At 48.3% G+C, this 72,089-nt stretch overlaps 1 protein-coding gene across 1 annotated transcript; it reads left to right on the top strand.

The window, feature by feature from the left end:
* Positions 1-33,235: 33,235 nt before the first annotated feature.
* RPL36 (ribosomal protein L36) lies at positions 33,236-58,242 on the top strand. The gene is made up of 4 exons (XM_075352435.1): positions 33,236-33,340; positions 47,251-47,344; positions 49,358-49,492; positions 58,108-58,242. The coding sequence occupies exons 2-4, from the start codon at positions 47,252-47,254 to the stop codon at positions 58,195-58,197; spliced, it is 318 nt and encodes a 105-aa protein (XP_075208550.1). The 5' UTR covers positions 33,236-33,340; position 47,251; the 3' UTR covers positions 58,198-58,242.
* The last annotated feature ends 13,847 nt before the right edge of the window (positions 58,243-72,089 follow it).

The following is a 72,089-nucleotide window of genomic DNA, read 5'->3' as shown; positions in this document are numbered from 1 at the left end:
ACAGTAAAATGGCGAACAGTAATTAAACTGGAATCTCAAATTGTAAATACCCCCACCGCGCCAAATTAGGCAGTCCCCATGTCCTGCGAAGCTCACAGCAAACCCTTCGCATTCCCCCTGCATACTACCTCAATCCCAAAGGGAAGGAGAAAAAAAAAAAAAAGAAAAAACAAGAAGGGTCCCCTGTAAGCTCCTAAGGATGTTGTAGAGCCTCAGCCGGCCTTCTCCAACACACTGCAGATTCAGACAGTCAGCTCATTCCTTCAAACGGATCCGCTTTTCGTTTGCGTCCAACCACTGCATGGCTTCCTCTGGAGTTGTAAAAAAGTGCACCCGCTCCAACGCCGTCACTCTTAGCTTTGCCGGGAACATCATTGAGTATTGCACCCCCATCTCTCGCAGGCGCCTCTTTACTCCTGTAAAAGTCATACGTAGCTTTTGAACAGAAATGGAGTAGTCCGGGTATATGGAAATTCTCTGGCCGTCAATCATAAGATCCTCCATGTCTCTTGCCTTTCGCAGTATAGTGTCCCTGTCTCTGTAGTTGAGGAGCTTGGCTAGCATAGTGCGAGGGCCCCTGCCTGCTGGTTGTGGCTGCATCGGGACTCTGTGTGCACGTTCCACAGCATAGAGCTTGGATAAGACATTAGCACCTATTTTCCCCCTGAGCCAGTCTTCTACATATTCAGTGGGGTTTCTTCCTTCCGCTTTCTCAGGGATGCCGACAATTCGGATGTTATTTCTTCTAGAGCGGTTCTCTAAATCATCATTTTTTGCCGTGATTTCAGCTATCTGCTGTGCAAATGTTTTTTCAGACTTTTGTAGTTTTGTAATATGATCCTCTGTTATCCCCACTCTCTCCTCTACAGCCGTTGTTCTCAGGTCTGCTTTCTTGAGGTCTTTCTTAATGTCAGCAACCTCTGCCTGTAATCCCTTAACTTGCTTCGTCAGGGAAGTCAGAGCCTCTTTACAAAAAGACACCACTGCAAAAATGTCCTTTAAAGTGGGGTTTTCTGGAGCCTGGTCTGCACTATGTGCTTCCTCTACTTCTCCTGTCTTATCTTGCTGCTGTTCACCATCCCCCATCTCATCAGAGCTGGCATTGTCTTCTCCCTCCTCACCTCTGTTATCTGTATGCTGATGTGATTTCTCTGAAGTCCGGGCAAATTTCTCCAGCCTTGCCGCGACCTGCATCCTCTCCTGACAGGCTGCATTCACTTGCACAGCTTCCTGCCTTATCATGGCACCATCCTGAGAGCTGGGGACTTTCCCGCCTCCATTATCTTTTTGCCTGTGACGGACCATGGCACCTCTCTGCATCCACCAGACTCACTCCAGATAAGGGTACCTTCACACTTAGCGATGCAGCAGCGATCCGACCAGCGATCTGACCTGGTCAGGATCGCTGCTGCATCGCTACATGGTCGCTGGTGAGCTGTCAAACAGGCAGATCTCACCAGCGACCAGTGAACAGCCCCCAGCCAGCAGCGACGTGCAAGCGACGCTGCGCTTGCACGGAGCCGCCGTCTGGAAGCTGCGGAGACTGGTAACTAAGGTAAACATCGGGTATGGTTACCCGATGTTTACATTAGTTACCAGTGTGAGCAGGGAGCAGGGAGCCGCGCACACTGAGCGCTGGCTCCTTGCTCTCCTAGCTACAGTACACATCGGGTTAATTAACCCGATGTGTAATGCAGCTACATGTGCAGAGAGCAGGGAGCCGCGCACACTGCTTAGCGCTGGCTCCTTGCTCTCCTAGCTGCTGTACACATCGGGTTAATTAACCCGATGTGTACAGCAGCTACATGTGCAGAGAGCCGGAGCCGGCACTGGCAGCGTGAGAGCTGCAGAGGCTGGTAACTAAGGTAAATATCGGGTAACCACCTTGGTTACCCGATGTTTATCTTGGATACAACTTACCTCAGCTGTCAGACGCCGGCTCCTGCTCCCTGCTCGCTTCATTTGTCGCTCTCTTGCTGTCACACACAGCGATCTGTGTGTCACAGCAGGAGAGCGGCTTTGAAGAAAACGAACCAGGGCTGTGTGTAACGAGCAGCGATCTCGCAGCAGGGGCCAGATCGCTGCTCATTGTCACACACAGCGAGATCGCTAATGAGGTCACTGCTGCGTCACAAAAAGCGTGACTCAGCAGCGATCTCGGCAGCGAGCTCGCTGTGTGTGAAGCACCCCTAAGTCCTCACCACCTTATCTTCCTGACAGCCGGCTGAGGCAGTGATAACAGCGGTATTCAGGGATTTATCAAGGGAGTTTGCAGGAGAGCTCCACAAACACGTCTCTTCACATTGCCGTCCAGGCCACGCCCCCGATAACATAGAACAATAGATTTTTACATTGTTAATAAACATGCATGAACCAGCATGAACCAGCCCGTAATTCCCATGCACACACCACTAACCAGGAACAGATACCTCAGAAACGCCCTACGTATGTTTCAATTATTGGGGTCACCAATCTTCATCAGGGGGATAGAGAGGTTCATTATGTGGTAAAAAATTATTTGGCAACATGATTCTCCAGGTCAGTACGATTCAGGCAATACAGAATATGCATAGTATTTTTTTAAGTGGTGAAGAAAATGTTAGAAAATTTGCAAAGAAAATTATTCGTGTTGCCAATTTCTGAGACCCATAATGTTCTTATTTTACGGCTGATGGAGCTTAGCTAATGAGCCTACATCAAAGAAGGGGACCCAGCATATGATGTAATGGTGCATCATACATCGGGAAAGGGTTAAAGGGGCAATCCGGGACTTTTTCAGGTCTACTTTGTGTCTAAAAAATAACAGGCGGGTAACTACCTGCCCGTTGTACTTGGCGCCGGCACAAAGTGGTCATTGGCTGCACCTGCCGGCGATTCAGCTGCTCCAGGTCAACAGAGAAGCTCTTCTTCTTCAGGTCAGATCTGTCAATGACGCATGCCTGCCTGCGTAATGCTAAGGACTAAGCCACACGGCATGAAAATCGGAGTGAGTGGAATGCGATATTTTATCGCATTCCACTCGGACCAATATTAGCCTATGTCCCAGCACCCATGAGCGATTATTTTCTCAGCCCTAATCGGACCAAGAAAACAATCGCAGCATGCTGCGATTGTAATGCTAGTCTTGTTTCTCTCGCACCCATTCAAGTCTATGGGGCACGAGAAAAATCGCTCTGCACTCGCAGCACACCGATGTACCGCGAGTGCAGGGCGAGAATGGCAATAGCCAGCTACTGAGGAGAGAGAGAGATAAATCCCTCCCTCCCCTCCGCAGCGCCTGCCTGCCCCTCCTCAGAGCCGGCCCGCCCCCCCGCAGCTGAGGTCTGATCCCATGATCGGACCACAGTTGCAGTGACACTCGCATGAAACTCTGCTCCTGCTGTTCTGCCAGCGTGAGCCGAGTGTCATGCGAGGATTGCAGTAGATCCCCGTGTGGCCCCAGCCTAATTGACAGTATAGCAGTTACCAGAACAAAGTGGAAAAGAAGCTGCTGTTCTCTCAGCGGAAGCTGCTGAATCATTGTCAGGAGCAGTCAGGTGGAGAATGGCTGTTAGTTTTTAGTCACAGGGTAAGGGCTCTAGTACGTGTGCTGTCTGTTTTCACAAGCACCAGAGACACATTCACATACTAATTTGAATCAGTGGGGATCTTCACACATCCGTGTTTTCACACAGACCATGTGTCTGTGTGAAACACGTCCGTATCCGTGTGATACACATGGAGACAAGTCCATATTTTTCCATCTCCATTGATCAAATATGGACATCACGCGCAAGTACCAGAAAAAAAACGGATGATGCTGAAAGTATGTTTTTTTATGTGTGCAAGAGATGTGCAAATATAGATAAATAGGTTGTACAGCTATTTAGCCAAATAAATAATTAAAGGAAAAAAGGTACGAGGGCTCCCACTTATTTTTCATAACCAGCACAGGTAAAGCAACAGTTACAGGTTGCAACCCTCAGCTGTCTGCTTTACTTTGACGGGGTATCAAAAATAGAGTTTTAAATAATATAAAAAATGGCATGAGGTGCCCCTCATTTTTCATAACCAGCCAAGGTACAGCAGACAGTTGGGGACTGGTATTTTAGGGTGGGAAGGTCCATGGTTATTTGCCCCTTCACAGCCTAAAAATATTAGCCCGCAGCTGCCCCAGAAGTAGTGCATCCATTAGTTGTGCCAATTCTGGCGCTGAACCTAGCTCTTCCAGATTGCCCTGGTAAGGTTTCAGTCAGGGTAATGGTTTATCGGGTTGATGCCAGCTTTGAATCAACACAAATGCTGCGGAGACACCATCACATGTTTCTCAACGCTGGCAGGAAACTAGTCAGGTCTTTCACCAGGAAGGAACAACTACGGGAAGGGCAGTCTCCAGTCAAGGAAACCGCCTATACCAAAATATGGTATCCATCCACAGACAGCTGTTTCGGGGTATTTGCCCCTCATCAGTGTCGAGTTGGAAACTGGCTAGTGGGAGCAATGCCTAGTAGAAGACTACATAGATAAGGATGGTTGACCTCGGGGAGATCAACATCCAACACCGCTGAGACACCATCACGTGTTTCTCAACGCAGTGACATTAGAACAAGGCCCCCTGGGAAAATATGCAAAACAAGAATGCCGCGGTGACACCATCATATGTTTCTCAACGCTGGTGTGACGCCCTGGCAAAACCAGGGTGTCACAGACCTGCAGAAATCCAGCAAAGTGCAGGTCATTCTCCTCCTTGGTAACCTGATCCCACACCAGTGCAGCAGGACAGACACACTCCTCCCCCCAGTGTAAGAGCTAAACTGAGCAGCAGGGGAGGGGCTGGGCAGAGTGAGTTTGGAGTGTGAAGAGAGCAGACCAGGGGAGGATAGCTCCTGGCTGCTGTAAAGAAGGGAAGTGTGAGGAAGGGGCCCGAGGTAGCCGGGGCAGGGTGGTGGCCCGCCGGTACCCAGGGAAGACCCGGATCACAGCAGGGGAGTGGACTCCCTGTTCCCGACTGAGGAGAGAGAGTGGAGAACAAGAGAGGAGAAAGAGAAATCTGGCTGCAGGGCAAGAACAGGGGTCTGCTGCACCGTGAGTGGGATCCAAACACCATCCGTACTGAAGGCTGCGGACACCGGCAATTCCTAGTTTACCAGTGACTGTGTCAAATACTTGTGAGTACGCCCGTGCCCTCAGGCACCGCACCGCAGCACTGCGCCCTGCAGCACGCTCCCTCCTACCGGGCCCCGGGACACCAGCCCCTACCCACAGAGGGGCCAACACCTCAGCTGCTCCCCACCATCGCTCCCGGGAACCCCCGTCCGTCACCAGCAGTGGTGGTGCCCACCATCACCACAACCCCGTGGGTGGCGTCACAACCGACATCCCACCACCAAACCTCCCCCTTTTCACTCGTGGGCAAGGAGGCGCTGCTCGAGCCCCCGGGTCCGGCCCCGTGCTCGAGCCACCGAGAGGCAGAAGCACCGGACCCGAGCGCCAGAGATTCCCCAGGCGAACGGCGTTCCCCAAAAACCCCTCTCCGCCCGCGACACTGGCAGGAAACTAGCCAGGTCTTTCACCGGGAAGGAACAACCACGGGAAATTGTTTTGCATATTTTCCCAGGGGGCTTTGTTCTAATGTCACTGCATTGAGAAACACGTGATGGTGTCTTCGCGGTGTTATATGTTGATCTCCCCGAGGTCAACCATCCTTACCGATGTAGTCTTCTACTAGGCATTGCTCCCACTAGCCAGTTTCCTACTCCACAACGATAAGGGGCAAATACCCCGAAACAGCTAAAAACAAAAAAGTGAGCCAGAGTATGAGATGGTATACATGGAGCTTGTGAGCTCATGTTCACACTGGCCATAAGACAAAGAGAAACCAAGGGAAAAATTGTGAAAACATACCCTGCTGTAACTAAATAAAAGTATAGTGCATATAAACATAGGGTACTTAGTAAACACTGTTTTTGATAAAAAAAAAGCATAAAGCTATCCCACCAACGCCAAGGTGTACCCAGTTGGGATAGTACCCACACTCTCTAATATTAAAACCTTACCATGAGTCTAAAATAGGCCTCAATGTGGCTAAGGGCTAGGAGTGACCGGGTCTCAACAGGACACACAGTCAGGGGATGCACAGAATGAAATGCCCAGCTCACTAAGAGGGAGGGCCACACCCTATTTGTACTGAATAGAAAAAAACTACATAAAAACAAAAAAGTGAGCCAGAGTATGAGATGGCATACATGGAGCTTGTGAGCTCATGTTCACACTGGCCATAAGACAAAGAGAAACCAAGGGAAAAATTGGTATGTTTTCACAATTTTTCCCTTGGTTTTTCTTTGTCTTATGGCCAGTGTGAACATGAGCTCACAAGCTCCATGTATGCCATCTCATACTCTGGCTCACTTTTTTGTTTTTATGTAGTTTTTTTCTATCCAGTACAAATAGGGTGTGGCCCTCCCTCTTAGTGAGCTGGGCATTTCATTCTGTGCATCCCCTGATTGTGTCCTGTTGGGACCCGGTCACTTTCAGCCCTTAGCCACATTGAGGCCTATTTTAGACCCATGGTAAGGTTTTAATATTAGAGCGTGTAGGTACTTTTAAACATCAGTCCAGGAGTGGACCCATGGACCATGCACCGAACTCCCCCAGGGAAGCCAACCGGAGCGAACCCCTATACAGGGACTGTCTGGCGACCACCGCAGAGGGCCTAGATGCACAGTGGCCGGAACACAGGCGGGGTACCGGGAGCGTCCTCGGAAAGTCCGGAGGGAATCGGAACGGATGACTGGAGCCGGGTGAGGGCCGCAGGCAGAGTCCGGGACCAGTAACGAGGGCGGACTGGAGACTTCAGATGGAATCCAGAACCAGTGGCGAAGTGAAGCAGGGGGACGATGGAGAGATCAACTGCAAACAAACACTGGGGAATCTCCAGGGAGCCAGACGAGCGGAGGCAAACCAGGCATCAGGTTCTGAGGACAGAGACAGGGTTAATGACCAAACACAAATTGCTTGAACACTATCACAAGATACTAGCTGAGGCCTAAAACACACTTCCGCAAAAAAAACGTCTGTATGACACGGTCCGTTTTTCGGGTCCGTGTTCCGTTTTTTTGGGGGCGTTTCTCCGGTACGTATGGCATCCGTGTGATGGCGTATGCGAGCCGTGTGTACGTGTAAAATGCCCGTGTATGTGTACGTGGAATGTCTGTGTGGAATGTCCGTTTGTGTGTTGCACAATGTCGTTGATACATGTCGGCTGACAGCAGACAGAGTTGCGCGATGAGAATGAACTCGGGTGAACTTCACCTGACTTCATTGTCATGCCGCGACTCTGTGTGCCGCGTACTGATTAGCGGTCACCTGTGAAGGAGTCACCAGTGACCGCTAATCCCCTGAGTGACTGAAGTGAGCAGCCCTCTCTCATACTTACCGCTCCCTGATAACAAGCGCGGCGAGGAACAGCTGTGCACAGAATACGCGGCAACAATTACTTTGAATATGCTGGCCGCTCATTAAACAATCTCGTATTCCCCGCTTTCCCCACCCACAGACGCCTATGATTGGTTGCAGTCAGACATGCCCCCCACGCTGAGTGACAGCTGTCTCACTGCACCCAATCACAGCAGCCGGTGGGCGTGTCTATACTGTGCAGTAAAATAAATAAGTAAATAATTAAAAAAAACGGCGTGCGGTCCCCCCCCAATTTTATTACCAGCCAGATAAAGCCATAAGGCTGAAGGCTGGTATTCTCAGGATGGAGAGCCCCACGTTATGGGGAGCCCCCCAGCCTAACAATATCAGTCAGCAGCCGCCCAGAATTGCTGCATACATTATATGCGACAGTTCTGGGACTGTACCCGGCTCTTCCCGATTTGCCCTGGTGCGTTGGCAAATCGGGGTAATAAGGAGTTATTGGCAGTACATAGCTGCCAATAAGCCCTAGATTAATCATGTCAGGCGTCTCCCCGAGATACCTTCCATGATTAATCTGTAAATTACAGTAAATAAACACACACACACACGAAAAAATCCTTTATTAGAAATAAAAAACACAAACATATACCCTGGTTCACCACTTTAATAAGCCTGAAAAAGCCCTCCATGTCCGGCGTACTCCAGGATGGTCCAGCGTCGCTTCCAGCTCTGCTGCATGGAGGTGACCGGAGCTGCAGAAGACACCGCCGCTCCTGTCACCTCCACACAGATAATGAAGGGAATAGCGCGATCAGCTGTATTCAGCATTGGCCGCGAGTAACCTCAGTGACAGCTCAGCTGATCGCGCTATTCCCTTCATTAGCTGTGTGGAGGTGACAGGAGCTGCGGTGTCTTCTGCAGATCCGGTCACCTCCATGCAGCAGAGCTGGAAGCTACGCTGGACCATCCTGGAGTACGCCGGACATGGAGGGCTTTTTCAGGCTTATTAAAGTGGTGAACCAGGGTATATGTTTGTGTTTTTTATTTCTAATAAAGGATTTTTTCGTGTGTGTGTTTATTTACTGTCACTTACAGATTAATCATGGAAGGTATCTCGGGGAGACGCCTGACATGATTAATCTAGGACTTATTGGCAGCTATGTACTGCCAATAACTCCTTATTACCCCGATTTGCCAACGCACCAGGGCAAATCGGGAAGAGCCGGGTACAGTCCCAGAACTGTCGCATATAATGTATGCGGCAATTGTGGGCGGCTGCTGGCTGATATTGTTAGGCTGGGGGGCTCCCCATAACGTGGGGCTCCCCATCCTGAGAATACCAGCCTTCAGCCATATGGCTTTATCTGGCTGGTATTAAAATTGGGGGGGACCGCACGCCGTTTTTTTAAATTATTTATTTATTTTACTGCACAGTATAGACACGCCCACCGGCTGCTGTGATTGGGTGCAGTGAGACACCTGTCACTCAGCGTGGGGGGCGTGTCTGACTGCAACCAATCACAGGCATCTGTGGGTGGGGAAAGCAGGGAATACGAGATTGTTTAATGAGCGGCCGGAATATTCAAAGTAATTGTTGCCGCGTATTCTCTGCACAGCTGTTCCTAGCCGCGCTGGTGATCGGGGAGCGGTATGAGTCGGGGGAAGAAAAAAACCGAGCGCCAATGTAAGTATGACTGAGAACAGCAGAAAAAAAGGTAAGTATACTGACTTTAATTTAAAAAAACCCAAAAAATAAGATCGCTAGTGTAAAAACGCACACGCACGAAACGTGCTGAACACAGAGATACTCCGTGTGCGGTACGTGCAGGCACGGACCCATAGACTAAAGCGGGTCTGTGCCTGCGTGCTGCCGGCCAAAAACGGACATGTTGTCCGTGTAGAAAAGCGCACACATGTACTTACCACACGGACACCCGTTCGTGTGTTTTTTACGTGTGTGTGCCATCTACCATAGAACAACATGAGTCTCCGTGTGTACGTGTCTCCGGTACGTGCAAATACGTACCGCACACGTACAAATTAAACGGATGTGTGTTGCGGGTCTGAGAGAACTTGTTGAACAAGCATCGCCCGTAAGTAGCGGGAAGTCTTTTATACCCTGCACCTGCAATCAGCCACATCCTGTTCCAGGGATGCTGGCCCTATAAGACAAGGTGACTGAGCACACCCGCGCCCTAACGCGCATGCGTGAAGCCCGGGAGCCGGAGGCAAGCACAGGAGGCCGGGGACAGGGCACAGAGGAACCAGGGGCAAAGTCCCGAGTCTCAGTAAGCCGGAGGGTCCGCCGAGCAGGGAGCACGGGGGACGCAGGGGAGCAGGAGCGGGAGCAGCGGCTGCGATCGGTGAGCACGTGGTACGGAGCGGCGCTGTAACACAGAGACCGGATCAGTGGGTACGGAGCGGTGCCGGGACACAGAGACCGGATCAGTGGGTACGTGTCACGCTTCCCGGTCCCCGTGCCCCGCTCTCCGGTCCCCGTGATCCGCTCCCCGCTTCCCGGCGGCGTCCCCGGCTCACCACTCCGGTCCCGGCCTCCTCTTCCTCGCCTGCGCCCTCCATGCGTCCAGCTCCCTGCTCCCGGCGCTCCTCAGCAACGTGGGATACCCTGCCGGGCACCCCTGCTTCCTCTGCACCGCTCCCTGGACTGGCTTCTGGCACACGGGCCTTGCGCATGCGCATTAGGGCGCGCGCGCGGTCATTGACCCTTTCTTAAAGGGCCAGCACCTTGAAACAGGAAATTGCATAGACAGGTACAGGGTATATTAGGATTCTCTTTCCTGGTGGGCGGGGCCTGTTCTACGTGTTTGGTAGACTAGGAGTTCAGGTCCCCGTATTGCTTTGCTCTGTATTAACCCTGTCCTGTCTCATAGAGCCTGTCCTGCCACGCCAGCCGCTCCGAACCACGTCCATTCCAGCACCCTGACGGTGACTTCGGCGGATGTTCCACCACCTCTGCAGCTCCGCCAGTCTCCAGTCCCTGGCTCCGTTTGGTGACCCGTCCCATCGCTCAGCAGGTTCCGGATCCCGCCTGACCCTACAACCCGGCCTCGGACCCTGAGCCTCGTCACCCGGACTACCGTCCAGAACCCCGTGTGCTCCACGACATCCACCTTTCCAGCTCCCCTACGGACTGTCTGGCTACCAATAGTGCTTCGGCTGCCGTGCATCCAGACCCTCTGGCGGGGTGACCGGCCTGGCTGCCTCCTCAAGGGAAACCGGTGTACGGTCCAGTGTTTCCACCACCCGGACGTTACAGTACGGAGCGGCACTGTGACAGAGACCGGATCAGTGGGTACAGAGCGGTGCTGTGCCGGGACACCGGGAGCGTGACAGGTACTATCCCAACTGGGTACACCTTGGCGTTGGTGGGATAGCTTTATGCTTTTTTTTTTTATCAAAAACAGTGTTTACTAAGTACCCTATGTTTATATGCACTATGCTTTTATTATGTTTTCAAAATTTTTTCCTTGGTTTCTCTTTGTCTTATGGCCAGTGTGAACATGAGCTCATAAGCTCCATGTATACCATCTCATACTCCGGCTCACTTTTTTGTTTTTATGTGGTTTTTTGTATTCAGTACAAATAGGGTGTGGGCCTTCCTCTTAGTGAGCTGGGCATTTCATTCTGTGCATCCACTGACTGTGTCCTGTTGGGACCCGGTCACTCTCAGCCCTTAGCCACATTGAGGCCTATTTTAGACCCATGGTTAGGTTTTAATATTACAGCGTGTAGGTACTATCCTAACTGGGTACACCTTGGCGTTGGTGGGATAGCTTTATGCTTTTTTTATGAAAACAGTGTTTACTAAGTACCTACCCCATGTTTATATGCACTATGCTTTTATTAGTTACAGCAGGGTATGTTTTCACAATTTTTCCCTTGGTTTCTCTTTACCCCGAAACAGCTGTCTGTGGATGGATACCATGTTTTGGTATAGGCGGTTTCCTTGATTGGAGACTGCCCTTCCCGTGGTTGTTCCTTCCCGGTGAAAGACCTGGCTAGTTTCCTGCCAGCGTTGAGAAACATGTGATGGTGTCTCCGCGGCATTCTTGTTTTGCATATTTTCCCAGGGGGCCTTGTTCTAGTGTCAATGCGTTGAGAAACACGTGATGGTGTCTCTGGTGTTGCATGTTGATCTCCCCGAGGTCAACCCTCTTTATCTATGTAGCTTTGAATTAACAGCTGGCCTCAAGTCCTGGTATTAGTAAAGGGTGGGCATCTGTCAGACACCCCCATTACTAACCCAGTAGACGTAAAGAGAAAAAAAAATATTTTATTTAAAAAAACACACCCCAACACTGCCTCTCATACACCAATTTATTAAAAAAAAATAAAAAGCTGTGAAGTTCTGATCTAATCTAACAATTCCGAAATAGTCCACAAAAGCAAACCTGAAAGACATAAAAAGGAGAGTTAGAAAGAAATAAAGACAAAAGACACCCTTCACCAATTTATTCAGCATCAAAATATAAAGCAGGTCCGATATAGTCCCATGTAAGTCCCACGATGTTCCCCGACTCGGTGTCTCAGCCTATAAAGAACGTTCAGAGAAAGAATCATTAGGCTTGAGCAGCAGCCATTGCCAGCTCTCATGCTGCACTGTGTGAGAACTGTCGGTGGCAGTGAACTGCGATGACCTCACGAGGTCACTGCCATTCACAGAATGACGGGCCACACAAAGTAGCGTGAGAACCGCCGGTGGCTGTGACAAGCAGTGATGTAATGAGGTTACCGCAGTTCCCAACATGTCGGGTCACAGAACGTAGCGTGAGAACCATTGGCAGCTATGACGAACGGTGACATCATGAGGTCACCGCAGTTCATTCTCATCGACTCTTGCGCTATTTTATGTGTGATTCAGCTGGTGTGACAAATGGTGACCTCTTGACGCTGGAACTATTCTTTTCTTTCTTCTGAAGCTGCAGCCATAGCCAGCCAGGGTGTGATCCGTGCGGACTTGATGATTCCTCTCCACTATACTTCCAAGAGTGATTTGGCTCTCCACTTTGTTTTTTTTAATTTTTTTTTATTTACATCTACTGGGTTAGTAATGAGGGTGTCTGAGAGATGCCCACCCAGTACGGTAGTAACACCAGGGCTTGATGCCAGCTGACATTGCACAGCTCGCATCAACTCCATAAACCATTACTCCAATTGCCACAGCACCAGGGCAATAGAGAAGAGCCGGATTCAATGGATATGCCACTTCTGAGGCGGCTACGAGCTGCTATTTTTAGGCTGAAAAGGGTCAAATAACCATGGACCTTCCAACCCTAATAATAATATCCCCCAGCTGTCTGCTGTACCTTGACTGTTTATGAGAAAGGCAAGGGACCCCAGGTCCCTACGGATGACCATATGGATGGACAAAACAGACCGGGCAACAAATACGTTTATTACACGGACATGTGAAAGAAGCCTAAAAAAATGCAACGAATATCCATGTACGAGAAAACCTGAAAATGTTAAGTAAGTTGAGTAAAGTTTTTTTTTTTCTCTAGAAATCAATTGTAGACATGAAAATAAAAAAACTCTAATATACAGTATCTTATAAAGAGTTTTTTTGCCGCTAAGCCCGGTGTCTGGTTTTAGCTGACAAAACGGCAGCCATTCAGTGAACTCAGTGAGCCATTCAAATTGGAATACCCCACTCAGAGTTGCTGAACTCACTGACTGCCATACTGTCATCGTGACAGCAGCCATGCAGCCAATACTAGACACGGAAAGCAGAGACCCAGCGCTGGAACTGGGGACCATGAATAAAATGGGACCCATAGGAGCAGAAATTGTGACTGTCTTATGTCTGTGGATACTGTTACTCAATTTATATGCCCAATTCCTTGCCACTGCCAGCTATGACCCAACGTGTGACATGGGAAGACTCCAGATAATATCATTGACATTGCTTAAAGGGAACCTGTCAGCAGAAATTTCGCAATAAACCTAAATGATTCCCCTTCTGCAGCTCCTGGGCTGCATTCTAGCAAGGTTCCTGTTGCTATTGTGCCCCCTTTGAGTCCTAAATAAATACTTTATAAAATACCTTTTTGTATGCAAATCTTTTTTTATGGTCACGGGGGCGGGGCTGTCTTGCGTTCGTTATTCTCCCTCCTGCCGCTTTACGCCGTCCCCCATTGCTCATTTCCATACCTGAGGACGCCGCCCAGTGCTCCCGAGGTCTCGCGCTTGCCCAGTGCCACTTTCAAGGGACTGAGCACTGTGCACAGTGTGACCGCTGGTGACGTGATTGTGCAGGCGCGAGATTATGGGCGGCGCTGTGATTGTCATCAGCAGCGTCATCCAAGTACCCGCCCATTATCTCGTGCCCGCGCTGTTCACTCTGCCTCCACCGTTATGTGGTTATGATCGGTGGTGTGCTGCTCCTCCCATCTATTTCCTGCTCCAGGGAAAGATGGGTAATAGGTGACATGGGTTCATCTGGCCAGCTCTTGCGCATAACGGTGGAGGCAGAGTGAAAAGCGCTGGCACGATATTATGGACGGGTACTTGGATGACGCTGCTGATGGCAATCACAGCGCCGCCCATAATCTCACGCCTGCTCAACACGTCACCAGCGGTCACACTGTGCACAGTGCTCAGTCCCGCGAGAGTGGCACTGAGCATGCGCGAGACCATGGGAGCACTGGGCGGCGTCCTCAGGTATGGAAATGAGCAATGGGGGACGGCGTAAAGCGACAGGAAAGAGAATAACGGACACAAGAGAGCCCACCCCCGTGACCATAAAAAAAGATTTGCATACAAAAAGGTAAGACTTTATAAAGTATTTATTTAGGTCTCAAAGGGGGCACAATAGCAACAGGAACCTTTCTAGAATGCAGCCCAGGAGCTGCAGAGGGGGAATCTTTTAGGTTTAGTGCGAAATTTCTGCTGACAGGTTCCCTTTAACATGACGTCATCAATGCATGCATGGGGGACCCACCCAGACTATGGCCTCGCTTGAAAACTAGCTGTAGCCAGGTTTCTGAGTAAAGTATTTTTGGCTAAGCATTATAATAAATGTAAACTAGCTGTTGCTGCCACCTGTTGCCAAAATGATAACATTGCATGCCTTTTTTATATACTTTTTTTTTCATTTGCAAAGAAAAGAAGGGAATTTTGTTTACTTACCGTAAATTCCTTTTCTTCTAGCTCCAATTGGGAGACCCAGACAATTGGGTGTATAAGCTACTGCCTCCGGAGGCCGCACAAAGTACTACACTTAAAAGTGTAAGGCCCCTCCCCTTCTGGCTATACACCCCCCCGTGGGATCACGGGTTCCTCAGTTTTAGTGCAAAAGCAAGAAGGAGGGAAGCCAATAACTGTTTCAAAAACAAATTCAATCCGATAACATCGGAGAACTGAACTTATTAACATGAACAACATGTGCACCCGAAAAACAAAATCCCTAAGAAACAACAGGGCGGGTGCTGGGTCTCCCAATTGGAGCTAGAAGAAAAGGAATTTACGGTAAGTAAACAAAATTCCCTTCTTTGTCGCTCCTAATTGGGAGACCCAGACAATTGGGACGTCCAAAAGCAGTCCCTGGGTGGGTAAAAGAATACCTCGTGATAGGGCTGTCAAGCAGACCTTTCCTACAGGTGGGCCACCGCCGCCTGAAGGACTTGTCTACCTAGGCCGGCATCCGCCGAAGCGAAGGTATGCACCTGATAATGTTTGGTAAAAGTGTGCAGACTCGACCAGGTAGCCGCCTGGCACACCTGCTGAGCCGTAGCCTGATGCCGTAATGCCCAGGACGCACCCACGGCTCTGGTAGAATGGGCCTTCAGTCCAGATGGAATCGGAAGCCCAGCAGAACGGTAGGTGTGAAGAATTGGTTCCTTGATCCACCGCGCAAGGGTGGATTTGGAAGCTTGCGACCCTTTACGCTGACCAGCGACCAGGATAAAGAGTGCATCCGAGCGGCGCAGGGGCGCCGTGCGGGAAATGTAGATCCTGAGTGCTCTCACCAGGTCCAACAAATGCAAACCCTTTTCGAATTGGTGAACTGGATGCGGACACAAAGACGGTAAAGTGATATCCTGATTGAGATGAAAGGAAGATACCACCTTGGGAAGAAACTCTGGAATTGGACGCAGAACTACCTTGTCCTGGTGAAACACCAGGAAGGGAGATTTGCAAGATAACGCCGCCAGCTCGGACACTCTCCGAAGAGACGTGACCGCCACTAGAAAAGCCACTTTCTGTGAAAGCCGAGAAAAGGAAATCTCCTTCATAGGCTCGAAAGGCGGCTTCTGGAGAGCAATTAGAACCTTGTTCAGATCCCAGGGCTCCAACGGCCGCTTGTAAGGAGGGACGATATGACAGACTCCTTGCAGGAACATGCGTACCTTAGGAAGTCGCGCTAGGCGTTTCTGAAAAAATACGGATAGCGCGGAGACTTGACCTTTAAGGGAGCTAAGCGACAAACCTTTTTCCAACCCAGACTGCAGGAAGGAAAGAAAAATAGGCAATGCAAATGGCCAGGGAGAAACTCCCTGGGCAGAGCACCAAGATAGGAATATCTTCCACGTCCTGTGGTAGATCTTGGCGGAGGATGGTTTCCTAGCCTGTCTCATGGTGGCAACCACCTCATGAGATAAACCTGAGGCCCCTAGGATCCAGGACTCAATGGCCACAGTCAGGTTCAGGGCCGCAGAATTCAGATGGAAAAACGGCCCTTGAGACAGCAAGTCTGGACGGTCTGGTAGCGCCCACGGTTGGCCTACCGTGAGGTGCCACCGATCCGGGTACCACGACCTCCTTGGCCAGTCTGGAGCGACGAGAATGGCGCGGCGGCAGTCGGACCTGATCTTTCGGAGCACTCTGGGCAACAGTGCCAGAGGTGGGAACACATAAGGTAGCCGGAACTGTGACCAATCTTGAACTAAGGCGTCTGCCGCCCAAGCTCGGTGATCGTGAGATCGTGCCATGAAAACCGGGACCTTGTTGTTGTGTCGTGACGCCATCAGGTCGACGTCCGGCATCCCCCAGCGGCGACAGATCTCCTGAAACACGTCCGGGTGAAGGGACCATTCCCCTGCGTCCATGCCCTGGCGACTGAGAAAATCTGCTTCCCAGTTTTCCACGCCTGGGATGTGAACTGCGGATATGGTGGATGCTGTGTCTTCCACCCACGACAGAATCCGCCTTACTTCCTGGAAGGCTTGCCGACTGCGTGTTCCCCCTTGGTGGTTGATGTACGCCACCGCCGTGGAATTGTCCGACTGAATTCGGATCTGCTTGCCTTCCAGCCACTGTTGGAAGGCTTGCAGGGCAAGATAGACTGCTCTGATTTCCAGAACATTGATCTGAAGGGTGGACTCTTTCCGAGTCCACGTACCCTGAGCCCTGTGGTGAAGAAACACTGCTCCCCACCCTGATAGGCTCGCATCTGTCGTGACTACCGCCCAGGATGGGGGTAGGAACGACCTTCCTTTTGACAAAGAGGTGGGAAGAAGCCACCACCGGAGAGAATCCTTGGCTGTCTGAGAGAGGGAAACATCCCTGTCGAGGGACGTCGACTTCCCGTCCCATTGGCGGAGAATGTCCCATTGGCGGAGAATGTCCCATTGTAGAGGGCGCAGATGAAACTGCGCGAAAGGGACTGCTTCCATTGCTGCCACCATTTTCCCTAGGAAATGCATGAGGCGCCTCAAGGTGTGCGACTGGCCCTGAAGGAGAGATTGCACCCCTGTCTGCAGCGAGCACTGCTTGTCCAGTGGAAGTTTCACTATCGCTGAGAGAGTATGAAACTCCATGCCAAGATATGTTAGTGATTGGGTCGGGGTTAGATTTGACTTTGCAAAGTTGACAATCCACCCGAAACTCTGGAGAGTCTTCAGTGCCACGTTCAAACTGTGTTGGCATGCCTCTTGAGAGGGTGCCTTGATAAGTAGATCGTCCAAATACGGAATCACAGAGTGACCCTGCGAGTGCAGGACTGCAACTACTGCAGCCATGACCTTGGTGAAGACCCGAAGGGCTGTCGCCAGCCCGAAAGGTAGCGCTACGAACTGCAGGTGTTCGCTTCCTATAACGAAGCGTAGAAAACGCTGATGCTCTGGCGCAATCGGCACGTGGAGATAAGCATCCTTGATGTCTATTGATGCTAGGAAATCTCCTTGAGACATTGAGGCGATGACGGAGCGGAGAGATTCCATCCGGAACCTCCTGGTTTTTACGTGTTTGTTGAGCAACTTTAGATCCAGGACGGGACGAAACGACCCGTCCTTCTTTGGCACCACAAACAGATTGGAGTAAAAACCGTGACCTTGTTCCTGAAGAGGAACGGAAGTCACCACTCCTTCTGCCTTTAGAGCGGCCACCGCCTGCAGCAGAGCATCGGCCCGGTCGGGCGGTGGAGAAGTTCTGAAGAAACGAGTTGGAGGATGAGAGCTGAACTCTATCCTGTACCCGTGAGACAGAATGTCTCTCACCCAACGGTCTTTGACCTGTGACAGCCAAATGTCGCCAAAGCGGGAGAGCCTGCCACCGACCGAGGATGCGGAAAGAGGAGACTGAGAGTCATGAGGAAGCCGTCTTGGTGACGGTTCTTCCTGCTGTCTTTTTTGGGCGTGATTGAGTCCGCCAAGAATCTGAGCCTCTCTGATCCTTTTGAGTCCTCTTGGACGAGGAGAATTGGGACCTGCCTGAGCCTCGAAAGGACCGAAAACCAGACTGACCCCTCCTTTGTTGGGGTTTGTTTTGTCTGTGTTGAGGTAAGGATGAATCCTTACCCTTGGAGTGTTTGATGATTTCATCCAAACGCTCACCAAACAATCGATCACGAGAAAAAGGCAAACTGGTTAAGCACTTCTTGGAAGCAGAATCTGCCTTCCATTCCCTCAACCACAAGGCTCTGCGTAAAACTACGGAGTTGGCTGACGCCACCGCCGTACGGCTCGTAGAGTCTAGGACAGCATTAATCGCGTAAGACGCGAATGCAGACATCTGAGAGGTCAATGGTGCCACCTGCGGAGCAGATGTACGTGTGACAGTGTCGACTTGTGTAAGCCCAGCTGAAATAGCTTGGAGTGCCCATACGGCTGCGAATGCTGGCGCCAACGACGCTCCAATAGCTTCATAGATGGATTTTAACCAGAGCTCCATCTGTCTGTCAGTGGCATCTTTAAGTGCCGCTCCATCTTCCACTGCAACTAGAGATCTGGCCGCAAGCCTGGAGATTGGAGGGTCCACCTTGGGACACTGGGTCCAGCCCTTGACCACGTCAGGGGGAAAAGGATAGCGTGTATCTTTAAGCCGTTTGGAAAACCGCTTATCGGGATAAGCGTGGTGTTTCTGGATTGCGTCTCTAAAGTCAGAGTGGTCCAGAAAAGAGCTTAATTTACGCTTGGGATATCTGAAATGGAATTTCTCATGCTGTGAAGCTGACTCCTCCTCAGGAGGAGCTGGCGGAGAAATATCTAACATCTTATTGATGGACGCTATAAGATCATTCACTATGGCGTCACCATCCGGTGTATCCAGATTGAGAGCGGTCCCAGGATCAGAATCCTGATCAGTTACATCCGCCTCATCACCCATAGATTCATCCCGCTGGGATCCTGACCAGTGAGACGAAGTTGAGGGCCCCTCATAGCGAGCCCGCTTAGGCTGTCTGGGACTGTCGTCCGAGTCAGAGCCGTCACCCTGGGGTGCATGTGACACCCCCGGAGCCCGGAAGTGTTCCAGCTGAGGGGGACCAGGGAGCAATGATTCAACAGTGTCCGTGGTCTAAGTTACTGGTCTAGACTGCAATGTTTCAAGAATCTTAGACATTGTCATAGACAATCTATCAGCAAAAGCTGCAAACTCCGTTCCTGTCACCTGGACAGCATTCACAGGTGGTACACCCTGGGTCACGTCTAGCAGAGGCCCCGGCTGAGCAAGTGCTGCAGGGGCCGAGCACTGCACACAATGGGGGTCAGTGGAACCTGCCGGTAGAGTAGCCCCACATGCGGTACAGGCAGCATATAAAGTCTGTGCCTTGGCACCCTTGCGTTTAACGGACGACATGCTGTTGCCTCCTTGCAATCTAGGAGGGTATATAGCCGAGAATCACCAGCGACCGTACAGTGAAAAGTATTTGCAAACACAAAATACCAAGTACACAACGGCACAAGTGGGGGTGAGCCCTTGAGGGCTGCTTACCGCCCGCTGAAAAGCGGGTATGAGGTCGTAGAATCCCGTGTCTGGGTCTCCCAGGCTCCCCTCTCCAGCTCAGCGTGCAGACAGGAATGGCTGCCGGCGTCCTGTGAAGAGGGGCGGACCGTGGGCGTGCCACAAACAAAGTGCGGGAAACTGCGTCCTACTGTGCCTGGTGTGAGGGCTGGAGTATGTAAAACAGACTCCAGCCCTCAGCGCTGATGCTCTGTACGGCGTCCCGCCCTCCTCCTGACTGGCAGGTGCGGAGGCGGGAACGAGACGAACTAGGCCGCAAAAGCCGGGGACTGTAGTAATAAGCGCGGCCGTGATATATGCACGGCCAGCGCGGAAGTCCCCGGCGCACCACAAGTCCCAGCCGCGTCGCAGTGTGACTGACCCCAGTGGCCGGCGCGACCGTTCGCCCTAAGTCTACCCACTCAGCCAAGCTGTAGTGAGGAAATGGCACAAGCGCAGCAGCGCTGATGTCCCCGGCGCACTAACACACCCAGCCATGCTGCGGTGTGCGCGCGGTATGCACGGGGACACAGTACCTTGACGGAGCAGGGTCTGTCCCTGACGATACTCAGCTCCATATCCAGCGGCTTCTCCAGGGGCTGCGGATGGAGCACGGTCTCAGTGCCTGGAGACCGGTAAAGTCCCACTTCACCCGGAACCCTAATGGGGATGGGGAAGGAATCAGCATGTGGGCTCTAGCCTCCGTACCCGCAATGGGTACCTCAACCTTAACAAACACCGCCGACAGAAAGTGGGGTGAGAAGGGAGCATGCTGGGGGCCCTGTATGCGCCCTCTTTTCTTCCATCCGACATAGTCAGCAGCTGCTGCTGACTAAACAGTGGAGCTATGCGTGCGTGTCTGACCTTCGCACAAAGCAAAAAACTGAGGAACCCGTGATCCCACGGGGGGGTGTATAGCCAGAAGGGGAGGGGCCTTACACTTTTAAGTGTAGTACTTTGTGCGGCCTCCGGAGGCAGTAGCTATACACCCAATTGTCTGGGTCTCCCAATTAGGAGCGACAAAGAAAAAACATTTACCCATTTAATATGCCACCTGTTATAAAACATTATTTTTTTTTCTTAAATTTTTAAAACATTTATTTGGAGTGGTGTTATGCTTTATTTAACTTTGCTGTACCTTTTATGATCCCTTTAAGAAACTTGAAGTAGCGATTACTTCTATAATACTGTGAAATGCAATGTATGTCTAAGCAATATTGTCTGCCAGTGGTAAGGCCCTTTCTTACGGACTGATCACCCAACAAATGAGCAAAGCGATATTTTCACCAGTAATAACAGTTTTTGCCAGCATATAAATTATTATCATTGCTGGCAACGTATCATGCTTTTAAACAGGACGACTGCTGACAATATGATCTTGTATCTGGACAGAACAATTGTATTAAAGGGAAACTGTCAAGTCCCTATGCCCTTCGACTGCGGCAGCATTCATACCTGTATGCACAATTCCCTTCTTAACCAGCCCTGTATAACGCTATTCACTAATATGAATGTTTAAAAAACACTTATAAACCTCACGGTCTTCTATGCTAATCAGGCCTGTGAATCACAATCTTTTTTTCTCTTCTTCTGTGTGTATTATCTTGACAAAGGAAGGAAGAAGTCACCAAGCTGCAAACTGTAGCTGGGGTAGTTATTTCATAGTGACTTCTCGACCTTACAGGCTGGTGTCAACTGTATAACTGTCATGCTAAATATGGGGAAATGCCAAGCGAATGGCGAAAAGGGAGGAAAGAGAAGAGGGAAACTGTGTCTAGAGAAGGGGGAGATAGTGATTCTTCGGCCTAAAACACACAGCGAGAAAAACGGTGTAAAACATCGCATTCCACTCGGACCAATATTAGCCTGTGTGTCAGCACACATGAGCGATTATTTCATCAGCCCTAATCGGACCGAGAAAATAATCGCAGCATGCTGTGACTGTAATGCGAAACTCTCTCTCGCACCCATTCAAGTGTATGGGGCGAGAAAAAAAAAAAAATCGCACTGCACTCGCGGTAGGGCGAGTGCAGGGTGAGAATGGCAATAGCCGGCTATGGAGGAGAGAGGGAGATCAATCCCTCTCGCCCCTCCTCAGTGCCGGGCCGCCCCCCCGCAGCTGAGGTCTGCTTGCACAGTCGGACCTCAGTCGCAGGGACACTAGCATGACACTCGGCTCCTGCTGTGCTGCCAGCGTGAGCCGAGTGTCATGCGAGGGGATCGCAGTAATCCCCGTGTGGCCCCAGCCTTCATCAAACCTTCTGCTGGCCCCTGGCTCCCCTGACCACTCTAGATAGGTTCTGCACCTATGCGCTGAGCAGGATACCTGACCATGGCTGAACGGGCCCTAGGTAAGTAACAGATGGGATGAGCGCTTAGGCTACGTGCCCATGGGGAAAGTGTCCTGCGAATATATCCTCAGGACATTCCGCAGGAGCTCCCAGAAAACCGCAGCACAACTTTGTTTCCATGCTGTGGTTGTATTGCGGAATGTTCTGTGGATATGCTGCGGTCATTCTGCATTGAGGGTACAGTACCATGGCTTTGGCACTGCATCCTCAATGCAGAACAAGTGCTGGAGTGATTAGAGAGTTCATACTTACCTCCATCAGGCAGCACTTCACTTTCCAGCCGTGTCTGCCTGCACTCTGCAGGAGAAGGTGGCGGGCCTGAACCAGCTCCGGCTATCACATGACCGGAGCTCGTGCAGGCCCCGCCCACCTCCTACTGCCCGCTCCTGGCTCCACCACGCTCCTCTGCACCAGAGGAAGGGACTCCGATATCTTAAATCAAGGCAGGTAAGTATAGGATCGTGCGGAAAAATCTGCAAGAATGATTGACATGCTGCAGATTTTTCCGTTAGGAAATCCGCACTATTTCCGCTGCGGAAAAAAACGCAGCATGGGCACAGCAGTTCCAAAATGCCATAGAAATGGCTGGGGACTCACTGTACTGCGGATTTTTGAGAAATCCATGGAATTTCCGCAAAAAAATCACGGCAAATTCCGTGAATTTTCGGCAGTGTGGGCACATAGCCTTAATCAACCCCACTAAGTTTCAAAGAACACAAACAGGTTGAAGTAAAAGAACAACTTATCTCCAACATAACAGATTTTCTCCAGATGATTACAAGCTGACTGCTTGCACTGAAGGCCGTATGGAAATTTAACTCCATCACCAGCAAACATCAAGGGGTAATGCAGGTGTTTAGGGACACAAGGGGTACTGATGAGGATTAACATCTGAAAGATGAGGCTCGCCATAGGGTCCTAAAAGGAAAAGGATTAACCCCAGAGACAATTAATAAGTTTACACCACAGGAGGAAGAATAGAATGTCAGGGAGCAAATTGTGTAGCCAAATGCATCGACCTTCTACAGCCGGACACCACAGGACTGTCTGTTAACTGTTACACACCCATGACAATAACCATCTGAATTTTATCCCGTGACCACAATCTCATTTTATCTCTTCTTCTGTGTGTATTATGGGTACTTCACTGAGGGTCAGTTTACGTTTGAGTCCAGTACACATATACTGTATATTACAAAAGTGAATACACCCTTCACATTTTTTGTAAATATTTTATTATAACTTTTCATGGGACAGCATTGAATATAAGACACCGTGATACAATGTAAAGTAGTCAGTGTTCAACTCGTATAACAGTGTAAATTTGGTGTGCCATTTAAATAACTCAACACAGCCATGAATGTCAAAACCGCTGGCAACAAAAGTTAGTACACCCCTAAGTGAAAATTACCAAATTGTGCCCAAAGTGTCAATATTTTGTGTGGCCACCATTATTTTCAAGCACTGCCTAAACTCTTTTGGGCATGGAGTGCACTAGAGCTTCACAGGTTGCCGCAGGAATGCTCTTCCACTCCTCCATGATTAAATCACGGAGCTGGTGGATGTTAGAAACCTTGCGCTCCTTATCCTTCCATTTGAGGGTGCCACAGAGATGCTCAATGGGGTTTAGGTTTCAAGGTATGCTTGGCCAGTCCAACACCTTTACTCTCAGTTTCTTTATCAAGGCATGGGTTGTTTTGGAGGTGTTTTTGAGGTTGTTACCATATTGGAATACTGCCCTTTGGCCCAGTTTCTGAAGGAATGGGATTGTGCTGTGCTTCAGTACGTCATAATAGCTGTTGGCATTCATGGTTCCCTCAAACTGTAGCTCCCCACAGGCGGCAAAATTGATGCAGCTCTCAAATCATGATACTACCACCACCATGCTTGACTGTAGGCAAGACACACTTATCTTTGTACTCTTCATGATATGACGCTGAGCACATGCACTCAACTTATTTGATCAACCATGGTGTGGCTTGTTCTGAGTTGAACCCGTCTTGTTAAACTGCTATATGGTCTTTGCCACCATGCTGCAGCTCAGCTTCAGGGTGTTGGCAATCTTCTTAGGCCGGCGTCACACGGGACGATCTATCGGGCGATCGCACGAGCGATCATACCCGCCCCCGTCGTTTGTGCATCACAGGCAATTAGTTGGTAAGCTGTGTTCGTCGTTCCCGGGGTGTCACATGGAGCGACGTGTGCTGCCTCGGGAACGATAAACAACCGGAGCGCAGAAGGAGGACCGACATTTTGAAAATGAACGACGTGTCAACGAGCAACGATAAGGTGAGTATTTTGATTCGTTCACAGTCGTTCGTAGCTGTCACACGCTACGATATGTCAAACGATGCTGGATGTGCGTCACGGAATCCGTGACCCAGACGACATATCTCCCGATATATCGTAGCATGTGACGCCGTCCTTATAGTCTAGGACATCTTTGTCTAGAGCAACTGTAACAATATGAGAATAATATTATGAATGAGAGCAGATGTCTTCTGTCAGCAACAATTTTTTTTTTTTTCAGATCCTCTGAGAATTCTTTGCCATGATGTGCACAGTGACCAGTATGAGACAGTGTGTGAGTGATAGCACCAAATGTTACATACAGTTAGGTCCAGAAATATTTGGACAGTGACACAAGTTTTGTTATTTTAGCTGTTTACAAAAACATGTTCAAAAATACAATTATATATATAATATGGGCTGAAAGTGCACACTCCCAGCTGCAATATGAGAGTTTTCACATCCAAATCGGAGAAAGGGTTTAGGAATCATAGCTCTGTAATGCATAGCCTCCTCTTTTTCAAGGGACCAAAAGTAATTGGACAAGGGACTCTAAGGGCTACAATTAACTCTGAAGGTGTCTCCCTCGTTAACCTGTAATCAATAAAGTAGTTAAAAGGTCTGGGGTTGATTACAGGTGTGTGGTTTTGCATTTGGAAGCTGTTGCTGTGACCAGACAACATGCGGTCTAAGGAACTCTCAATTGAGGTGAAGCAGAACATCCTGAGGTTGAAAAAAAAAGAAAAAATCCATCAGAGAGATAGCAGACATGCTTGGAGTAGCAAAATCAACAGTCGGGTACATTCTGAGAAAAAAGGAATTGACTGGTGAGCTTGGGAACGCAAAAAGGCCTGGGCGTCCACGGATGACAACAGTGGTGGATGATCGCCGCATACTTTCTTTGGTGAAGAAGAACCCGTTCACAACATCAACTGAAGTCCAGAACACTCTCAGTGAAGTAGGTGTATCTGTCTCTAAGTCAACAGTAAAGAGAAGACTCCATGAAAGTAAATACAAAGGGTTCACATCTAGATGCAAACCATTCATCAATTCCAAAAATAGACAGGCCAGAGTTAAATTTGCTGAAAAACACTTCATGAAGCCAGCTCAGTTCTGGAAAAGTATGCTATGGACAGATGAGACAAAGATCAACCTGTACCAGAATGATGGGAAGAAAAAAGTTTGGAGAAGAAAGGGAACAGCACATGATCCAAGGCACACCACATCCTCTGTAAAACATGGTGGAGGCAACGTGATGGCATGGGCATGCATGGCTTTCAATGGCACTGGGTCACTTGTGTTTATTGATGACATAACAGCAGACAAGAGTAGCTGGATGAATTCTGAAGTGTACCGGGATATACTTTCAGCCCAGATTCAGCCAAATGCTGCAAAGTTGATCGGACGGCGCTTCAAAGTACAGATGGACAATGACCCCAAGCATACAGCCAAAGCTACCCAGGAGTTCATGAGTGCAAAAAAGTGGAACATTCTGCAATGGCCAAGTCAATCACCAGACCTTAACCCAATTGAGCATGCATTTCACTTGCTCAAATCCAGACTTAAGACGGAAAGACCCACAAACAAGCAAGACCTGAAGGCTGCGGCTGTAAAGGCCTGGCAAAGCATTAAGAAGGAGGAAACCCAGCATTTGGTGATGTCCATGGCTTCCAGACTTAAGGCAGTGATTGCCTCCAAAGGATTCGCAACAAAATATTGAAAATAAAAATATTTTGTTTGGGTTTGGTTTATTTGTCCAATTACTTTTGTGTACAATTCCTACAATTTCTATCAGATATTTTTGTTCAAACCTTCAAATTAAACGTTACAATCTGCACTTGAATTCTGTTGTAGAGATTTAATTTCAAATCCAATGTGGTGGCATGCAGAGCCCAACTCGCGAAAATTGTGTCACGGTCCAAATATTTCTGGACCTAACTGTACCTGGTCCCCATTCACACCTGAGACCTGTCACGGGTGTCATGCGTGGCAGACAGTCCTGTGGTGTCCGGCTATAGAAGGTCACAGCCTTTGGCTGCACAAACTGCTCCCTGACCTTCTACTATTCCTGCTTGAGATATATTGAAGCTTATGTATCTCGTCTGCCTGGGGTTTATCCCTTTCACTTTGAGAACCTGTGGAGTTTCTCACCCTGACAGCTGTTTTCATCAGCACTTCCCTTTGTGTCCTTAAAAACCCTCATCTCCTTCTGGTCTGTGATGGTTATAGGTCTAATACCCTTAACAAGTCTTCAGTGCAAATGTGACGCCCTGGACCAGCCAGGTAGTCACAAACAACATCACACACACCCCCTCCCCTGGATAGTCTACAACAGTCAAACAAAATCCTTGTTGCTGTCCTCCAAGCTTGATGTCCACACCAGGTGGGGGGAGCCAGGCGGTTGGCCCCACCCACCGAGGAGTTCACAGGCCTGGAGGCGGGAAAAGTAACAGATTCGAGTTGGAATTGAAAGTGAGAGGACAGAAACTGTTGGTGTCTGGGTAGGAGCCCAGGCACTGTCAGCAAGGTCGGCAGAGGGTGGTGGCCGTCTGCAGGAGGTGGTGCAAGTCAGCGGAACCGTAGGACCGGGGACGGGCGGTGGCCCGCCGGTACCGAGCCAGGGAGCAGATCTGTACCAAGCACAAAGGCAGGGCCATCAGACCCCGACCAGGCTAGGAGCAGCCGACAACAGTCAAATCCGATAGTGACCAGAACCCTAGGGGTTCCCTAACACCCAAGACCCGACAGAAGGCAACAGTCCACACAGTGAGGATAAAAAGCCGCCGCCATAGGCTAGAGATCCAAGGGCCACCAGTGTGAAACCATCGGAGTCAATACATTCTACAACGGTGCAGGGAAATACAGCCACCATCAACCTGTCCGGGGAGAGCCAAGACACTGCAGCCGGCTGCGAGACCCGTCCATCCAGCCGTTTGGTTTACCAGAGACTCTGTGAATCTGTGCCTGAGTGAGTACAACAGTGCCATCCGGCACCGCGCCGCGCTGCCCCTGCAATCCCTGCACCCCAGCCTTCCTGCCTCCCCGTACCGCCACCGGCCCCCGGGATCACCAACCCCTACACACTGAGGGGGAACCAACATCCTAGCTTCTCCCTGCCATCGCTTCGGGATCCCCGTCACCAGCAGCGGTGGTGCCCATTATCAACACGACCCGTGGGTGGCGTCACGAACTATCTCCCCAAACAAACCACCCCCTTTTCACTCGTGGGCGAGGAGCGCTGCTCAAGTCCCCGGGTCCGGCCCACCGCTCGAGCCACCAAGCAGCAGCAGCCCCGGACCCGAGCATAGCGAGCGCGGCCCCTCCGCCCGCGACACAAGCAGTCGGCTTGGATTCATCTGGAGAAACTTTATTTTTGTTGCAGTTCCTCTCCCTACGTCATCTGGAGATACTTTATTCGTTCACTCCCCGTTTGTATTATATCCTAAATACCTTAATATTCGCTCATCACTAATAAATTCTATTTAGAACCATATAGAACTAACTAGACTATATTGCTCAGGCAGGAGCAGGCTGGCCTGGGGGGCAGAGGGGCCCCCCAGGCCAGTCAATAAGCAGCTGATTAAGGCTGTCTGGGCCGGCACTGTAGTATTTGAGCAGGCTAGCCGCATGACAGTGAAACACACCCGCACTGCAGACTGTGCAGGAGCTGTGCACATTAATCTTTGCCGTGGTTGGTAAAGAGGATTTTGCTGGTTACCAGGGGCCTGAGGGCCCTACCAACAGCCAATCTGGGCCCATGCTCCTATGATGGAGAAAGCAGGACACCAACAGCTATGAGTGATGCCAGGAGAACAACCAATCAGGAGAGGGGCGGAGCCTGTCTAGCGCAGAGGTGGGAGAAAGAAAACATGAGAAAAAGGAAAATAGTGCAAGAGAATGTGCAGAGAGCAGAGCGAATAGAAAGAACAAGGAGCATAGAAGAAGGAACAGAGCACACAGAAGACTCAGAGCTAGGAGCAGAGCAAACAAAGAAAAATTAAATAGGACAGGATCTGATCAACACAGCCAGGAAAAGCAGCATGGAGGCAGAAGCCAGGAGCCACTAACATGATCTTCTCTCACAGCACAGGAGCAGGTGAGTATTATAATGTACAAATGTCTACCTGTAACAATACAGAACCCCCCCATGTGACATCACTGTGTATTATCTCTGTACTGTCACATCACTGTGTACATGACCCCTGCACTGTGACATCCCTGTTTACATGACCTCTCTATTGTGACATCCCTGTGTACGTGACCCCTGCACTGTGACATCACTTTGTGTATTATCCCTGTACTGTGAAAATGCTGTGTACATGACACCCCTATTGTGATATCACTTTTTACATGACCCCTCTATTGTGACATAGCTTTGTACATGACCCCTATATTGTGACATCCCTGTGTACATGACTTCTCTATTGTGACATTACTGTGTACATGACCCCTGTACTCTGACATCACTGTGTGTATTATCCCTGTACTGTGATATCACTGTATTATCCCTGTACTGTGACATCACTGTGTGCATTATCCCTGTACTGTGACATCACTGTGCATTATCCCTGTACTGTGACATTGCTGTGTGTATAATCTCTGTACTGTGACATCGCTGTGTACATGACCCCTGTACTGTGATACCGCTGTGTACATGACCCCTGTACTGTGACATCGCTGTGTACATGACCCCTGTAGTAGTATTATTGGTCTTGGTATTGGTATTGGGTGTTCAGAGAGACTATATAGTATGTGTTAATTTAGAAATTGTATGACTATTTTTTAGTATCATTACTAAAAAAATAGAGATTTTTATAGATTTGTACCATTTTTATGGAGGCAAAAATGTAAATGTATCAGTAATTATTATCAGGCGCTTTCGTAGGACTATTCTTTATTGAAGTACTGTCTAGTTTCAGCGAGCGTCAGGCACTGTGGTGCCCAGCGAGCGTCAGGCACTGTGGTGCCCAGCGAGCGTCAGGCACTGTGGTGCCCAGCGAGCGTCAGGCACTGTGGTGCCCAGCGAGCGTCAGGCACTGTGGTGCCCAGCGAGCGTCAGGCACTGTGGTGCCCAGCGAGCGTCAGGCACTGTGGTGCCCAGCGAGCGTCAGGCACTGTGGTGCCCAGCGAGCGTCAGGCACTGTGGTGCCCAGCGAGCGTCAGGCACTGTGGTGCCCAGCGAGCGTCAGGCACTGTGGTGCCCAGCGAGCGTCAGGCACTGTGGTGCCCAGCGAGCGTCAGGCACTGTGGTGCCCAGCGAGCGTCAGGCACTGTGGTGCCCAGCGAGCGTCAGGCACTGTGGTGCCCAGCGAGCGTCAGGCACTGTGGTGCCCAGCGAGCGTCAGGCACTGTGGTGCCCAGCGAGCGTCAGGCACTGTGGTGCCCAGCGAGCGTCAGGCACTGTGGTGCCCAGCGAGCGTCAGGCACTGTGGTGCCCAGCGAGCGTCAGGCACTGTGGTGCCCAGCGAGCGTCAGGCACTGTGGTGCCCAGCGAGCGTCAGGCACTGTGGTGCCCAGCGAGCGTCAGGCACTGTGGTGCCCAGCGAGCGTCAGGCACTGTGGTGCCCAGCGAGCGTCAGGCACTGTGGTGCTCAGCGAGCGTCAGGCACTGTGGTGCCCAGCGAGCGTCAGGCACTGTGGTGCTCAGCGAGCGTCAGGCACTGTGGTGCTCAGCGAGCGTCAGGCACTGTGGTGCTCAGCGAGCGTCAGGCACTGTGGTGCTCAGCGAGCGTCAGGCACTGTGGTGCTCAGCGAGCGTCAGGCACTGTGGTGCTCGTATATGAGGGGGTAATACCAATATAAGAAGTTGTGTATAGCACTGGTATTTAAAATTTAACCTTTATTAATTTCTCTATTAAAATTATAGGACCAATCAGGTGATACCACAAGGTAAAAAAAAAAAAACAAAGTACAGATTGGATGCATACAATTTATCAACAGGAGTTATATCCAATTCCCTCACGGTCCTCCCGGTTCAGATATATACATCCAAATGATTAAAGTGACATTGTGCAAAAAACCGTGATCCTCCCAAAATTGCACTCTTGCCCTTAGATTAACACTCTTTAAAGTGACTACGTGCAAATGCAAAGATTATCCACAGATCACAGAAAACACTGGGGTATAATCAGGGAGGAAAAACAATGGTTTTTGTAAAACTGGTGCTCAAAAAGTGCAAAATAGTGCAATCATTGGTGGTAGTGGGACTTATGCTCACAGTCTATCCCACTATTCACCAATGAAACCATATGTTACCTTACAATATACAGGGGGGGGGCGACTCACTAACACACCACACAGTACCCCTAAGGTAACAAACTAAACGTCCTCCTTCCCGACGCGTTTCCTCAAAAGCGATTCATCAGGGGATAGGGAGGCTGTGTTGTCAGAGGCATGTTGAGCTAAGAAATGAAAAACCAAGTGATAGCTTGGAGGTGTGAGACTTATAAAGTGCCTTGTGCCGCCCACTGCATCAATCATGCCACACCTGTGAGTCAGGTGAGCTTTAGATAACATGACGTCTATGTTAAACCTTAATTGAAAAGGGTGGAGCTAGCTCTATAGTGCTTGCATAATGCTTACATCCACATAAAGGGGTGGGGGCGTTTCACCCGGTCATGTGACCAAAACAAAACAACACGTCATCATTCCCTTCATCACAGATTATCCATAATCATGTGAGCGAATGGTGCTCAGCGAGCGTCAGGTGCTGCGGTGCTCAGCGAGCGTCAGACCCTGTGGTGCTCAGCGAGCATCAGGCTGTGCGGTGCTCAGTGAGCGTCAGACGCTGTGGTGCTCAGTGAGTGTCAGGCCCTGTGGTGCTCAGTGAGTGTCAGGCCCTGTGGTGCTCAGCGAGCGTCAGGCACTGTGGTGCTCAGTGAGCGTCAGGCACTGTGGTGCTCAGCGAGTGCCAGGGACTGCGGTGCTCAGCGAGCGTCACTGACTGCGGTTCTCAGCGAGCGTCAGGGACTGCGGTGCTCAGCGAGCGTCAGGGACTGCGGTGCTCAGCGAGCGTCAGGGACTGCGGTGCTCAGCGAGCGTCAGGCCCTGTGGTGCTCAGCGAGCGTCAGGCACTGTGGTGCTCAGTGAGCGTCAGGCACTGTGGTGCTCAGCGAGTGCCAGGGACTGCGGTGCTCAGCGAGCGTCAGGGACTGCGGTGCTCAGCGAGCGTCAGGGACTGCGGTGCTCAGCGAGCGTCAGGGACTGCGGTGCTCAGCGAGCGTCAGGGACTGTGGTGCTCAGCGAGCGTCAGGGACTGCGGTGCTCAGTGAGCGTCAGGGACTGCGGTGCTCAGTGAGCGTCAGGGACTGTGGTGCTCGGACAGCGTCAGGGACTGTGGTGCTTGGAGAGCGTCAGGGACTGCGGTGCTTGGAGAGCGTCAGGCACTGCGGTGCTTGGAGAGCGTCAGGCACTGTTACTTTGGCTGCCGCTGGTTTGCACTTTTCTAAGAGGTTCTTGAAGTTATCACAGTGTTGTTATATTCACATCAATAGTACAACGCTGTAATACTACAGGCACTGTCATTGCACAGTGTAATTAAAGAACGAATGAGCAGAGACCAGCGCCGCTCCCGCAAGTGACATCACTTCTAATCAGAGCCGGTGAGGGAGTGCACTTTCATTGTGCACTGAGAAGAATAGTGCACAGTGACAAAATTCTACAGAGCAGCCACTGGTTACGCTTCTTCCAGACAGGGAGAGAGGCTGCAGTAGTGACCGCAGCCTATGCCGCCTGATGAGGTTTGAGTATCCCAGCATGCACTGGAGATTTTCAATCAAAGCGTAATCAAAGGGGAAGTTAGTAGAGAAAAACAATAAAGCAGTTAGAGAAGTGAGGGAAGGAAAGGGAATATTAGAGTTTATTAGAAAAAAGATTATTAGATATTTAGGAGTAAAATAAAATCTTGTTTGGGCCACTTCTTTAAGGCTGGTTTCACACATCAGATTTTGCCATCAGGCCTGATACGGCGAAAAAAAAATTATGCGACAGATCCGGTGAAAAAACGGATCAGTTGCATCAGTTTTTTCCATCCATTTCTTCCATTTTTTGACGGATCCGTTTTGATACTGAGCATGCTCAGTTTAAAAAAAAACGGAAACCGGCAAATGACGGATGACGCCTGATCCGGCATCCATAGGCTTCCATTATAAAAAAACGCTGTACGGCGCCGGATCTGACGCAATCCGTTTTTTCGCCGGAGACAAAAAAACGTTTCCTTCAACGTTTCATCCAGCCGCCGGACAAGTGAAAGCCAGATGGAACGCAAGGCCATCCGGCGCTAATAGAAGTCTATGGGAGAAAAAGCGCATCCGGCGGCAACAGACGCTGGATGCGTTTTTTCATGTTTTCGTTGGATTGTGCCTGATGCCAAAAAACTGATGTGTGAAACTAGCATAATGAATCAGAGCCAATACCTATAGGCTCTCAATAAATACCGTATATGCCGCTAATCATGGACTACTGCTTTATGATTGCACACCAGGCCAAAATTTGCCAGTCAGCCCCTGTGCTCAGGACAGTCCTTACTGTACCCAGGATATCTGGGCATATGCTGACAGAGAGCAACAGCTGGTGCTACAGGCCCTCTAAAAGCTGGAAACTGTGAGCTACAGCTAAACAGTACAGGCCTATACATCTGCTCCAAAAGGCATTGGGCACGAGCTGCGGCCTCTTCAGTGCTTACAATGCGCTGGCTACCAAATGAATGGCCTATCTTATCAATAGACTATAGATATATTAGGCCAGGAAAGCCCCTCACTGACGGAATTGGCAGCAGGGTGACACGTGGAGCAATATGGCACTCACGCGGGATTCTACTTCCCATTTTGACATCTATTCCCGCATTTGGCTATGGAAGAGCAATAGATATACTAAACAATGTGAGCCAAGACTGGACAGCGCCATCTGGCGTCTGAGGTGGGTCTGCGGTCAGTCCGAGCAGTGCACGCGAGGACAATGCGCTGCACGCGGCGCGCGATGATGACGTAGACACGATCGCTGGGATAGAGCGGCGTCACTCTTGCCACGCACACACAGGCTCTGGAGGACTGAGCCGACGTATTAAATAAAGCACTTCCGGTTCCGCTCCTTCCTTCCGGTGTGTCCGCCATCAGACTTCACAGGTACGTTTCTGGAAGGGGAGGGTAAGATCCGTGTAATATCTCTGCCATCCTTGCCGTGAGCGGCGGGTTTTCCATGTGGTCTTGTAGGGCGCTTCCCCGGGGCCTGGCTGTGTGGTTATCTCCCGGAGTAGTACGTGTGTAGGGCGCTACATTGTCCGCCCGGGGGGAGAAGCACAGTGCCGGCTCTCGTGTACCGGCAGCTCTTGTGGTCACACACGACAGTCCTGTGCCCCGTTATGTACGGCTGTGCATCTCCCCTGTGCCCCCGCCATGTCTGCATACTGTGTGTGGCGTGTGCTCCTCTGTGAGCAGATGTTTCATACTTGGTTTTTGTACAGTCGTATTTAAAGCGTTATCTCCTTTTGGCAAATGTTTTTACTAAAAGCTCCACTAGTGAAAAATGTCCTTTCCTCGCCCTCCACAGGTCCTAAGTGTCTGCCGCTGCTCTGTGTCTGTCAGTAGTGCTGGAGTCATTATTATTATTATTATTGTTTATTTATAGAGCACCATTGATTCCATGGTGCTGTACATGAGGGGGTTACATACAGAATACATGTACACGTTACAATAGACAGACTAGCACAGGGGGAAGAGGGCCCTGCCCTTGCGGGCTTACATCCTAAAGGATTTTGGGGAGGAGACAGTAGGTGGGGTGTAGGTGGTGCGGCAGCTCCGCACGGTGGTGGGGCGGCAGCTCCGCACGGTGGTGGGGCGGCAGCTCCGCACGGTGGTGGGGCGGCAGCTCCGCACGGTGGTGGGGCGGCAGCTCCGCACGGTGGTGGGGCGGCAGCTCCGCACGGGGGTGGGGCGGCAGCTCCGCACGGGGGTGGGGCGGCAGCTCCGCACGGGGGTGAAGCAGTGAGGTCATTGAAGGTTATAGGCATTTCTGAACAGATGAGTCTTTAGGTTCCGTTTGAAGCTTGCGAGTGTAGTAGATAGTCTGACGTGTTGAGGCAGTGAGTTCCAGGAGACTGGGGATGCTCGGGAGAAGTCTTGGAGTCGGTTGCATGAGGAGCGAATGAGAGAGGAGGATAGAAGGAGATCTTGGGAGGACCGGAGGTTACGTTTTGGAGTGTAGCGAGAGATTAGTTCAGAGATATATGGAGGAGACAGATTATGGATAGCTTTGTAGGTCAGTGTTAGTAATTTGAATTGGATACGGTGGAAGATTGGGAGCCAGTGGAGGGACTTGCACCCCACCCGTTCTCTACGCTCTGCAAGCGACTTTCGACTAACATCCACACTAATTCGAACCTCCCACTCCCGGATCCAAGACTTCTTCCGAGCTGCACCAACCCTCTGGAACGCTCTACCCCAAGAAGTTAGGACAAATCACAACTTACTCAGCTTCAGACGCACCCTAAAGACGCATCTTTTTAGGGCGGCCTATCACACTCCCTAATCAGATTCGATTCACATAGTCCCTCTACAACCTCTCACAACATAGCTCCACATCAAACTCCATGGCACCCAAAGGCATCTCAAGGCTCGGGCCCACTGGTCCAGGAAACCATTATCCAGCCCCATTTCCGTGAGATGGTTGGATTGTCATTGTAAATAAGCACTTGAACCTTGCCTCTCCCCCCATCTCATTGTAGATTGTAAGCTCTCACGAGCAGGGTTGTATTTTTTTCCCCTCTAAATATTGTATTTCTATAACTGTTACTTGTTTGTATATGATCCTCCTGAATTGTAAAGCGCTACGGAATATGTTGGCGCTATAGAAATAAAGATTATTATTATTATTATTATTATTATTAGAGGAGAAGCGGGGTGGTATTGAGGAGAGAGGTGGATCAGTCGGGCAGCAGAGTTAAGGATGGACTGGAGAGGGGCGAGTGTGTTAGCAGGGAGACCACAGAGGAGGATGTTGCAGTAGTCGATGCGGGAGATTATGAGGGCGTGCACTAGAATTTTTGTAGATTGGGGATTGAGAAAAGGGCGGATTCTGGAGATATTTTTGAGTTGAAAACGGCAGGAGGTGGTGAGGGATTGGATGTGCGGTATGAAGGACAGGGCAGAGTCAAAGGTCACTCCGAGGCACCGAACTTTGGGTGCTGGGGAGAGCGTGATGTTATTAATTGTAATGGATAGATCATGTGGAGAGTGCAGGGGAGATGGAGGAAAGATGATCAGTTCAGTTTTGGCCACATTAAGCTTTAGGAAGCGAGAGGAAAAGGAAGATATAGCAGATAGGCACTCTGGGATTCTGGACAGCAGAGATGTGACATCTGGACCAGAGAGGTAGATCTGAGTGTCATCAGCATATAGGTGGTACTGGAAGCCATGGGACTTTATGAGTTGTCCCAGGCCAAATGTATAGATAGAAAAAAGTAAGGGTCCCAGGACAGAGCCTTGAGGGACACCAACAGAGAGAGAACGGGATGAAGAGGTTGTGTGGGAATGGGAGACACTAAAAGTGCGGTTGGAGAGGTATGAAGAGATCCAAGAGAGAGCGAGGTCTCTGACACCAAGGGAAGAGAGGATCTGTAGTAGCAGGGAGTGGTCAACAGTGTCAAAGGCTGAGGATAGGTCTAGAAGTAGGAGTACAGAGAAGTGGTTGTTAGCTTTGGCGGTAAGTAAGTCATTTGTGATTTTAGTCAGGGCAGTTTCAGTGGAATGATGTGGACGGAAGCCGGACTGTAGGTTGTCAAAGAGAGAGTTAGAGGAGAGGTGGGAGGAAAGTTCAGCATGGACATGCTGTTCCAGGAGTTTTGAGGCAAGTGGGAGTAGCGATATGGGTCGATAGCTGGTAGTAGAGGTTGGGTCGAGGGAAGGTTTCTTTAGGATAGGTGTGACTGTTGCATGCTTAAAGGCAGAAGGGAAGGTACCAGTTGTTAGAGATAGGTTGAAGAGATGGGATAAGGCGGGAATAAGGATAGTGGTGAGGTTGGGGAGGAGGTGGGATGGGATGGGGTCAAGTGCGCATGTAGTGAGGTGCGCTTTTGAGAGAAGATGTGCAAGCTCTCCTTCGGTGATAGTGGGGAGGAAGTTTATGGGGGAGGGGCAGTGGTCTGTTATATAAAGGGGTTGTGGTGGTTCAGCAGAAAAGACTTGTCTGGTTTGGTCGATCTTTTCTTTGAAATATGTGGCAAATTCTTCTGCGGAGATGAGGGAGGTTGGAGGGGGCAGCGGTGGGCGAAGGAGGGAGGTAAAAGTGTTAAATAGCTGTTTGGGGTTGTGTGTTAAAGAGGATATGAGGTTTTTGAAGTAATTCTGTTTAGCCGAGGTAAGGGCCAAGCGAAATGTGTGAATTGCATTTTTGAATGTGGTGAAGTCTTCCTGGGAGTGCGTTTTCTTCCAGCGCCGCTCTGCGGCTCTAGACACTTGCCGTAGTTTTTTAGTGAGGCTGTTGTGCCAGGGTTGTCTATTGATTCGTCTTGCTCTGCCGTTCACAAGAGGAGCGACTGAATCAATAGCTGATGTGAGAGTGGCGTTGTAGAAAATGGTGGCACTGTTTGTGTCGTGGAGTGAAGATATGGAGGACAGCGGTAGGATAGAGTCAGAAAGGGTGTGTATGTTGATGTGTGCAAGGTTTCTGCGGGGGTGTGATATGTGCTGGACAGGGGGGGCAGGTGAGGAGGACAGGGCTGAAAAGGTCAGCAGATGGTGGTCAGATAAGGAGAGGGGAGGTAGTGAGGTTAGATAGAGAGCAGAGACGGGTGAAGATAAGGTCTAGTGTGTGGCCATCTTTGTGGGTGGCAGAGGCGGACAACTGAGTTAGACCAAAAGATGAGGCGAGGGAGAGGAGTTTGGAGGCCGCTGACTGGCGGGTGTCAGTGGGGATGTTGAAGTCACCCATGATGATAGTGGGGATGTCAGCAGAGAGAAAGTGTAGAAGCCAGGCGGAGAACTGGTCGATAAAGGCAGTGGTTGGGCCCGGGGGTCTGTATATGACGGCCACTTGGAGGTTGGAGGGAGAGTAGATGCGGACAGAGTGCACTTCAAAGGAAGGCAGGACAAGGGAGGGTAGAGGTGGCATTGGGGTGAAGCTGCAGTTGTTAGAAAGGAGGAGGCCCACTCCTCCACCCTGTCTATTGCCAGGGCGAGGGGTGTGGGTGAAGTGGAGGCCGCCGTAGCACAGCGCAGCAGGGGAGGCAGTGTTGGATGGTGTCAGCCATGTTTCGGTGAGGGCCAGAAAGGATAGATTGCTAGAGATAAAGAGGTCGTGAATGAAGTGCAGTTTATTACAGATGGAACGGGCATTCCAGAGCGCTCCAGAGAGAGGGGGCTGCGGAGTGGCAGAGAGGGGAATGGATTTTATGTTGGAGAGGTTGCGGTAGTTACTACTAGATGGGGAGCGGTAGGGGGGTGATAAAGAGGAGTGTCCCATCTGTGGGGGTCCAGGATTGGGAGATATGTCACCAGCAGTGAGGAGAAGTAGAGAAAGGGAGAGCAGGTGGGAGAAGGAGAGTGGACGGCCTAGTCTGCGCGATACTAGAAGCGATCTGTGGTTTAGGAGCAGGTCAGCAGATGAGGACAGGTGGGGAGGTAAGAGGGAAGGGGAGATGAATATTTGTTTGGAGAGTGCTGGGGTTTGGGGATAGCGAAGGAGAGTGAGGAGGAGTGGAGCAAAGACTGTGAGGGCGTAAGTGAACATGGTGTGAATTGGGTTTTCAAGTGGGAATAAGGGGGAAGGAGCAAAATGCAAGTGAAAGACACAGTTAAAGAAGTAGAGTTCACCTTCTGGTCACTTCTGGGACATTTCTGGTATATTTCTGTCATTGCACTGCGGCCACTAACTGAGCTCAGCGGCACTGCTAATCTGCACACTGGCTGGAGTCATGGCACTGCTAATCTGCCCACTGGCTGGAGTCATGGCACTGCTAATCTGCCCACTGGCTGGAGTCATGGCACTGCTAATCTGCCCACTGGCTGGAGTTTGGCACTGCTAATCTGCCCACTGGCTGGAGTTTGGCACTGCTAATCTGCCCACTGGCTGGAGTTTGGCACTGCTAATCTGCCCACTGGCTGGAGTCATGGCACTGCTAATCTGCCCACTGGCTGGAGTCATGGCACTGCTAATCTGCCCACTGGCTGGAGTCATGGCACTGCTAATCTGCCCACTGGCTGGAGTCATGGCACTGCTAATCTGCCCACTGGCTGGAGTCATGGCACTGCTAATCTGCCCACTGGCTGGAGTCATGGCACTGCTAATCTGCCCACTGGCTGGAGTCATGGCACTGCTAATCTGCACACTGGCTGGAGTCATGGCACTGCGGCCAGTAACTGAGCTCAGTGGCTCTGCTAATCTGCACACTCGCTGGACTCACTGCACTGTTTCAAATAATGGAGCTCAGCTAATCTGCACATTGGCTGCAGTGCTGGAGTCATGGCACTGCAGCCAGTAACTGACCTCAGGCTTTGCTCACTGGCTGCAGTGCTGGGATCCATGGCACAGCAGCCAGTAACTAAGCTCAGTGGCTCTGCTAATTTGCTCACTGGCTGCTGCACTGGTGTAGTCACGGCACTGCAGCCAGTAAGGCTGCTTTCACACTGTTTTTTCTAACCTGCGTCCTGAATGGTGTTTTTTTTGCAGCAAAAGCGCATCCAGTGCAATTACGTTTTAAGCCACACGGCGAGAAAAACTGCGAGTGGAGTGCGATAAAACATCACATTCCACTCGGACCAATATTGGCCTGTGTCAGCAGCGCACATGAACGATTATTTTCTCAGCCATAATCTGACAGAGAAAACAATCGCAGCATGCTGAGTGCAATGCGAGACTCTTTCGCACCCATTCAAGTCTATGGGGCGAGAGAAAATAGCACTGCACTTGCGGTACACCGGTGTACCATGAGTGCAGAGCAAGAATGGCAATAGCCTGCTACGGAGGAGAGAGGGAGATAAATCCCTCCCTTCCCTCCTCTGTGCCGGCCCGGCCCTCCGCAGAGCCAGGCCTCCCCTCTTCAGTGACAGCCCACCCCCGCAGCTGAGGTCCGCTCGCACAGTCGGACCTCATTTGCAGGGACAAGAGCATGACACTCGGCTCTGCTGTATGTAAAGTGCTGTGGAATTAATAGCGCTATATAAATTAATAAAATTATTATTACTGCCAGCGTGAGCAGAGTGTCATGCGAGGGGATCGCAGTAATCCCCGTGTGGCCCCGGCCTAACTGAGCTCAGCGGGTCTGCTAATCTGCTTACTGGCTGCTGCACTGGTGGAGTGACAGTACTGCAGCCAATAACAGAGTGCAGCAGCTCTGATCACGGTCTGCAGTGCTGTTGACTACAGACATCAAGAGCAGTGATGGAGACTGTGCTGGACCCATGGAGGGTGAGGAAGGAGAAATGTATTTTCTTTTTCGCTCCTAATTGGGAGACCCAGACAATTGGGTGTATAGCTATTGCCTCTGGAGGCCACACAAAGTATTACACTTAAAAGTGTAAGGCCCCTCCCCTTCTGGCTATACACCCCCAGTGGGATCACTGGCTCACCAGTTTTGTGCTTTGTGCGAAGGAGGCAACACATCCACGCATAGCTCCACTTTTTAGTCAGCAGCAGCTGCTGACTATGTCGGATGGAAGAAAAGAGGACACATATAGTGTCCCCAGCATGCTCCCTTCTCACCCCACTGTATGTCGGAGGTGTTTGTAAGGTTGAGGTACCCATTGCGGGTACGGCGGCAGGAGCCCACATGCTGATTCCTTCCCCATCCCTTTTTACAGGGCTCTGGGTGAAGTGGGATTTACCGGTCTCCAGGCACTGAGACCGTGCTCCATCTACAGCCCCTGGAGAAGATGCTGGATGGAGCGGAGTACATCAGGGACATGGCCCTGCTTCCTCAAGGTACTCTGTGTCCCCGTGCATTTGGCGCTCACACCGCAGCATGCTGGGTGTTGTAGTGCGCCGGGGGACATCAGCGCTGCGGCGCCTGTGCCATGGCCTCATTCAGCTTCGCTGAAGCAGGCTCACTTATGGGAATTGGTCGCGCCGGCCGCTGGGACTGCGGCGCGGCTGGCACTTGTAGTGCGCCGGGGACTTCAGCGCGGCCTGCGCTTTTACGGCGGCCGCACTGATAACTAGAGTCCCCGGCTTTTGCGGCCTGCTTCCGTTCGTTCCCGCCCCCAGACCTGCCAGTCAGGAGAGGGGCGGGACGCTGGCCACTTCTAGGCATCGGTCGCGCCGGCCGCTGGGACTGCGGCGCGGCTGGCACTTGTGGTGCGCCGGGGACTTCAGCGCGGCCCGCGCTTTTACGGCGGCCGCGCTGATAACTAGAGTCCCCGGCTTTTGCGGCCTGCTTCCGTTCGTTCCCGCCCCCAGACCTGCCAGTCAGGAGAGGGGCGGGACGCTGGCCACTTCTAGGAATCGGTCGCGCCGGCCGCTGGGACTGCGGCGCGGCTGGCACTTGTGGTGCGCCGGGGACTTCAGCGCGGCCCGCGCTTTTACGGCGGCCGCGCTGTTAACTCGAGTCCCCGGCTTCTGGGCCTAGTCTCCCTTCGTTACCGCCCACAGCCCTGACAGTCAGGGTAGGGGCGTGACGCTGCATAGCACAGCAGCGCTGAGAGCTGGAGTATGTTTTGCATACTCCACCCCTCTCACTGTGTGCACTGTGAATCCGGATTCCCGCACTTTCTCAGGCACGCCCACGGCTTCCTTCTCTACAAGGACGCCGGCAGCCATTAGTGTCAGTTTCTGTACGAACAGAGACAAGTGTGGAAGACCCTGGCATTCTGATAGTCACACAATCGCTGCATTAGGCGTTAAGCAGCACCTGTGGTGCTAACCCCACTAGTGCAGAAGTGCACTTATAGATATGCTTGTACTATATACATTGCACTGTTTGGTCGCACGTTGTATATACCCTCCTGGATTATGCGGAGGAGTTATCAGCATATTCTCTGTGTAAAACAAAGGTGCAGAACCACATGTTTTTCTATACAGCTGGTACAGCATGTACGGCTATACGGCCGGCAGGTTACATAGACTCCCATTGTATGCACTAATGGCCAGGGGATGAGGACGGTGTCTGCAGTATTTACTGACAGTTTTTCTGAGACTATGGCTATGATACTAGAAGCCTAGCAGTCCGGACATGTCTCTCACAATATGGGCACTGTTGAATCATTGATCCATGGCCCCCCTCAGTGTGAACAACTAACAGCTCCGGGAATGTCACACGCATCCCAGAGTCACGGCTCTGCACGGACGTCAGTCCCAGACAGCCTAAGCGGGCTCACTATGAGCGGCCTCGGTTTCATCAGGGTCCTAGCAGAAGGACTCGCTGTGTAATGAGGCGGAAGTAGCGGCTCAGGATTCTGATCCTGAGACCGCTCTCAATCTGGATACACCTGATCGTGACGCCATAGTAAATAATCTTATAGCGTCCATCTATAGAATGTGGGTTATTTCTCACAGCTCCTCCAGTGGAGGAGTCAGCTTCACGTATTTTTCTGGACCACTCTGCCTTCAGAGAGGCAGTCCAGGAACACCACGCTTATCCAGATATGCGCTTCTCCAAACGGCTTAGGATACACGTTATCCCTGTCCCCTGACTTGGTCAGGGACTGGACCCAGTGTCTCAAGCGGCATCCTCCAATCTCCAGGCTTGTAGCTAGATCCATAGTTGCAGTGGGAGATGGAACTGCTGTTGGCTCCGGCATTCTCTCCCTTGGGACACTCCAAGCTATTTCAGCTTGTCTTACACAGATTGACACGGTTACACGTACATCTGTGCCGCAGGTGGCATCCTTAACCTCTCAAATGTCTGCATTTGCTTCTTACGCGATTCAGATTGTCCTGGACTCTGCGAACCGTGCGGCGGTAGCCTCCGCTACTCCGTGTTTTTAAGCAGAGCCTGGTCTGCTCGTTAAGTGAATGGAAGGCAGATTCTGCTTCCAAAAAAGGTTGCCTACCAGTTGCCTTTTTCTGCTGACCGACTGTTTGGTGAATGTAACCATTAAACAGTCCAGGGGTAAGGATTCATCCTTTCCTCAGCCCGGACACAACAAACCCCAACAGAGCAAGAGGCAGTGGGGGTTTTCGGCCTTTTCGAGGCTCGGGCAGGTCCCATTTTTCCTCGTCCAATGTGGACTCAAAAGGATCAGAGGAGCTCAGATTCTTAGCGGGCTCAGTCACGCCCAAAAAAAAAAAAATCGACAGTCTGGAAACCCGCTTCCAAGGCGGCTTCCTCATGACTTGCGGCCTCGGTCGGTAGCAGGCTCTCCCGCCTTGGCGATATTTAGCTGCCATAGGTCAATGACCATTGAGTGTGAGACATTCTGGCTCACGGGTACAGGATAGAGCTCACTTCTCGTCCTCCAACTCGATTCTTCAGAATTTCTCACCTCCCGGCCGAGCCGCTGCTCTTCTGCAAACAGGGTGCACTCTATAGGCAGAAAGAGTGATGACCCCCGTTCCTCTTCAGGAACAAGGTCACGGTTTTTACCCCAAATTCCTTGCGGTACCTAGAACAACGGGCCGTTCCATCCCGTTCTGGATCTAAAAATGCTCAGCAAGCTCGTGGACACCAGGCGGTTCCGGATGGAATCACTCCGCCTCAAGGTCCCAAGGATATTTCCTAGCATCATTAGGCATCAAGGATGCTTATCCACACGTGCCGATTGATCCAGAGCACTAGCGTGTCTACGCTTCGTTATAGGAGACGAACACCTTCTGTTCGTAGCTCTACCTTCCGGCGAGCGACAGTCCCACTGGTCTTCGCCAAGGTCAGGGCAGCAGTAGTCACAGTCCTGCACTCTCAGAGTCACTCTGTGATCCCGTATTTAGACGATCTACTTGTCAAGGCACTCTCTTAGGAAACATGCCAACACTGCCCGAACGTTGCGCTGGAGACTCTCTAAAGTTTTGGGTGGATCATCAACTTTTCAAAGTCAGATCCGACCCCGACCCTATCGATAACATATCTAGGCATAGAGTTTCTTACTCTCTCAGCGATAGTGAAGCTTCCGCTAGACAAACAGCATTCACTACGGGCTGCAAGCTCTTCTTTAAGAACCAGTCGCACACATTGAGACGCCTCATGCACTTCCTACGTAAGATGGTAGCAATGGAGGCAGTTCCTTTCGCGCAGTTTTACTGCGTCCACTACAATGGGACATTCTCCGCCAATGGGACGAGGAGTCGACGTCCCTCAACAGAGTCGTCGTTCTTTCTCAGGCGGCCAAGGAATCTCTACGGTGGTGGCTTCTTCCCACCTCTTGGTTAAAAAAGAAGGTCCTTCCTATCCCCATCCTGGGCGATAGTTACGACAGACGCGAGTCTATCAGGGTGGGGAGCAGTTTCTCTCCACTACAGCGCTCAGGGTACGTGGACTCAGCAAGAGTCCACCCTTCAGATCAATGTTCTTGAACACAGAGCAGTGTATCTTGCCCTACAAACCTTCCAACAGCGGCTGGAAAGCAAGCATATCCGACTTCAGTCGGACAGCTCCACAGCGGTGGCATACATCAACCACCAAGGAAGAACGCGCAACCGGCAAGCCTTCCATGAAGTCCGGCAGGTTCTGATGTGGGTGGAAGACACGGCATCCACCATATCCACAATTCACATCCCAAGTGTAGAAACTAGGAAGCTGTCTTCCTAAGTCGCTGAGGTGTGGCCGAAAGAGGATGGTCTCCTCACCCGGACGGGTTTCAGGAGATCTGGCGCCGCTGACAGAGGCCGGACGTCGATCTAATGGCGTCACGGCACAACAACAATGTGCCAGCTTCATGGCACGGTTTCACAATCATCGAGCTCTGGCGGCAAACGCCTTAGTTCAGCATTGGTCGCAGTTCCAGCTACCTTAGGTGCCACCTCTGGCATTGTTGCCCAGAGTACTGCGCTAGATCAAGACCGACTGCGGCCGCGCCATCCTCGTCGCTACAGATTGGCCGAGGATGTTGTGGTACTCGGTTCTGTGGTGCCTCACGGTAGGCTAACCGGGGGCACTACCAGACCAATCAGACTGGCTGTCTCAAGGGCCATTCTTCCATTTGAACAGGACGTGGAAGATATTCTTATCTCGGTGCTCGGCGCAGGGTGTTTCTCCCTGGCCGGTTGCATCGTCTATGTTTCCTTCCTTCCTGCAATCTAGGTAGGAAAATGGGTTGTCGCTCAGTTCCCTTTAGGGACAAGTCTCAGCGCTATCTGTATTTTTCAGAAACGACGACTTCCTCAGGTACGCACGTTCCTACGGGGAGTTTGTCTTCTCAGCACTCCGTACAAGCGGCCGTTAGAGCCCTGAGATCTGAACAAGGTTCTAATTGCTCTCCAGATGCCGCCTTTCGAGCCTTTGAAAGATGTCTCCCTTCCCGCTTTTCACGGGAAGTGGCCTTCTAGTAACGGTCTCGTCTCTTAGGACAGTGTCCGAGCTAGCAACGCTCTCATACAAACTCCCTTCCTGGTCCTTCACCAGGACAGGGTAGTTCTGCGTCCGGTTCCGGAATTTCTCCCTAAGGTGGTATCCCACTTTCATATCAATCAGGATATCACCTCACCTTCTTTGTGTCCTCGTCCAGTCCACCAATTTCAGAAAGATTTGCATCTGTTGGTTCTGGTGAGAGCACTCAGGTTCTACTTCCCGCATGGCGCTCCTGCGCCACCCGGATGCACTCTTTGTCCTTGTCGCTGGTCGGCGTAAACAGTCGCAAGCTTCCAAATCCACCCTTGCTCGGGGGATCGAGGAACCAATTCTTGAAACCTACAGTTCTACTGGGCTTCTGGTTCTCTCAAGGCCGAAGGCCCATTCTATCAGAGCCGTGGGTGCATCCTGGACATTACGGCACCAGGCTACGGCTCAGCAGGTGTGTCAGGCACCTACCTGATTGGGTCTGCATACTTTTACCAAGCATTTTCAGGTGCATACCTACGCTTCGGCAGACGCCAGCCTAGGTAGATAAGTCCTTCAGGCGGCAATTGCCCACCTGTAGGAAAGGGCTGTTTGACGGCCCTATCACGAGGTATTCTTTTACCCACCCAGGGACTGCTTTTGGACGTCCCAATTGTCTGGGTCTCCCAATTAGGAGCGAAAAAGAAGAAGGGAATTTTGTTTACTTACCGTAAATTCCTTTTCTTCTAGCTCCAATTGGGAGACCCAGCACCCGCCCTGTTTTCTCTGGGTTTTTCTGTTTTTTCGGGTACACATGTTGTTCATGTGGTATGGTTCAGTTCTCCGATGTTTCCTCGGATTAAATTGGTCTTTAAACCAGTTATTGGCTTTCCTCCTTCTTGCTTTGGCACTAAAACTGGTGAGCCAGTGATCCCACTGGGGGTGTATAGCCAGAAGGGGAGGGGCCTTACACTTTTAAGTGTAATACTTTGTGTGGCCTCCAGAGGCAATAGCTATACACCCAATTGTCTGGGTCTCCCAATTGGAGCTAGAAGAAAAGGAATTTACGGTAAGTAAACAAAATTCCCTTCTTTACTAATGTAGCTTTTAGAAACAACTTTGGCAAAGGGTGATGAGTATTTTAATGTTTGCCCATCTCTAGTCAAATGCTTGGTCCTGCCTAAACCGATCAAATGTGAATTACGGAGGCTTCAATCACCTTAATATTCTCACCTATGGCTTCAGTAGATCACTGTCTGCAGTGGTCACCTCAGCAGTTACATGTAAGTGATGAAATGTAATTGCTGCAAGGGATCGATGAGGTTACCCATTTCCTATTTAATGGCATTTGAGTGGATTTCTCTAGGCCCTACTTCCCTTCTACTTTCACTGTGGTTGTGGAGTAGTGCGAATTGAAATAAAACCTATGAGCCATGTTATCATTCATCTGCAGAACTGACTGGAATAACTGGTGATTGACAATCCTGGAAATTCTTAGGGTACCATCACACTTAAGCGACGCTCCAGCGATCCCACCAGCGATCTGACCTGGTCAGGTTCGCTGGTGTGTTGCTACATGGTCGCTGGTGAGCTGTCAATCAGGCAGATCTCACCAGTGACCAGCCCCCAGCGACGCGTGGAAGCGATGCTGTGCTTGGTAACTAAGGTAAATATCGGGTAACCAAGCAAAGCCCTTGGCTTGGTTACCCGATATTTACCTTGGTTACCAGCGCGCACTGCTAAGTGCTGGCTCCCTGCACTCGTAGCCAGAGTACACATAGGATTAAAAAGCAAACCGCTTTGCTTATTTACCCGATGTGTACTCTGACTACGTGAGCAGGGAGCCGGCACTGACAGCCTGAGAGCGGCGTACGCTAGTAACTAAGGTAAATATCGGGTAAGTAAGCAAAGTGCTTTGCTTGGTTACCCGATATTTACCTTAGTTACAGCTTACCGCAGGCTGCCAGACGCCGGCTCCCTGCACATTCAGATCGTTACTCTCTCGCTGTTAAACACAGCGATGTGTGCTTCACAGCGGGAGAGCAACATCCAAAAAATTAACCAGAGCAGTGTGTATCAAACAGCGATTTCACAGCAGGGGCCAGATCGCTGCTCAGTGTCACACAAAGCGAGATCGCTAATGAGGTCACTGCTGCGTCACAAAAACCGTGACTCGGCAGCGATCTCGCGATGTGAGAAGTACCCCTTAGTGTGAAACCTTTTAGTTTCTGTTGAAAGTAGATATGGTAGAGTTGAATCATAGGACTCTGGATTAACAGCTGAATGGGAGCCCTGTGAATCTCCTCGCCTCCATGCATTTCTGGCTTTTTTGATTAGTGCGTCACCATTATTATATGGCTTGATCAACCCACAACGTTGTCAGTTTGGCTAATCATAACAATGTTCAGAGGTAAGGATCTCCTAAGGCCTCCCGTCCACCGCTCACAAACTACTGACCTGTCCGATGCACCGGACTCATGTGAATCGGTTCACTCATCTCTAAAAACTTAATAAAATGTGTATTTTTTTCTATAACTGTTCATAGTATCAATATGTGGTGCTGCTATGTGCCCTGTGTTATGTACTATGTTGAGAATCACTTATGTAGAGTACTAAAAATCTCCTCTTCATTTGCAGAATGGCTATCAGGTATCCTATGGCCGTGGGCCTTAACAAAGGCCATAAAGTGACCAAGAATGTCGCAAAAGTCAGGCACTCCCGCAGGAGAGGGGTGAGTATGAAAGGTTGAGTAACGGATTTGTTACAAATACAATAAAGCTTTCTTGTCAGATTATAACATAGCTCCCCCACTCTCCGCTGTGACCCTTTTTTAATTTTTGCAGTTCTCAAAAGAGCTGTATTATTCAGATGCTGTGCAGAACAATATAAGGCTATGTGCACACGTAGCGTTCTGTCCCTGCAGAAATTTCTGCAGCGATTTGCACAGCACACGTGCGCTTCAAATTGCTGCAGAAAGAGTCCGTAATGAAAAAAAAAGCCGATTCAATGCGCTCTGAGTGCAGCCCCTCCCATAGACAGAGCAGGGGCTGCATGCAGAGCGCAGGAAAGAAGTGACATGTCACTTCTTAGAACGCGCGCTTTAAGCAGCAGCCGAAGCCCTGCGCTCTAATACGCCACGTGCGCACGTCTCCTGCACAATCTTAATAGATTATGCTGGGGACGCAGGACGCATGCAGTTACGCTACGGTGCAGATCGCAGAGTAACTGCACGCAAATATGCAACGTGCGCACATAGCCTAACTCAGCTGTCTTCACAAGCATAAGGGTCCCTGTGGTCGCAGCGGATGCAGAGAATTATTGTGGCAACTGCTGAGTTTTTGTACACAGGATACCATATTTCCCTGCACAGGAAAAAAATGTCACTGTCCTTTCCTATACAAGCAAAAGTACCAAAATAGTTTACCACACTGTATGGAATAATGTCCACCTATTGCAGCATAATCTGTACACCTAAACTAATGTCTAAATACGCCTGGTACTGAAGTGCAGCCACACTCACAGCACAACTCCAGCATTTTTAGTTTTTATTCCTCTGCTGAAGTGGTGCTTTTAAAGGGGTACTCCGTGGAGCTAAATAATTACTCTACAGTCTGTGCCCTCTATACAGATGAGATGCCCAGTGCAGTTTGTATTATGCTTACCTGTCATTCAGTGTGATAGTAACTGCTTTCACTGCTCCCCTCCCCTCTGTGGAGTTATACCACACATCAGGGGGTCTGCTCCGTACTGTCAGGAACAGCCAGACCCTTGATAATAGCTGCTTCTCTGCAGTTAGAGAATAGGGCACACGCCTGTGCTCCCTTTTCTTGGACAGAAGCAGCTATTATCAGGGGCTGCCTGTTAATAACAGTAGGGAGCAGAGCCCCTGATGTGAGGGTAGCTGCAGCGTCACTGCATTACAGGTGCTGTAAGGATTGGTGAAGGGCGAGCATGTCAAACGCTCTAAAAGGGCTCAGCGCAAGGGTGTTTTGTTGTGGTTTTTTTTAAACACAATACATGCCAAAATGTTTTAACACCCAGTGAGAGCCATTCAGAGACTGAAAGTGCGTCTCACTGGGGGCCTGAAGCCTGTGCTTTGTGTTTCACAGACAACACATCTGAGCCCCCCGTGAGTACCCAAGCACCCCGATGCTTGATCGAGTATCAAGCAGTGCCAAGCACGCTCGCTCATCATTAGTAAGGATAATAGAACTGCACTGGGCATCTCCTCTGTGTAGTCTGAGGGCACAGACCATGGAAGAATTTATCTCCCCAGAGTACCCCCTTAAATGGAATTCCCCTGCCATCTATCTTATACTTGCCCTCTGGCGTCCTCATGTCATCGGTGCTCTTCCTGTCAGTCTACAGTTTGACCGTCCGGCTGCTCCAGTGTTTTATGGGGTGTGCTGAAGATCACAACTCAGTACAAGTCTGAGAGCCTCGTTCTGGCTTCATTCTCTGACTTGGATTGAGCGCTTGTGACGTAATGTCTGACTTTCGACCAGTCAGAATATACAATCACAAGTGGCGCCGTGGGACCTGAGTGATGCAGAAAAAAAACTGAAAACGCCAGAGGGTTAGTATTAGATGGGGGCAGGGGAAGAAATGCTGTAGTGGTGCTTTAAGTCTGCTTGAGGCTCTATTTTGTAGATGCAAGTCAAATGCTTGAGAAGGTTGTATTATCAATATTTAATCTTACTGAGAATGATTATGAATACCATGTTTTGTAATGTTTTTCTTGTAGCGTCTGACAAAGCACACCAAATTTGTCCGTGACATGATCCGTGAAGTTTGTGGCTTTGCTCCTTATGAGAGACGTGCCATGGAGTTGCTGAAAGTGTCTAAGGATAAAAGAGCTCTTAAGTTCATTAAGAAAAGGGTATGTACTATGAGCCTCATTATCTGACTTGTAGGTATATGAAAATTGGGTATATGGAGGGAATTCAATAAAGAACCTGTCAGATGCAATATATACCCAGAACCATGAGCAGTTCTGGGTGCATATTGCATAATCCCTGCCTAACTGTCCCAGCATGTAGTAGCATGGATAGAGATCTTTATGAGATGCTAATGAGCGCAGGGACTACTCCCAAGAGTGTATTTCCCTTGACTAGTCCGCCCTCTTAGCATGTTAGCACGCGCACAGGGGGCATGCTAACATGTTCAATGCCCATTGTCCAGTGTCATCGGTGGTGACGCCTGTACCTGCAAGGCGCGAGTGGAATCGTGTTCCACACGCGCCTATTAACCCTTTACATCTCGCTGACAGCAAGATGTAACAGCGCGCTGCAGCAAGTATTAACTTACCAGCGCATCGGAAGTCGCTGGTTGTCATGGTAGTACAGGGTCATGTGATGGCTCCTGTAGCTATCATGAGTCACTTTCTCTCACTGCCGGCAGACTGCCGTGTGTGAGAGTAAGGGCTCTTTTCCATCTGCAATTTTCATGGGCGAGTTCAATCTGATAAAAAATCGGATTGCACTCGCACCAGTGTTAAATCAATAATAGTTTCCTCTGTTCTGTCTTTTCTCCACACGAATCGTGCTGTCTGTACAATTGCAGCATGCTGCGTTTCTTTGTCGCTCCATTGGGAGACCCAGACAATTGGTGTATAGCTATTGCCTCTGGAGGCCACACAAAGTATTACACTTAAAAGTGTAAGGCCCCTCCCCTTCTGGCTATACACCCCCAGTGGGATCACTGGCTCACCAGTTTTGTGCTTTGTGCGAAGGAGGCAACACATCCACGCATAGCTCCACTTTTTAGTCAGCAGCAGCTGCTGACTATGTCGGATGGAAGAAAAGAGGACACATATAGTGTCCCCAGCATGCTCCCTTCTCACCCCACTGTATGTCGGAGGTGTTTGTAAGGTTGAGGTACCCATTGCGGGTACGGCGGCAGGAGCCCACATGCTGATTCCTTCCCCATCCCTTTTTACAGGGCTCTGGGTGAAGTGGGATTTACCGGTCTCCAGGCACTGAGACCGTGCTCCATCTACAGCCCCTGGAGAAGATGCTGGATGGAGCGGAGTACATCAGGGACATGGCCCTGCTTCCTCAAGGTACTCTGTGTCCCCGTGCATTTGGCGCTCACACCGCAGCATGCTGGGTGTTGTAGTGCGCCGGGGGACATCAGCGCTGCGGCGCCTGTGCCATGGCCTCATTCAGCTTTGCTGAAGCAGGCTCACTTATGGGAATTGGTCGCGCCGGCCGCTGGGACTGCGGCGCGGCTGGCACTTGTAGTGCGCCGGGGACTTCAGCGCGGCCTGCGCTTTTACGGCGGCCGCGCTGATAACTAGAGTCCCCGGCTTTTGCGGCCTGCTTCCGTTCGTTCCCGCCCCCAGACCTGCCAGTCAGGAGAGGGGCGGGACGCTGGCCACTTCCAGGAATCGGTCGCGCCGGCCGCTGGCAGCGGCGCGGCTGGCACTTGTGGTGCGCCGGGGACTTCAGCGCGGCCCGCGCTTTTACGGCGGCCGCGCTGATAACTAGAGTCCCCGGCTTTTGCGGCCTGCTTCCGTTCGTTCCCGCCCCCAGACCTGCCAGTCAGGAGAGGGGCGGGACGCTGGCCACTTCTATGAATCGGTCGCGCCGGCCGCTGGAACTGCGGCGCGGCTGGCACTTGTGGTGCGCCGGGGACTTCAGCGCGGCCCGCGCTTTTACGGCGGCCGCGCTGTTAACTCGAGTCCCCGGCTTCTGGGCCTAGTCTCCCTTCGTTACCGCCCACAGGCCTGACAGTCAGGGTAGGGGCGTGACGCTGCATAGAGCAGAGCTGAGAGCTGGAGTATGTTTTGCATACTCCACCCCTCTCACTGTGTGCACTGTGAATCCGGATTCCCGCACTTTCTCAGGCACGCCCACGGCTTCCTTCTCTACAAGGACACCGGCAGCCATTAGTGTCAGTTTCTGTACGATACAGAGACAAGTGTGGAAGACCCTGGCATTCTGATAGTCACACAATCGCTGTAACAGGCGTTAAGCAACACCTGTGGTGCTAACCCCACTAGTGCAGAAGTGCACTTATAGATATGCTTGTACTATATACATTGCACTGTTTGGTCGCACGTTGTATATACCCTCCTGGATTATGCGGAGGAGTTATCAGCATATTCTCTGTGTAAAACAAAGGTGCAGAACCACATGTTTTTCTATACAGCTGGTACAGCATGTACGGCTATACGGCCGGCAGGTACATAGACTCCCATTGTATGCACTAATGGCCAGGGGATGAGGACGGTGTCTGCACTATTTACTGACAGTTTTTCTGAGACTATGGCTATGATACTAGAAGCCTAGCAGTCCGGACATGTCTCTCACAATATGGGCACTGTTGAATCATTGATCCATGGCCCCCCTCAGTGTGAATAACTAACAGCTCCGGGAATGTCACACGCATCCCAGAGTCACGGCTCTGCACGGACGTCAGTCCCAGACAGCCTAAGTGGGCTCGCTATGAGCGGCCTCGGTTTCATCAGGGTCCTAACAGAAGGACTCGCTGTGTAATGAGGCGGAAGTAGCGGCTCAGGATTCTGATCCTGAGACCGCTCTCAATCTGGATACACCTGATTGTGACGCCATAGTAAATAATCTTATAGCGTCCATCTATAGAATGTGGGTTATTTCTCACAGCTCCTCCAGTGGAGGAGTCAGCTTCACGTATTTTTCTGGACCACTCTGCCTTCAGAGAGTCAGTCCAGGAACACCACGCTTATCCAGATATGCGCTTCTCCAAACGGCTTAGGATACACGTTATCCCTGTCCCCTGACTTGGTCAAGGACTGGACCCAATGTCCCGAGCGGCATCCTCCAATCTCCAGGCTTGTAGCTAGATCCATAGTTGCAGTGGGAGATGGAACTGCAAACTCAAAGATGCCACTGACAGACAGATGGATCTCTGGTCGAAAGCCATCTATGAGGCTGTCGGCGCACCGTTGGCTCCGGCATTCTCTCCCTTGGGGCACTCCAAGCTATTTCAGCTTGTCTTACACAGATTGACACGGTTACACGTACATCTGTGCCGCAGGTGGCATCCTTAACCTCTCAAATGTCTGCATTTGTTTCTTACGCGATTCAGGTTGTCCTGGACTCTGCGAACCGTGCGGCGGTAGCCTCCGCTACTCCGTGTTTTTAAGCAGAGCCTGGTCTGCTCGTTAAGTGAATGGAAGGCAGATTCTGCTTCCAAAAAAGGTTGCCTAACCAGTTGCCTTTTTCTGCTGACCGACTGTTTGGTGAGCGTTGGATGTAACCATCAAACAGTCCAGGGGTAAGGATTCATCCTTTCCTCAGCCCGGACACAACAAACCCCAACAGAGCAAGAGGCAGTCGGGGTTTTCGGCCTTTTCGAGGCTCGGGCAGGTCCCATTTTTCCTCGTCCAATGTGGACTCAAAAGGATCAGAGGAGCTAAGATTCTTAGCGGGCTCAGTCTCGCCCAAAAAAGCGACAGTCTGAAAACCCGCTTCCAAGGCGGCTTCCTCATGACTTGCGGCCTCGGTCGGTAGCAGGCTCTCCCGCCTTGGCGATATTTAGCTGCCATAGGTCAATGACCATTGAGTGTGAGACATTCTGTCTCACGGGTACAGGATAGAGCTCACTTCTCGTCCTCCAACTCGATTCTTCAGAATTTCTCCACCTCCCGGCCGGGCCGCTGCTCTTCTGCAAACAGGGTGCACTCTATAGGCAGAAAGAGTGATGACCCCCGTTCCTCTTCAGGAACAAGGTCACGGTTTTTACCCCAAATTCTTTGCGGTACCTATAACAACGGGCCGTTCCGTCCCGTTCTGGATCTAAAAATGCTCAGCAAGCTCGTGGACACCAGGCGGTTCCGGATGGAATCCCTCCGCCATGTCATCGCCTCAAGGTCCCAAGGATATTTCCTAGCATCATTAGGCATCAAGGATGCTTATCCACACGTGCCGATTGATCCAGAGCACTAGCGTTTCTACGCTTCGTTATAGGAGACGAACACCCTCTGTTCGTAGCTCTACCTTCCGGCTAGCGACAGTCCAACTGGTCTTCGCCAAGGTCAGGGCAGCAGTAGTCACAGTCCTGCACTCTCAGGGTCACTCTGTGGTCCCGTATTTAGACGATCTACTTGTCAAGGCACTCTCTTAGGAAACATGCCAACACTGCCCGAACGTTGCGCTGGAGACTCTCTAGAGTTTTGGGTGGATCATCAACTTTTTAAAGTCAGATCCGACCCCGACCCTATCGATAACATATCTAGGCATAGAGTTTCTTACTCTCTCAGCGATAGTGAAGCTGCCGCTAGACAAACAGCATTCACTACGGGCTGCAAGCTCTTCTTTAAGAACCAGTCGCACACATTGAGACGCCTCATGCACTTCCTACGTAAGATGGTAGCAATGGAGGCAGTTCCTTTCGCGCAGTTTTACTGCGTCCACTACAATGGGACATTCTCCGCCAATGGGACGAGGAGTCGACGTCCCTCAACAGAGTCGTCGTTCTTTCTCAGGCGGCCAAGGAATCTCTACGGTGGTGGCTTCTTCTCACCTCTTGGTCAAAAAGAAGGTCCTTCCTATCCCCGTCCTGGGCGATAGTTACGACAGACGCGAGTCTATCAGGGTGGGGAGCAGTTTTTCTCCACTACAGCGCTCAGGGTACGTGGACTCGGCAAGAGTCCACTCTTCAGATCAATGTTCTTGAACACAGAGCAGTGTATCTTGCCCTACAATCCTTCCAACAGCGGCTGGAAAGCAAGCATATCCGACTTCAGTCGGACAGCTCCACAGCGGTGGCATACATCAACCACCAAGGAAGAACGCGCAACCGGCAAGCCTTCCAGGAAGTCCGGCAGGTTCTGATGTGGGTGGAAGACACGGCATCCACCATATCCACAATTCACATCCCAAGTGTGGAAACTAGGAAGCTGACTTCCTAAGTCGCTGAGGTGTGGCCGAAAGAGTATGGTCTCCTCACCCGGACGGGTTTCAGGAGATCTGGCGCCGCTGACAGAGGCCGGACGTCGATCTAATGGCGTCACGGCACAACAACAATGTGCCAGCTTCATGGCACGGTTTCACAATCATCGAGCTCTGGCGGCAAACGCCTTAGTTCAGCATTGGTCGCAGTTCCAGCTACCTTAGGTGCCACCTCTGGCATTGTTGCCCAGAGTACTGCGCTAGATCAAGACCGACTGCGGCCGCGCCATCCTCGTCGCTACAAATTGGCCGAGGATGTTGTGGTACTCGGTTCTGTGGTGCCTCACGGTAGGCTAACCGGGGGCACTACCAGACCAATCAGACTGGCTGTCTCAAGGGCCATTCTTCCATTTGAATTCTACGGCCCTCAACCGGATGGTGTGGCATTGAGTCCTGGAACCTAGTGTCGTCAGGATTACCTCAGGACGTGGTTGCCACCATGAGACAGGCTAGCATACCAACGTCCGCCAAGATTGACCACAGGACGTGGAAGATGTTCTTATCTCGGTGCTCGGCGCAGGGTGTTTCTCCCTGGCCGGTTGCATCGTCTATGTTTCCTTCCTTCCTGCAATCTAGGTAGGAAAATGGGTTGTCGCTCAGTTCCCTTTAGGGACAAGTCTCAGCGCTATCTGTATTTTTTCAGAAACGACGACTTCCTCAGGTACGCACGTTCCTACGGGGAGTTTGTCTTCTCAGCACTCCGTACAAGCGGCCGTTAGAGCCCTGAGATCTGAACAAGGTTCTAATTGCTCTCCAGATGCCGCCTTTCGAGCCTTTGAATGATGTCTCCCTTCCCGTTTTTCACGGGAAGTGGCCTTCTAGTAACGGTCTCGTCTCTTAGGAGAGTTTCCGAGCTAGCAACGCTCTCATACAAACTCCCTTCCTGGTCCTTCACCAGGACAGGGTAGTTCTGCGTCCGGTTCCGGAATTTCTCCCTAAGGTGGTATCCCATTTTCATATCAATCAGGATATCACCTCACCTTCTTTGTGTCCTCGTCCAGTCCATCAATTTCAGAAAGATTTGCATCTGTTGGTTCTGGTGAGAGCACTCAGGTTCTACTTCCCGCATGGCGCTCCTGCGCCACCCGGATGCACTCTTTGTCCTTGTCGCTGGTCGGCGTAAACAGTCGCAAGCTTCCAGATCCACCCTTGCTCGGGGGCTCGAGGAACCAATTCTTGAAACCTACAGTTCTACTGGGCTTCTGGTTCTCTCAAGGCCGAAGGCCCATTCTACCAGAGCCGTGGGTGCATCCTGGGCATTACGGCACCAGGCTACGGCTCAGCAGGTGTGTCAGGCACCCACCTGGTCGAGTCTACTTACTTTTACCAAGCATTATCAGATGCATACCTACGCTTCGGCAGACGCCAGCCTAGGTAGATAAGTCATTCAGGCGGCGGTTGGCCACCTGTAGGAGAGGGCCGTTTGACGGCCCTATCATGAGGTATTCTTTTACCCACCCAGGGATTGCTTTTGGACATCCCAATTGTCTGGGTCTCCCAATGGAGCGACAAAGAAGAAGGGAATTTTGTTTACTTACCGTAAATTCCTTTTCTTCTAGCTCCAATTGGGAGACCCAGCACCCGCCCTGTTTTCTCGGGGTTTTTCTGTTTTTTCGGGTACACATGTTGTTCATGTGGTATGGTTCAGTTCTCCGATGTTTCCTCGGATTGAATTGGTCTTTAAACCAGTTATTGGCTTTCCTCCTTCTTGCTTTGGCACTAAAACTGGTGAGCCAGTGATCCCACTGGGGGTGTATAGCCAGAAGGGGAGGGGCCTTACACTTTTAAGTGTAATACTTTGTGTGGCCTCCAGAGGCAATAGCTATACACCAATTGTCTGGGTCTCCCAATTGGAGCTAGAAGAAAAGGAATTTACGGTAAGTAAACAAAATTCCCTTCTTTGCACCAAGTCTCAGCTCACGCATGTGTAAAATCGCACTGCACTCGCATGTTATGCGGCTACAGTGCGGTGCATGCAGAGACACAGCGGAGGAGATGGGAGAAAGTGCTCCCTCCATCTTCTCCGCAGCTGTCATGCGATAGCAAGATCACATCAGTCGCATGTCCCTCGGCTAACACCGTAGCAGAGAGTCATTAGCATATCGCTTCCGATACTCCCGCATCAGAAGCAGTACGCAAGTGGAAAAGAGCCCTAAAGCAGCTTTTCTCCAGATCTCAGCTATGTAGCTGTGATCTGGAGAAATGGAAAAGCGATCAGACTGCTGATTGTTATAGTGCCCTAGGGGACCAAGTAAAATAAAACTTTAAAAAAAAAAGTTCAAATCACCGCTCGTTCGGCCCATTGAAAATGAAAAGGTTTAAAAAAAATACACACATTTGGTATCGCCGCATTCAGAAACGCCCGATCTATTAAAATATAAAATTAATCTGACCGGTAAACTGTATAGCGGCAAAAAAATCCAAATGACAAATTACGTTTTTTGGTCGCCGCATAATTGTGCAAAACGCAATAACAGGCGATCAGAACGTAGCATCTGCGCAAAAATTTGTACTGTTTAAAACTTCAGCTCGAGACGCAAAAAATAAGTGGTCGCTGAGCCCCAGATCCTGAAAAATGAGAACGCTAAGAGTTTCGGAAAATAGCGCAAAAAGTGCGCAATTCTTTTTTTGGGACAAACTTGTGAATTTTTTTTAAACCCCTTAGATAAAAGGAAACCTATACATGTTTGGTGTCTACGAACTCGTACTGACCTGAGACATTACACAGACAACAAAACCCAGAGAAACGGAAAATCGCCCGGGGATGAAGGGGTTAAAACGGCAGTGGAGTGTGCGTGGTCTCATCTACAAGTCATCGGTCAGCGTTCTGAAGTCTGCGCATGTACAGATTGAGGTCGTGATGACTTGTAAATGTGACTGCGCCAGAGACAACAAAAATTTGTACCCTAGCTCAATATTTAAAATAAGAAGCAGGTCATTGATGGATCAGTGACCCGTCATTCAAACACAGGAGGCAGACCGAGGGGACAGAGCACCAAGGAAAGACACAAACTATGACTACAGGAAACCTACAATAGATTCCTTCACAACAGGAATCATTCCAATCAGTATTACAGCACCAATATGGCCACGTCTGAACTTGGCAAAATCCTGCTGATAGGTTCTCGAGGTTCTTCTCCATATGACGTTACCTGGAGCATTTGCATAATTTAAGAGACTTACACCTCTCAATAAATTTAGTGAAACTTTGGTGGTCTGATGGCATGAAAAAGGAAAATGTATACTAGCTGTGCACTTTAACAGATTTTCTCTAAAATTTACACTGCTTTTAATTGTTATGAATTTGTCAGGCTGGGAGAGGACACATGCTTTTAAAAAAAAAAATAAATAAATAAAAAAATGTGGTGTAAGGGGACTGAATATTACCGGTATGTGCCTTGCTTTACTGGTAACGGATAGTGGCATCTGGCCATAGGATGTTGATTTAGTAGAACTGAGAATACGCGTGGATGCACAAGTTCTGTATTGTAGCCATTGGCTCCCTGACCGGTATGCAGCACTATTGAGCCACCTTCATTTTATTGTCTGTTTTTTTTAGATTGGAACTCACATCAGGGCCAAGAGAAAGAGAGAAGAACTCAGCAATGTGTTGGCTGCAATGAGAAAGGCTGCCGCCAAGAAAGATTAAGCTGCAAAAGTTCTGCCCCAAATAAAATGTTTCCCAAAAAAAATCTTTTTATCTGTGTTTTTGTTGTGCAGGATTTGCCAATTAGTGTGCTGCGCTGTGATCTGACAAAATATGTACAGGGAGATATTTGGAACTGCCCATAGCGGATCACAGTACAACTTAAATTTCTTGTGGTGCGTTTGAGACCTGTGACCGGTCGACATAAGCAGGTTTTTTTTTTTTTATACGCCTTTCATAAATCTATCGCCTAGTATAATTATTGGTAAGATGTTGAAAGTTTATTGCCTGTTTTGTTTTTTTTAATATTTTATCGAAGATTATACAACATAAGGTTACGTCAGAGAAAAAAACATTTTTCTTTTGCTCGTTAATACTGTCTGACGCAGTTAACCTTGACCTTAAGCAGTTCTTCATAGGACATGGTTTGCATACATACCATCTTGGTTGCTCTTCTCTGGACTTGCTCCAATATATTGATGTCTTTCTTGAATTGGGGTGCCCAGAACTGTACAGTATTCCAGGAAGGGTCTGCCCAGGGCAGAGTGTAGGGGAAAAATTACCTCTCTTGATCTAGATTCAATTCTTGTCTTGATACATCCCAGAATTTTGTTGGCCTTTTTAGCTGCAGCACCACACTGTTAACTCATGTTGAATCTGGGATCCACTATTGTGCCTAAGTCCTTTTCCCCGGTGTGATCATAGTTCTTCTCCTCCCATACTATCTATGCTTATTACATTTTTTACCCAGATGTAGGACTTTGCATTTGTCCCTGTTAAACACCATTCTTTTCCCCTCGGCCCATTGTTCGTGTGTCTAGATCCTTTTGAATACGCTTTTTCTTCTCTAGTGTTGGCTACTCCTATCTTAGTATCATCTGCAGATTTTGAGTTTCCCAATAATTCAGTTATCCAGATCATTTATAAAGATAATACACAGCACTGGCCCCAGGACAGAGCTTTGCGGCACCCCACTTTTGACTTTCCTCCAGGTTGATGTGTAGCCATTTAGTATTACTCGTTGCGCCCGATCATTAAGCCAGTTGTGAATCCATCTAACTGATTTTGTCAATTCCATACTTGATAATTTTTTCAATGAGGATATCATGTGATACTTTATATAACGCCTTACTGAAGTCAAGGTATATAATATATCCACAGCATTCCCCCTGGTCCAACCATTCAGTGACTGTTATAGAAGGAAATCAGGTTGGTCTGACAAGATTTATTGGTCATAAAGCTGTGCTGGTATTAATGCCTTCCCATCCAGGTACCTAGGTAAATGTTCTTTGACAATTCGCTTGAAGATTTTTCCTGCAATAGAAGTCAGGCTTACTGGCCTGTAATTCCTTGGATCCTCGTTTCCCTCTTTTTGTAGATAAGAACCACATTTGCCGTTTTCCAAGCCAGAATAACACACACTATTTAAGTTTAAGAAACTCGTATCAGGCATCAAATATCATATACGTTAATCCTAAGAAAATATTCCTCATCACCTGGTGACTAATGTGAATCAACAGAGAATCAAAGGCTTCCATACCTTCTCAAATTTTAGAGGATAGTGTCTATTTGTATTACATACCACCCTCTCATAGGAAGCTTCAGTATTTACCATTTTGACCCAGTGTGAAATCAGCAGGGGTGGAGGGGGGGCCTTCATTAGGGATGAGCGAAAGTATTAGCCACTATTCGGTATCCGACGGATAATGGGGTATTCAAGGTATTTTGCTATCCGGCAGCTAATATGGTATTTGCTCTGATACTTCATTTCTGACTTCCTGGCGCCTTTTTCTAGCCAATGAACACATCTAACGTTGCTTGCCCTCACAGAAACGCCGCAGCCATCTTTGTTGTGGTGTTACTGTGATTGGCTTGGCCACACAGAGTCATAAAGGCTATGTAAGCCAGCGGCCATTTTGGTCAGTCGGTCTCTCCCTCTCTTTCATACGCACCAATCACTGTGGTAGGTTCTCCAGCTTTTGAAAATGGCGGCCGCTCATTACTCTCTCGTATTCCCTGCTTCCCCCGCCCACCGGCGCCTATGATAGGTTGCAGTCAGAAACGCCCCCACTCTGAGTGACAGCTGTCTCCCTGCTCCCCCTCCTCCCCCCCCCCCCCCCCCAAAATGATACCCAGCCAAGGTAAGCAAACAGCAGCGGGCCGGTATTCTCAGATTCTCAGGCTGGGGAGGGCGAGGGCCATGGTTACGCCCCCCCCCCCCCCGCAGCCGAGAATGTAATACCGCTGCTGCCTCGAGAATGTCGCATCAATTGAATGCAACAGTCCCGGCATGTAACTGGCTCTTCTTATAGCCGTGATGCGGTGGCAATCGTAGTAATAAGAGTTAATAGCAGCCCATAGCTGCCCCGAAGTCCAAGATTAGTAATGACAGCATCTGACACGCAATCACTAATCTAAGTAAAGTAAATAAACACACAGAAAAATCCTTAATTTAAATAAAGCACCAAAAAGCACATCTGTCAACACTTTATTAACCGCATTCCGTGAATGATGCTGCAGTGGTAACTCCAGGTCATTTCTCATGGTCGGTAATGTCAACACATTACCGCTCGCGAGAACTACACCATCTGTCCCGTCCACCCACCGGTCCTATCCCGTCCAACCACCGGTCCCGTCCCATCTATCCTATCCTAGTCATCTATCCTATCCTAGTCATCTATCCTATCCTAGTCATCTATCTTATCCTATCCATCTATCTTATCCTATCCATCTATCTTATCCTATCCATCTATCTTATCCTAGCCTATCCTATCCATCTATCTTAGCCTATCCTATCCATCTATCTTATCCTATCCTATCCATCGATCTTATCCTATCCTATCCTCCTATCCTATCCATCTGTCTTATCCTATCCATCTAGCTTATCCTATCCTATCCATCTATCTTATCCTATCCTATCCATCTATCTTATCCTATCCTATCCATCTATCTTATCCTATCCTATCCATCTATCCTCCTATCTTATCCTATCCATCTATCTTATCCTATCCTATCCATCTATCTTATCCTATCCTATCCATCTATCTTATCCTATCCTATCCATCTATCTTATCCTATCCTATCCATCTATCTTATCCTATCCATCTATCTTATCCTATCCTATCCATCTATCTTATCCTATCCTAATCATCTATCTTATCCTATCCATCTATCTTATCCTATCCTATCCATCTATCTTATCCTATCCTAATCATCTATCTTATCCTATCCTATCCATCTATCTTATCCTATCCTATCCATCTATCTTATCCTATCCTAATCATCTATCTTATCCTATCCTATCCATCTATCTTATCCTATCCTATCCATCTATCCTCTAATCCATCTATCTTATCCTATCCTATCCATCTATCTTATCCTATCCTATCCATCTATCTTATCCTATCCTATCCATCTATCTTATCCTATCCTATCCATCTATCTTATCCTATCCTATCCATCTATCTTATCCTATCCTATCCATCTATCTTATCCTATCCTATCCATCTATCTTATCCTATCCTATCCATCTATCTTATCCTATCCTAATCATCTATCTTATCCTATCCTATCCATCTATCTTATCCTATCCTATCCATCTATCCTCTAATCCATCTATCTTATCCTATCCTATCCTATCCTATCCATCTATCTTATCCTATCCTATCCATCTATCTTATCCTATCCTATCCATCTATCTTATCCTATCCTATCCATCTATCTTATCCTATCCTATCCATCTATCCTCTAATCCATCTATCTTATCCGATCCTATCCATCTATCCTCCTATCTTATCCTATCCATCTATCTTATCCTATCCTATCCATCTATCTTATCCTATCCTATCCATCTATCCTCTAATCCATCTATCTTATCCGATCCTATCCATCTATCCTCCTATCTTATCCTATCCATCTATCTTATCCTATCCTATCCTATCCATCTATCTTATCCTATCCTATCCTATCCATCTATCTTATCCTATCCTATCCTATCCATCTATCTTATCCTATCCTATCAATCTATCCTCTAATCCATCTATCTTATCCTATCCTATCCATCTATCCTCCTATCTTATCCTATCCATCTATCTTATCCTATCCTATCCTATCCTATCCATCTATCTTATCCTATCCTATCTATCTATCTTATCCTATCCTATCCATCTATCTTATCCTATCCTATCCATCTATCTTATCCTATCCTATCCATCTATCTTATCCTATCCTATCCATCTATCTTATCCTATCCTATCCATCTATCCTCCTATCTTATCCTATCCATCTATCTTATCCTATCCTATCCATCTATCTTATCCTATCCATCTATCTTATCCTATCCATCTATCTTATCCTATCCTATCCATCCATCTATCTTATCCTATCCTATCCATCCATCTATCTTATCCTATCCTATCCATCCATCTATCTTATCCTATCCTATCCATCTATCTTATCCTATCCTATCCATCTATCCTATCCATCTATCTTATCCTATCCTATCCATCTATCTTATCTTATCCTATCCATCTATCTTATCCTATCCATCTATCTTATCCTATCCATCTATCTTATCCTATCCATCTATCTTATCCTATCCATATATCTTATCCTATCCATCTATCTTATCCTATCCATCTATCTTATCCTATCCATCTATCTTATCCTATCCATCTATCCTATCCTATCCATCTATCTTATCCTATCCTATCCATCTATCTTATACTATCCTATCCATCTATCTTAGCCTATCCTATCCATCTATCTTATCCTATCCATCTATCTTATCCTATCCTATCCATCTATCTTATCCTATCCTATCCTATCCATCTATCTTATCCTATCCTATCCATCTATCCTATCCTATCCATCTATCTTATCCTATCCTATCCATCTATCCTATCCTATCCATCTATCCTATCCTATCCATCTATCTTATCCTATCCATCTATCTTATCCTATCCTATCCATCTATCTTATCCTATCCTATCCATCTATCTTATCCTATCCTATCCATCTATCTTATCCTATCCTATCCATCTATCCTCCTATCTTATCCTATCCATCTATCTTATCCTATCCATCTATCTTATCCTATCCTATCCATCTATCCTCCTATCTTATCCTATCCATCTATCTTATCCTATCCATCTATCTTATCCTATCCTATCCTATCCATCTATCTTATCCTATCCTATCCATCTATCTTATCCTATCCTATCCATCTATCTTATCCTATCCATCTATCTTATCCTATCCATCTATCTTATCCTATCCATCTATCTTATCCTATCCATCTATCTTATCCTATCCATCTATCTTATCCTATCCATCTATCTTATCCTATCCATCTATCTTATCCTATCCATCTATCTTATCCTATCCATCTATCTTATCCTATCCATCTATCTTATCCTATCCATCTATCTTATCCTATCCATCTATCTTATCCTATCCATCTATCTTATCCTATCCATCTATCTTATCCTATCCATCTATCTTATCCTATCCATCTATCTTATCCTATCCATCTATCTTATCCTATCCATCTATCTTATCCTATCCATCTATCTTATCCTATCCATCTATCTTATCCTATCCATCTATCTTATCCTATCCATCTATCTTATCCTATCCATCTATCTTATCCTATCCATCTATCTTATCCTATCCATCTATCTTATCCTATCCATCTATCTTATCCTATCCATCTATCTTAGCCTATCCATCTATCTTAGCCTATCCATCTATCTTAGCCTATCCATCTATCTTAGCCTATCCATCTATCTTAGCCTATCCATCTATCTTAGCCTATCCATCTATCTTAGCCTATCCATCTATCTTAGCCTATCCATCTATCTTAGCCTATCCATCTATCTTAGCCTATCCATCTATCTTAGCCTATCCATCTATCTTATCCTATCCATCTATCTTAGCCTATCCATCTATCTTAGCCTATCCATCTATCTTATCCTATCCATCTATCTTATCCTATCCATCTATCTTATCCTATCCTATCCATCTATCTTATCCTATCCTATCCATCTATCTTAGCCTATCCTATCCATCTATCTTAGCCTATCCTATCCATCTATCTTATCCTATCCTATCCATCGATCTTATCCTATCCTCCTATCCTATCTATCTGTCTTATCCTATCCATCTAGCTTATCCTATCCTATCCATCGATCTTATCCTATCCATCTATCTTATCCTATCCTATCCATCTATCTTATCCTATCCTATCCATCTATCTTATCCTATCCTATCCATCTATCTTATCCTATCCTATCCATCTATCTTATCCTATCCTATCCATCTATCTTATCCTATCCTATCCATCTATCTTAGCCTATCCTATCCATCTATCTTAGCCTATCCTATCCATCTATCTTATCCTATCCTATCCATCTATCTTAGCCTATCCTATCCATCTATCTTATCCTATCCTATCCATCTATCTTAGCCTATCCTATCCATCTATCTTATCCTATCCTATCCATCTATCTTATCCTATCCTATCCATCTATCCTATCCATCTGTCTTATCCTATCCATCTATCTTATCCTATCCTATCCATCGATCTTATCCTATCCATCGATCTTATCCTATCCATCTATCTTATCCTATCCATCTATCTTATCCTATCCATCTATCTTATCCTATCCTATCCATCTATCTTAGCCTATCCTATCCATCGATCTTATCCTATCCTATCCATCTATCCTATCCATCTGTCTTATCCTATCCATCTAGCTTATCCTATCCTATCCATCTATCTTATCCTATCCTATCCATCTATCTTATCCTATCCTATCCATCTATCTTATCCTATCCTATCCATCTATCTTATCCTATCCTATCCATCTATCTTATCCTATCCTATCCATCTATCTTAGCCTATCCTATCCATCGATCTTATCCTATCCTATCCATCTATCTTATCCTATCCTATCCATCTATCTTATCCTATCCTATCCATCTATCTTAGCCTATCCTATCCATCTATCTTAGCCTATCCTATCCATCTATCTTAGCCTATCCTATCCATCGATCTTAGCCTATCCTATCCATCGATCTTATCCTATCCTATCCATCTATCTTATCCTATCCTATCCATCTATCTTAGCCTATCCTATCCATCTATCTTAGCCTATCCTATCCATCTGTCTTATCCTATCCATCTAGCTTATCCTATCCTATCCATCGATCTTATCCTATCCATCTATCTTATCCTATCCTATCCATCTATCTTATCCTATCCTATCCATCTATCTTATCCTATCCTATCCATCTATCTTATCCTATCCTATCCATCTATCTTATCCTATCCTATCCATCTATCTTATCCTATCCTATCCATCTATCTTAGCCTATCCTATCCATCTATCTTAGCCTATCCTATCCATCTATCTTATCCTATCCTATCCATCTATCTTATCCTATCCTATCCATCTATCTTAGCCTATCCTATCCATCTATCTTAGCCTATCCATCTATCTTAGCCTATCCTATCCATCTATCTTAGCCTATCCTATCCATCGATCTTATCCTATCCTATCCATCTATCCTATCCATCTGTCTTATCCTATCCATCTAGCTTATCCTATCCTATCCATCGATCTTATCCTATCCATCTATCTTATCCTATCCTATCCATCTATCTTATCCTATCCTATCCATCTATCTTATCCTATCCTATCCATCTATCTTAGCCTATCCTATCCATCTATCTTAGCCTATCCTATCCATCTATCTTATCCTATCCTATCCATCTATCTTATCCTATCCTATCCATCTATCTTATCCTATCCTATCCATCTATCTTAGCCTATCCTATCTATCTATCTTAGCCTATCCTATCCATCTATCTTAGCCTATCCTATCCATCGATCTTAGCCTATCCTATCCATCGATCTTATCCTATCCTATCCATCTATCTTATCCTATCCTATCCATCTATCTTAGCCTATCCTATCCATCTATCTTAGCCTATCCTATCCATCTGTCTTATCCTATCCATCTAGCTTATCCTATCCTATCCATCGATCTTATCCTATCCATCTATCTTATCCTATCCTATCCATCTATCTTATCCTATCCTATCCATTCTATCTTATCCTATCCTATCCATCTATCTTATCCTATCCTATCCATCTATCTTATCCTATCCTATCCATCTATCTTATCCTATCCTATCCATCTATCTTAGCCTATCCTATCCATCTATCTTAGCCTATCCTATCCATCTATCTTATCCTATCCTATCCATCTATCTTATCCTATCCTATCCATCTATCTTAGCCTATCCTATCCATCTATCTTAGCCTATCCATCTATCTTAGCCTATCCTATCCATCTATCTTAGCCTATCCTATCCATCGATCTTATCCTATCCTATCCATCTATCCTATCCATCTGTCTTATCCTATCCATCTAGCTTATCCTATCCTATCCATCGATCTTATCCTATCCATCTATCTTATCCTATCCTATCCATCTATCTTATCCTATCCTATCCATCTATCTTATCCTATCCTATCCATCTATCTTAGCCTATCCTATCCATCTATCTTAGCCTATCCTATCCATCTATCTTATCCTATCCTATCCATCTATCTTATCCTATCCTATCCATCTATCTTATCCTATCCTATCCATCTATCTTAGCCTATCCTATCTATCTATCTTAGCCTATCCTATCCATCTATCTTAGCCTATCCTATCCATCTATCTTAGCCTATCCTATCCATCGATCTTATCCTATCCTATCCATCTATCCTATCCATCTGTCTTATCCTATCCATCTAGCTTATCCTATCCTATCCATCGATCTTATCCTATCCATCTATCTTATCCTATCCTATCCATCTATCTTATCCTATCCTATCCATCTATCTTATCCTATCCTATCCATCTATCTTATCCTATCCTATCCATCTATCTTATCCTATCCTATCCATCTATCTTAGCCTATCCTATCCATCTATCTTAGCCTATCCTATCCATCTATTTTATCCATCTATCCATCCTATCCTATCCATCCTATCCTATCCATCTATCGTATCTTATCCATCTATCCTTTCCTATCCATCTATCCTCCTATCCTATCCATCTATCCTATCCTATCCATCTATCCTATCCTATCCTATCCATCTATCATATCCATCTATTCTCCTATCCTATCCTATCCATCTATTCTCCTATCCTATCCATCTATCCTCCTATCCTATCCTATCCTATCCTATCCAATCCATCTATCCTATCCTATCCAATCCATCTATCCTATCCATCTATCCTATCCTATACTATCCATCTATCCTATCCTATCCTATCCATCTATCCTATCCATCTATTCTCCTATCCTATCCTATCCATCTATCCTCCTATCCTATCCATCTATCCTCCTATCCTATCCTATCCATCTATCCTATCCATCTATCCTATCCATCTATCCTATCCATCTATCCTATCCTATCCTATCCTATCCATCTATCCTATCCATCTATCCTATCCTATCCATCTATCCTATCCTATCCATCTATCCTATCCTATCCATCTATCCTATCCTATCCATCTATCCTATCCTATCCATCTATCCTATCCTATCCTATCCATTTATCCTCCTATCCTATCCATCTATCCTATCCTGTCCATCCTCCTATCCTATCCATATATCCTATCCATCTATCCTATCCATCTATCCTATCCATCTATCCTATCCATCTATCCTATCCATATATCCTATCCATATATCCTATCCATCTATCCTATCCATCTATCCTATCCATCTATCCTATCCATCTATCCTATCCATCTATCCTATCCATCTATCCTATCCATCTATCCTATCCATCTATCCTATCCATCTATCCTATCCATCTATCTAATCCTATCCTATCCATCTATCCTATCCTATCCTATCCATCTATCCTATCCATCTATCCTATCCTATCCATCTATCCTATCCTATCCATCTATCCTATCCTATCCTATCCTATCCATCTATCCTATCCTATCCATCTATCCTATCCTATCCTATCCATCTATCCTATCCTATCCTATCCATCTATCCTATCCTATCCTGTCCTCCTACCTATCCTATCCTGTCCATCCTCCTATCCTATCCATCTATCCTCCCATCATATCCATCTATCCTATCCATATATCCTATCCATATATCCTATCCATATATCCTATCCATCTATCCTATCCATCTATCTTATCCTATCCTATCCATCTATCCTATCCTATCCTATCCATCTATCCTATCCTATCCTATCCATCTATCCTATCCTATCCTATCCATCATCCTATCCTATCCATCTATCCTATCCTATCCATCTATCCTACCCATCCTATCCATCTATCCTACCCATCCTATCCAATCCATCTATCCATCCTATCCATCTATTTTATCCATCTATCCATCCTATCCTATCCATCCTATCCTATCCATCCTATCCATCTATCGTATCTTATCCTATCCATCTATCCTATCCTATACTATCCTATCCTATCCTATCCATCTATCCTATCCATCTATTCTCCTATCCTATCCTATCCATCTATCCTCCTATCCTATCCATCTATCCTCCTATCCTATCCTATCCATCTATCCTATCCATCTATCCTATCCTATCCTATCCATCTATCCTATCCATCTATCCATCCTATCCTATCCATCTATCCTATCCTATCCTCCTATCCTATCCATCTGTCCTCCTATCCTATCCATCTATCCTCCTATCCTATCCATCTATCCTCCTATCTTATCCATCTATCCTCCTATCTTATCCATCTATCCTCCTATCTTATCCATCTATCCTCCTATCCTTACCATCTATCCTCCTATCCTTACCATCTATCCTCCTATCCTTACCATGAATCCTCCTATCCTATCAATCTATCCTATCCTATCCATCTATCCTACCCATCCTATCCTATCCATCTATCCATCCAATCCATCTATTTTATCCATCTATCCATCCTATCCTATCCATCCTATCCTATCCATCTATCCTATCCTATCCATCTATCCTATCCTATCCATCTATCCATCCTATCCATCTATTTATCCATCTATCCATCCTATCCTATCCATCCTATCCTATCCATCTATCCTATCCTATCCATCTGTCCTATCCTATCCATCTATCCTTTCCTATCCATCTATCCTATCCATCTATCCTATCCTATCCATCTATCCTATCCTATCCATCTATCCTATCCTATCCATCTATCCTATCCTATCCATATATCCTATCCTATCCTATCCATTTATCCTCCTATCCTATCCATCTATCCTATCCTGTCCATCCTCCTATCCTATCCATATATCCTATCCATCTATCCTATCCATCTATCCTATCCATCTATCCTATCCGTCTATCCTATCCATCTATCCTATCCATCTATCCTATCCATCTATCCTATCCCATCTATCCTATCCATCTATCCTATCCATCTATCCTATCCTATCCTATCCATCTATCCTATCCTATCCTATCCATCTATCCTATCCTATCCTATCCATCTATCCTATCCTATCCTATCCTATCCATCTATCCTATCCTATCCATCTATCCTATCCTATCCTATCCATCTATCCTATCCTATCCATCTATCCTATCCATCTATCCTATCCTATCCATCTATCCTATCCTATCCTATCCTATCCTATCCATCTATCCTATCCTATCCTATCCTATCCATTTATCCTCCTATCCTATCCTATCCTATCCATTTATCCTCCTATCCTATCCTATCCTGTCCTCCTATCCTATCCTGTCCATCCTCCTATCCTATCCATCTATCCTCCCATCATATCCATCTATCCTATCCATATATCCTATCCTTCTATCCTATCCATCTATCCTATCCTATCCTATCCTATCCATCTATCCTATCCTATCCTATCCATCTATCCTATCCTATCCATCTATCCTATCCTATCCTATCCTATCTATCTTATCCTATCCTATTCTATCCATTTATCCTCCTATCCTATCCATCTATCCTATCCTATCCTGTCCTCCTATCCTATCCTGTCCATCCTCCTATCCTATCCATCTATCCTCCCATCATATCCATCTATCCTATCCATCTATCCTATCCATCTATCCTATCCATCTATCCTATCCATCTATCTTATCCTATCCTATCCATCTATCTTATCCTATCCTATCCATCTATCCTATCCTATCCATCTATCCTATCCTATCCATCTATCCTAACCTATCCATATATCCTATCCTATCCTATCCATTTATCCTCCTATCCTATCCATCTATCCTATCCTATCCATATATCCTATCCATCTATCCTATCCATCTATCCTATCCATCTATCCTATCCGTCTATCCTATCCATCTATCCTATCCATCTATCCTATCCATCTATCCTATCCATCTATCCTATCCATCTATCCTATCCTATCCTATCCATCTATCCTATCCTATCCTATCCATCTATCCTATCCTATCCTATCCATCTATCCTATCCTATCCTATCCTATCCATCTATCCTATCCTATCCATCTATCCTATCCTATCCATCTATCCTATCCTATCCTATCCATCTATCCTATCCTATCCTATCCATCTATCCTATCCTATCCATCTATCCTATCCTATCCATCTATCCTATCCTATCCATCTATCCTATCCTATCCATCTATCCTATCCTATCCTATCCATCTATCCTATCCTATCCTATCCATCTATCCTATCCTATCCATCTATCCTAATCCTATCCATCTATCCTATCCTATCCATCTATCCTATCCTATCCATCTATCCTATCCTATCCTATCAATCTATCCTCTTATCCTATCCATCTATCCTATCCATCTATCCTATCCATCTATCCTATCCTATCCATCTATCCTATCCTATCCATCTATCCTATCCATCTATCCTATCCTATCCTATCCATCTATCCTATCCTATCCATCTATCCTATCCTATCCATCTATCCTATCCTATCCTATCCATTTATCCTCCTATCCTATCCATCTATCCTCCCATCATATCCATCTATCCTATCCTATCCTATCCATCTATCCTATCCTATCCATCTATCCTATCCTATCCTATCCATCTATCCTATCCTATCAATCTATCCTATCCATCTATCCTATCCATCTATCCTATCCATCTATCCTATCCATCTATCCTATCCATCTATCCTATCCATCTATCCTCCTATCCTATCCATCTATCCTCCTATCCTATCCATCTATCCTCCTATCCTATCCATCTATCCTATCCTATCCATCTATCCTCCTATCCATCTATCCTATCCTATCAATCTATCCTATCCTATCCATCTATCCTATCCTATCCATCTATCCTATCCTATCCATCTATCCTATACTATCCTATCCTATCCATCTATCCTATCCTATCCTATCCATTTATCCTCCTATCCTATCCATCTATCCTATCCTATCCATCTATCCTCCCATCCTATCCATCTATCCTATCCTATCCTATCCTATCCATCTATTCTCCTATCCTATCCAGCTATCCTCCTATCCTATCCTTCTATCCTATCCTATCCATCTATCCTTCTATCCTATCCATCTATCCTATCCATCTTATCCTATCCATCTCTCCTATCCTATCCATCTATCCTATCCATCTATCCTATCCATCTATCCTATCCATCTATCCTATCCATCTATCCTATCCATCTATCCTATCCATCTATCCTATCCATCTATCCTATCCATCTATCCTATCCATCTATCCTATCCATCTATCCTATCCATCTATCCTATCCATCTATCCTATCCATCTATCCTATCCATCTATCCTCTTATCCTATCCTATCCATCCTATCCTATCCATCCTATCCTATCCTCTATCCTATCCATCCATCCTATCCTATCC

This window comes from Anomaloglossus baeobatrachus, chromosome 1 (genome assembly GCF_048569485.1).
Source record: "Anomaloglossus baeobatrachus isolate aAnoBae1 chromosome 1, aAnoBae1.hap1, whole genome shotgun sequence".
Taxonomy (NCBI): domain Eukaryota; kingdom Metazoa; phylum Chordata; class Amphibia; order Anura; family Aromobatidae; genus Anomaloglossus; species Anomaloglossus baeobatrachus.
This window is presented reverse-complemented; position numbering and strand designations above follow the sequence as displayed.

What these genes read in the sequence shown, in the direction of transcription:
- RPL36 (XM_075352435.1), top strand. Translation starts at nt 47,252, where the DNA reads ATGGCTATCAGGTATCCTATGGCCGTGGGCCTTAACAAAGGCCATAAA. An exon ending in GGCACTCCCGCAGGAGAGGG is followed by an intron (nt 47,345 to 49,357) that starts GTGAGTATGAAA and finishes TTTTTCTTGTAG; the next exon opens with CGTCTGACAAAGCACACCAA. An exon ending in TTAAGTTCATTAAGAAAAGG is followed by an intron (nt 49,493 to 58,107) that starts GTATGTACTATG and finishes TGTTTTTTTTAG; the next exon opens with ATTGGAACTCACATCAGGGC.